Source organism: Arachis hypogaea, chromosome 17, assembly GCF_003086295.3.
Source record: "Arachis hypogaea cultivar Tifrunner chromosome 17, arahy.Tifrunner.gnm2.J5K5, whole genome shotgun sequence".
Classification (NCBI taxonomy): domain Eukaryota; kingdom Viridiplantae; phylum Streptophyta; class Magnoliopsida; order Fabales; family Fabaceae; genus Arachis; species Arachis hypogaea.
The window spans coordinates 33,883,167-33,955,255 of NC_092052.1; the positions used below are offsets into that span (position 1 = coordinate 33,883,167).

Sequence of the window (72,089 nt, forward strand, 5' to 3'; positions counted from 1 at the left end):
ATAAAAATTTACCTCCTCAACGCTTTCAAATCCAACCGGAGAAGGTTCTTCATGCTTAAAGGATTCTTCACCACTAAGACTTGATGCTTGATCTTCATCACCAAGGGAACTCAATTCTTTCTCTATCCCATCCAAGTCTTCATATGGGATATGCCTTGGAAGGTGTGCACTTTCCTCCCTAGCATCAATTTCAATCATCTTGGAGGGGTTTTGTTCCCATGGAGGCTCCGCATCTCCTAAGTCTTCTACCACTTCTTCCTTGTCTTCAACAATTAAAGCTTCCTCCAATTGTTCCAATACAAAGCAACTTCCGTCATTTTCCACCAGAGTTTCCGATCTCTCCTTCATGCTGTGTCCTTCATTCGATTCTCCACATGTAGCCATGGGAGTTCCTTGAGTGTTCAAGCATTGGGAGGCTAATTGATTTGTTACCACATCCAAGCGGCCATGAAATTTTGCACGTCCCTTTTCATCGCTTCTTGCCCTTGAACAAGAACACCAAGAGTCTCATCCATTAGAGATTAGGGTGGGTGGAAGGGTTCATCAAATTGGGGGGAGGGTTCATAGTAGGAAGGTGGTTCTTCTTGGTAGAATTGTGGTGGTTCTAGTTTTCCACTCTTTCCACTTGTTGCACAACACACTCCATGGTTGCTTGAAATTGATCCAATGCTTCCTTGAGATGATCCCTTGACTCTTGTTCCTCTTGGATAATATGATTAGGATCATGTGGCTCTTGGTTCAATGGATATGAGTATTCTTCCATGGGAGGTTGTGGTGGAAAGTAGTATTCATCTTGTGGTTGAAAATTTTCGTATATTGGAGGTGGTTCATCTTGGTAATAATGTGGAGGAGGTGGCTCTTGAAAATGTTGATGTTGGCGTGGTGGTGGCTCTATGTGTGGTTCATATTGCTCATATGGTTGTTGGTAGGATGGATATGGATTAGGGTCATATGAAGATGGTTGGTAAGAAGGGGCTTGTGAGTATGGTTGGGAGTTATGTTGAGGGTATGGATCATAGGCATATGATGGTGGTTCTTGAAAATCACAAGGTGATTCACCATAACCATTGGATTGATATGCATCATAGAATGACTCTTCTTCATAGTGCATTGGTGGGGGTTGTTGCCATGAGGATTAATCATAAGCATATGGCTCCTCCCACCTTTGGTCATCCCATTCTTGATACACATCTTCATTATAGTCCTCATTTCCTACAACATGTTGATAACCAAACTCATAGCCAAGGTGAGAATTCATGATAGCAAGAAGAAAATGAAAACAAAATCAAATAAGAAGCAAGAAAATTAAATCCTAAAACTAGCAAGAGCTAACAAAAGCAAACATATTCATACTATTCACATATATACAATAACCAATAACATAACACCATTGCAATTCTCCGGCAACGGTGCCATTTTGATGAACGGATTTTTTTTTATGGTATAGAATTTCACAAATGAATTCTCGTTGCAAGTATAGTTTCTAAACCAATCACTAATCCTTTCATACAAAAAGTTGTTTGTCACTAAAACAAACCCCTAAAATTAATAACTGAAGTATTCAAACCTCGGGTCGTTCTCCCTAGGAATTACAATAAAGTGTCTTGTTATTGGTTATGAGTTATTTTGGGGTTTTGGATAAGAAGCATGAAAAGTAAATGGCAATGAAAATAAACTAACAACTATAAAAGGCTCTTGGCAAGGTATGAAAATTAGAAGTCCTATCCTAGTTATCCTTCTCAATTGTGATGAGAATTATTCATTGCTACCACTTAGTTAACCCTTACTAATTAAAGGAAAGTCAAGTGGATGAATTGACTTGAGCCACAAGTCCTAGCCAACTCCCAAGGAAAAACTAGCTTTAGTGCACTCTAAACCAATTAGCAATCTCTCTAATTATCAATCAACAAAGGGATTAGATAACTCAAGTGTCACTAATTACTCTACCTAGGCCAAGAGGAACAAAATCTACACTATATCTAGAAGAGGCATTTCAACAAACACATAGAGTGCAATAGAAGTAAACATTATTAATTGCAAGAATTAAAGGAATCTACAACTACAAAGGCAAGAGATCAACAATAGAAAAGCAAAGAAGAACAATTATTATGAATTACCTCTTATTGAATTGGAAGAATGTAGAAGGAACAATACTAGATCTACAACAAATATAAGAACAACATAAAGGAAATTATAACAAAAGAATAGAAGAAGATGAATGTAGCAACAAAGAATTGAGAGATAGAAGTGGAAGAAAGCAAAGATTAAAACCTAGATCTAAGAACTAAACCTAATCCTAATCCTAATTCTAGAGAGAAGAGAGAGCTTCTCTCTCTAGAAACTAACTCTAAACTAATCCTAATGAGTGTGTATGAATGGAATCCCCCTTGCTCTTCAATCCTTGGCTTTAAATAGCATCTTTGGCGCCAAAGTTGGTTGGGATTAGGCCCCACAACCCTTGAGAATTCGTTGGTCACGTTTACATTAAAAAAATCATAAACCAGCACCGACGTGTACGCGCACAGCACGCGTACGCGTCCATGGGGTGATTCGCAGGTGCGCGCAAGCGCCAGGTGCGTGCGCGCGTCCATGGGCGAGTTCAACTTCTTTGACTTTTCATGATTTCTCCACTTTGCATGCTTTCCTCTTCACTCCTTTGATCCATTCCTAGCCCTTTTCAATCTGAAATCACTAACAAACATATCAAGGCATCTAGTGGAATCAAAGGGAGATTAAAACCATCAAATTAAGAGTCTAAAAGCATGTTTTCACATCTAAGCACAAATAAGGAGACAATCACAAAACTATGCTATTTTATTGAATAAATGTGGGTAAAAGGTGATAAAATCTCTTAAAATCAATACAGGATAAACCGTCAAAACGGGGTTTATCAGTGACCTGAAAATCGACGTAAAAGAGGGTGCATGGTAGAAAGTTGTGCTAGAGTGGTGCTGGACTGGCGCTGGACGCACAGTCCCTACCACGCAAACGCGTACCCCACGCGTCCGCGTCATCTCCCAAAATTGGCCACCCACGCGACCGCGTCAACCACGCGATCGCGTCACCCAAAAATTTGGCAAAACAAGGTTTCAAACAGAGAGTTGTGCGAGCGCGAGGCTGCCCTCGCGCCAGTAGCACAAAACGAGTCACGCGTCCACGTGACCGACGCGACCGCGTCGATTCATATGAGCGCAATTTGCGCGAACGCATACCCCACGCGTCCGCGTCGCTTGCGCCGCACAGCTTAACCTAATCTGCCAAAATATCTTATCTTTCTCTTCCCCAAATCCTACTTTTTCTTTTCCCTCCTTATTTCTTCCTTCTTCCTTCTTCCTTCTTTCTCACTCTCTAATTTCTCTCTCTCTCACCACCATTATCAAGGTTTTTCTTTTCTTCCTCCCTCCTTACTTTTCTATTCTTCTTCTTTTATGTTATCTTTTCTTTTCTTTTTCCTTGCATTATCCATGTTTTCTTTTTCTTTATTTTTCTTTTAATCGGTGTTAGAAATTTATTTGGGTCACTATTCTTTCCTGTGATTTGCTTGTGAATTATTCAGAAATTGTTTGACAATTATATTTTACTTTTTAAAAGGATTGCTTGCATGTTCAATTTAATACTTTCAATAGCTTATTTACCATGCATACTATGTGTTTATGAAAATGCCCGTATGGCATTGTGCACTATTTTTAGATTTCTTTTATTCTACTACTCTAAATGCTTGCTTTTCACAAAACCCCTTTTTATATTTTATTAATTTAATATAATTGTTGTTACAAACACGTTATTAGTTTGAAAGGCTTGGTAATCTCACTGGGACATTAAATGCTTGATCTATGCTACTCGTGCCTTTGCCTGCATGCCAATAAACACCTTGCATTTAATTGTCATCATATGCACTTGCTATATTTCTATTTATGCTTTTTCACATGTAGTCATAACCATGTGTTATCTTCATTCATCTTTTAATGTGCATTGATTACCACCTTACCCACCCTCTTCCTTGCTCTATCCCTTGACATTTTGACATACTTTCTCTTTTCTCCCTTTTAGGATGGCCACCAAGAAAGGCAAGGAGAAAGCTACTCCCAAACCACCAGCAAGAAGAGGAACAAAGAGAGCATTAGTGGAAGAGCCATCTTCAACTACAGTAAAGCCCTCAACAAAAAAAATTAAGAGGATTATAAAGGTTGATGAAAAAGAGAAAGCTTTCCCAGCAAAGGACACTGCGCGATTTCCTAATCGCTTCTGTGAACAGATGTTCCCCATCCTGGCAGAAAGGAGTTACAACAACGAATACCTTCTTATCCTCCTGACCCATATTACTGAATTTGTTGAGCCACAAATTGAACGAAGACAATGGGGTTTCCTATAGAGACAGCCACGGCCGGTTAATCTTTCTTGGGTAGTAGAGTTCTACTCCAATTTCCACCTGCCAACCCTGCAGACTGTCTATGTCCGTCAGAAGCAAGTCCCCATTACAGAAGAGGCCATTCAACGAGCTTTAGATCTTCCCCCTACTCCAGAAGGACTGGACGCATTTCAAAAAGCTGTACTCAAGTGCCAGATGTACCAATTCGACTGGGACGCTGTTCTCAGAGTTATCGCACTACCTGACAGCAGATGGATCTACGGATACCATCGTTCCCGTCCTAAGGGAATATTGGCTTCCGCACTTACCTTGGAGGCTCGCATATGGGCATAGATTATGTCCCATTACGTCTTTCTGAGCATTCACGAGTCCTCCTTCACTGCAGACATGGCCGTTCTACTATGGTGCATCCTTACAGATCAGCCTCTGAACCTCCCAAGACACATCCGGAATGCCATGGGACACGTACAAATTGCGGGCAACTTACCTTTTCCCGCCTTGGTTTCAGATCTTGTCTCAGCAGCCGGAGTCTCCTACAGAGCTGGGGACACCAAAGCCATGCTCCCACGGGATGATCAGTACGTCCCTAACGGGAAATATATCAGACCTCCAGCAGCCACTACAAGCCAGCCTACTAAACCGGTTGAAGATATTCCTCCTTTAACACCACAAGTACCTACAATCAATCAACTACTCCATCAGATACTTGAAAGGTTGGATCGGCAGGAACACATAGCAAAGCTAAGAGAACGCCGTAACAAGCGCCGATTCACATACCTCAAGGAGCTACTTAAGGGAAAATACAGAGACTCAGACACCCTGGACTCCACTTCCTTTACCAGCACAGGGAGCCATGCCGGTCCCGACTGTGGAGATACTGATACCAGCCCACCTTTGTTCTTAACAGATGGCACCGAGGACAGTGCAAAGCCTTAAGTGTGGGGAGGTCGATCAGTACCTGACTTCCGGAGGTAAATTCTCTTCCCTAACACCAATAAAATAGGATATTTAGTTAGTTTTTCTTTTGTAGAATAGGATAAATTACATAGTAATAGGTTAGTTGCATGCATGTTCTACTTGATTGAAAAGATAATAAGTTTCTTCTAAGACCCTATTTTTAGAACAAAATTTCACTAAATTTAATCAAAACTTTTATGTTAAATTTGCTTGAAGCTGTATTTGGAACATGATTTTTGAGCTAAAGAACACACAACCTGTGAGATTTGAACTTTTATACATGGTTACATTATTTAACCATAATTATTTTATTCTTGTGTGTTTACTTCTCTATGATTTTAATCTACATTTTGTTTCATCCTATATGTCCAATGTTTAATATATTTATATGCCTGCATATGATTGAGGCCATTATTTGTTTAGCTCACTTATCCAAATTAAGCCTACCCTTTCAATTACCTTTGTTAGCCACTTTGAGATTTTAAATCCCATTTGTTCTTTATCTTACCACATTACTAGCCTTAAGCAGAAAAACAATTATATATCCCAATTGAATCTTTGGTTAGCTTAAGATAGAATTATGTGTTAATTAAGTATGGGAAAATTGTGGGAACAAGAGATAATAAGGGAATGTGTCATGATAATATAATAGAAATTTGGGTGCCTACTCATGTAAAATTATAAAAATTAAAAATCTATGCGCATTGATAAGCTACGTTTATATATATATATATTCAACAATCAAATAAGGGGACAAAATTACCCCAATGTTAAGTTAAGAATTCAAATATCAATGCATGTATGATAAAATTAAAATAAAAGTTGATACATGAGTAAGGAATGTGAAAAGAAATTTTTGGGTAGCTAAGTGTGAAATTTAAGCTATATATATACATATATATATATATATATATATATATATATATATAGCTTAAATTTGGGTAGCTAAGTGTGAAATTTAAGCTATATATACAGTGTGTGTGTGTGTGTGTGTGTGTGTGTGTGTGTGTGTGTGTGTGTGTTAGGTGAAAGCTTGGGTTAATTAAAGATTCAATTTATAAGCTTACTCAGTCATATATGTACCCTTACCCATACCTTGGCCCCATTACAACCTTGAAAAGACCTCATGATGTTTGCATTGGTATATTAATTGTTGTTGATTGGTTAGGTGAAGAACAAAAATTAGAAAGCATGATTAGAGAAGGATAGAGTGATTTCCCTATACACTAGAGAGATTAGAGTGTACAGACATCATCAGTGAGGGTTCAATGCTTAAATGGATAGAGTGATTTCCCTATACACTAGAGAGATTAGAGTGTACAGACATCATCAGTGAGGGTTCAATGCTTAAATTCTATGTTTCCTGCTTTCATGAGCTACCTTCTTACATTTTTATCTGTTCTTACTGTATAAGAATTGAATTAGTGGAATTTGATTTGTGATTGTCTTGAAGAGCTTATTTACTTTTGACCAAGTGGACAAGAATCATATAGTTGCATTGCATTGCATGAGTTTTACATGTTCCTACTCATTTATTTTATCTCCTTCAACTAAGCATGAGGACATGCTAATGACTAAGTGTGGGGAGGTTGATAAACCACCATTTTATGGTTTATATTGTGCTTAATTGTGCGGTTTTATCAAATCTTTACCCACTTATTCATATGATTAGCATGCATTTATAATTCCTTCCTAAAAATACTTCATGGTTGAAAACTTGCTTCTTAGAAACTTTTAATTTTGTATTTTAATTCTCCCTTATTCCATTCGATGCCGTGATCTGTGTGTTAAGTGTTTCAGGCTTTATAGGGCATGAATGACTTGGAGATTAGAAAGGAAGCTTGCAAAAATGGAAGAAACACAATAAATTGAGGAGATGATCAGCGAGAAGTGACGCGAACGCATGGCTCACGCGACCGCGTGACATAGAGGAAATTGCAGTGACGCGGGTGCATGGCTCACGCGACCGCGCGGATTGGAAACTGCACAAGTGACGCGAAGGCGTGGACGACGCGTACGCATGGCAAGGCAAAACGCTGGATGACGCGAACGCCTGGATGACGCGATCGCGTGACATGCGCAATCTGCAGAATTCGCTGGGGGCGATTTTGGGCCCTGTTTTGACCCGGTTTTCAGCCCAGAAAAACAGATTAGAGCCAGGAAACATGCAGAGACCAGAGAACAACATTCATTCCGCATAATTTTAGTTTTAGATCTGATTTTACTCTTTCTCTAGGTTTTCTCTCTACATATTCATAGTTCTTAGGATTTCATTTTTATTGCTTTTTTGGATTGGGATATTGAGAAGAGTTATTACCTCCGCCAAGACTTCATTATTCTAGTTTGTTTCCTTACTTGTCTCTTACTCTTCCATGTCCTCAATTTATTTAGAATTACTATTGGATTATTTTTAGAATTTATTAATACAAGAACTATTTTTATTTTTAATTGATCTTTTTTATTATTATTTATCATGTCTTTCTTTATTTTCCTTTCTTATGTTATGAAGTTTACATTCATAATGAGTGAGTAGTTCCATAACTTGATTGGGAGTTGATTGAAAGGAGAACCTTGAGTTGGAACGCTCAAGAGAAAAATTGTAATTGGTTTATTGTTGGATTGCCCTCTAGTCATTGACACTAATCCTTCCCAAGGAAGAAGATTAGGACTTATGAATAGGAATTGCCTTCCAACTTGCTTGACATTTCTTTACATAGTAAAGGCTAACTAAGCAGACAACCTTCAATTATCAATTAATCTTGAGAGTGCTCCAACAAGAATAGGGCTTCCGACTAATCTACTCCCGGTCAAGATTTTTATTTAAAATTACATAAATTCTCTAATTTAATTTCCTGTTTATCAACTCAAACCATTTTTTTTAAAACATCTAATTAATAAAATAGCACATCTTTCTGCAACTCGTTGGGAGACGACCTGAGACTCATACTCCCAGTATTTTAATTCTAATTTTGTGACAACCCTTCTAAATTGATAAACGAATTTTCGGTTGGTTAAGAACTGTACTTGCAACGTATCTCTTATAATAATTTCTTAACTCGCCAATTTCCGTCACGTCAAATATACATATGATGCTCCATTCTGGAAGCATGTCAGTAGGACACCTTTTGATCAATTGCTTATATCTTTCCCAAACTTCATAGAGGGACTCACCTTTTTTCTGTCTGAAGGTTTAGATTTCCACTCTAAACTTGCTCATCTTTTGAGGTGGAAAGAATTTGGCCAGAAAAATATTGACCGGCTTTTCCCAAGAGTTCAGGCTTTTCTTAGGTTGTGAATCCAACCATGTTCTAGCTCTGTCTCTTACAGCAAAAGGAAAAAGCATAAGTCTGTAGACCTCAGGATTAACCCCATTGGTTTTAACAATGTCACAGATTTACAAGAATTCAGTTAAGAACTGATGAGGATCTTCCAATGGAAGTCCATGAAACTTACAATTCCGCTGCATTAGAGAAACTAATTGAGGCTTAAGATCAAAGTTATTTGCTCCAATGGCAGGAATTGAGATGCTTCTTCCATAGAAGTTAGAAGAGGGTGCAATAAAGTCACCAAGCATATTCCTTGATTCTCCACCATTGTTATTAGGTTCGGCCATGTCTCCTTCTTTTTCGAAAATTTCTGTCAGGTCCTCTCCAGAGGGTTGTGCTTTAGCTTCTCTTAGTTTCCTCTTAAGAGTCCTTTCAGGCTCAGGATCAGCTTCAATAAGAATGTCTTTATCCCTGTTCCTGCTCATATGAAAAAGAAGAGAACAGAAAAGAAGAGGAATCCTCTATGGCACAGTATAGAGATTCCTTTATGTGAGTAGAAGAAGAGAAGAATAGAAGAAGGAGAAGAGAAAAATTCGAACACAGTGAAGAAGAAGGGGTTCGAATTTTGAGTGGAAGAGGAGTGTTAGTAGATAAATAAATAAATAGAAAGAGATGAGAGATAGAGAATTTTGAATTTAAAAAGAATAAAAGGAAAATATTTTTATTTTTATTTTAATTATTAGTTAGAATTCAAAAATTAAAAAGAGAAATAAAATTAAATTAAAATTTAAAATAATTAGTTAATTAAAAGGTATTTTGAAAAAGTGGGGAGGAGTTTTCGAAAATTAGAGAGAGAAAATTGGTTAGGTGGTTTTGAAAAAGATATGAGTGAAATAGAAAACTTTTAAAATCAAACAAAAAGTCAAGTAGTTAATTGAAAAAGATTTGAAAATCAATTTTGAAAATAAGAAGTTAGAAAAGATTTTGAAATTGATTTTGAAAAAAATATGATTGAAATTTAATTTGAAAATTAAAGTTGATTACTTGACTAACAAGAAACCAAAAGATATGATTCTAGAATTTAAAGTTTGAACCTTTCTTAATAGGCAAGTAACAACTTGAAAATTTTTTTGAATCAAAATATTAAATGTTAGTGAGATTTTCGAAAATATGAAGTAAGAATAAGAAAAAGATTTTAAAAATCAATAAAAAAATTCGAAAATATGTTAAAATAAATGAAAAAGATTTGATTTTTGAAAAAGATTTGAAAAGATAGAATTTTAAAATTGAAATTTATGAGTAAAACAAGGAAAGATATATTTTTTACTTTTGGATTTTTAATGAGGGAAGAGAAAAATATAAAAATAATGCAAAACATGAGAATTCAAGATCAAAACATATGATGCATGCAAGAACACTTTGAATGTCAAGATGAATACCAAGAACACTTTCAATGTTAAGATAAACACCAAGAACTTATTTTTGAAAATTTTTAAGAAAAGAAAAACATGCAAGACACCAAACTTAGAAATTTTCAAACTTTAGACACTAACAAATTGAAAATGCATATGAAAAACAAGAAAAGACACAAAACATGAAAAATTAAAGATCAAACAAAGAAGATCATCAAGAACAACTTGAAGATTATGAAGAATACCATGCATGAATTTTCGAAAAAATTTTTAAGAAAAATTAAAACATGCAATTGACACCAAACTTAAAAATTGACACTAGACTCAAACAAGAAACATCAAATTATTTTTGGTTTTATGATTTTATTAATTTTTTTGGTATTTTTTGAAAATTAATTGGAAAAAGAAAAATAAGGATTTCAAAATTTCTAATGAAAATTCCAGGAATCATGCAATGTTAGCCTAAAACTCCGGTCCAAGAATTAGAATGGCTTACTAGCCAGCCAAGCTTTCAGTGAAAGCTCCAGTCTAAAACACTAGACATGGCCAATGGCCAGCCAAGCTTTAGCAGATCATTACGTTCAACAGCAAGATTGATAAAAATCAACAAGCTCTTGTGATGATAAGTTGAAACCTCGGTCCAAAAGATTAGCCATGGCTTCACAGCCAGCCAGACTTCAACAGATCATCATGAAACTCTAGAATTCATTCTTAAAAATTTTGAAGTCATAGAATAATTTATTTTTTTTGAAAATTTTCAAAAATAAAAATAATAAAAACAAAAAGCTTAAAATTAAAATAAAATTACCTAATCTGAGCAACAAGATGAACCGTCAGTTGTCCAAACTCGAACAATCCCCGGCAACGGCGCCAAAAACTTGGTGCACGAAATTGTGATCTCTAAAACGGCGCTAACAACTTGGTACGCATGAATGTAATCTCAACTCTTTGTCACAACTCCGCACAACTAACCAGCAAGTGCACTGGGTCGTCCAAGTAATAAACCTTACGTGAGTAAGGGTCGATCCCACGGAGATTGTCGGCTTGAAGCAAGCTATGGTCATCTTGTAAATCTCAGTCAGGCAGATTCAATTGGTTATGAAGTTTTGATAATTAAAATATAATTAGAACATAAAGTAAGATAAAGATACTTATGTAATTCATTGGTGAGAATTTCAGATAAGCATATAGAGATGCTTGTTGCTTCTGAATCTCTACTTTCCTACTGTCTTCATTCAATCCTTCATACTCCTTTCCATGGCAAGCTGTATGTTGGGGGATCACCGTTGTCAATGGCTACCGTCCGTCCTCTCAGTGAAAATAGTCCAAGTGCGCTGTCACCGCATGGCTAATCATCTGTCGGTTCTCGATCATGTTGGAATAGGATCCATTGATCCTTTTGCATTTATCACTACGCCCAACACTCGCGAGTTTGAAGCTCGTCATAATCATCCCATCCCAGATCCTACTCGGAATACCACAGACAAGGTTTAGACTTTCCGGATCTCAAGAATGCTGCCAATTGATTCTAGCTTATACCACGAAGACTCCGATCTTTCGGAATGGAGGCTAAGAGATACACACTCAAGCTATTACAGATAGAACGGAAGTGGTTGTCAGGCACGCGTTCATAGGTGAGAATGATGATGAGTGTCATGGATCATCACATTCATCAGGTTGAAGTGCGAGTGAATATCTTAGAATAAGAATAATCTTGAATTGAATAGAAAAACAATAGTACTTTGTATTAATTCATGAAGAACAGCAGAGCTCCACACCGTAATCTATGGGGTGTAGAAACTCCACTGTTGAAAATACATAAGTGATGAAGGTCTAGGCATGGCCGTGAGGCCAGCCTCTCAAACGTGATCAAGAGATCAAAAGTGATACAAAGATAGTCTCAAAAATGATCAAAAGATTATTAGATGTGAAATAAATTACTAAAAGTAGTTTTTATACTAAACTAGTCAATAGGGTTTACAGAAAATGAGTAACTAAGTGTAGATAGTGCAGAAATCCACTTCCGGGGCCCACTTGGTGTGTGCTTGGACTGAGCATTGAAGCTTTCACGTGTAGAGATTCTTCTTGGAGTTAAACGTCAACTTTGGTGCCAGTTTGGGCGTTTAACTCCAGCTTTTATGCCAGTTCTGGCGTTTAACGCCAGAATAGGGTAGAAAGTGGGCGTTCAAACGCAAGTTTGCATTATCAAAACTCAGGCAAAGTATGGACTATTATATATTTCTGAAAAGCCCAGGATGTCTACTTTCCAACGCAATTAAGAGCACGCCAATTGGGTTTCTATAGCTCTAGAAAATCTATTTTGAGTGCAGGGAGGTCAGAATCCAACAGCATCTGCAGTCCTTTTTCAGCCTCTGAATCAGATTTTTGCTTAGGTCCCTCAATTTCAGCCACAAAATACCTGAAATCACAGAAAAACACACAAACTCATAGTAAATTCTAGAAATGTGAATTTTCTTGAAAACTAATAAAAATATACTAGAAAATAGCTAGATCCTACTAAAAACTACCTAAAAACAATGCCAAAAAGCGTATAAATTATCTGCTCATCATTTGTATAGGAACTTGGCTTCCGAATATAATCCCCGATTTCTCCAAGTTTATCATCTGTCTCGATGCCTTCGTGTACTGATTCAAAATTTGTATGATTTGATAAAGTTCATCTTCCCTTGCTTCAGCCAAAACTATACAATCATCTGCGAACAAAAGGTGTGTAATGGCAGGTGCATTAGGTGCTGCCTTGAAACCTGTAATTTCTCCTTTGCTGTATGCCTCTGCCATGAGAATGGTAAAAATTTCAGCTGCTAATATGAAAAGATAGGGAGATAGTGGGTCACCTGCCTAAGGCCCCTCTGTGGATTAATGACCTTGCTGAGGTTTCCATTTACTTTAATCCTGTAGGAGGCACTTTTGACACATTTATAGCAATATTGACCCATCTCTGATCAAAGCCCAAAGCTTGCAACACCATTTCTAAAAAATCCCACTCTGGTCTATCATATGCCTTATTCATATCTAACTTGACAGCTAGACTTTGTGATCCTCCTTTCCCCTTTTTTCCAAGGCTGTGAATACTTCTTGCACGATCAAAATATTATCTTGAATGTATCTTCCATCGACAAATGCACTTTGTATTGGAGAGATTATCTTGTCTAGTATCTTTCTCATCCTAATTACAATTACCTTTGTTATAATCTTGTAGACAAAGTTGCAGCAACTTATTAGTCTCAGCTGACCCAAATTCTCAAGCTGTTTGATTTTCGGTATAAGCACAACTGTAGTTTCTCCCATTTCCTTTGGCATTGTTCCAGATGTAAAAACCTCTTTCATCACCGCGATAACTTCCTTATGGATTACATCCCAATGCTTTTGAAAAAAGAGTCCATTTAAACCATCTGGGCCTGGAGCCTTTAGGCTCCCCATCGAAAATGCCGCTTCTTTAATTTCTGCATCAGTGATGTCCCATAGTAGCTTCTCGTTCATTTGTTGAGTTACTCTCCTCGGAATCTTCCTTATGATTTCCTCGAAATTCCTTCCACCTGTTGTTGTGAAGAGATTTGTGAAATGTTCTTCAATTAAAGACATTATCTCCTTATTTCCACAGATCCACTGTCCCTCTTGGTTTTTTAATCTTTCAATTCTGTTACGATCCCTTCTTTGTATTGTTGAAGCATGAAAGAATGAAGTATTTTTATCACCCCACCTCAACCATTTGATTTTGGATCGTTGGCCCCAGTACTTCTCCTCCCTCTTCCATAAGTCTTCAATTTTTTTCTTCAGAGTTATAATACATTGCTGAACTTCCTCAGTTATGTCTCTTTCCTGAAGCTGCTTTAGCTCTTCCTTCAGCCCATTGATCTCCATTTTCTCAATTCAATTTTGCAATTCTTTATTTTGCCTGAAAGATCTTTCGATTTTCCTTGTTGATTTTCATTATTATTCCATCCTTTTTTGATAATTTCCTTGCATTCTTCATTGTCTTCCCAATAAGCCTCATACTTGAACTGCTTGGAGCTTCTTCCCTTTGGCTTTAGCTGTAGAAGGATCGGACAGTGGTCTGAGCTAATTGTTAATGTCGGTAGAGCAGTTAACGTAGCATTCTGATATATCATACGCCAAGCCCAGTTTGCCAAGACTCTATCTAACCTCTCTCTGGTGACAAATTCATTTCTTGGGTTGCCGAACCAAGTGAATCTATCACCCTTTAAGTCTACATCCATCAGTTCATTATAATTGATAAACTTTCTAAATTCCTCTATTTGACTTCGAGGCTTTGGGTGCAATCCTATTTTCTCTTTTTGTTCTAAAATATCATTAAAATCTCCTATAAATATTTGTGGATCATCTGTTGACCTATTCTATGCTGACAACTCCTTCTATTGAGCCTTTCTATGTTGAAATTTTGGGTTCCCATACAGAAAACAGCAGCTCCAGTCATAGTTATTATCTTTTTTTATTTTAGCTTTTATATAATAATTAGACCATGCATAAACATCAACATCAATATTTTTATTCCACAAAAGGCATAGACCACCGGACAAGCCCTGGGGTTCGATGCAAAAGTGTTTCTCAAAATGTAACTTCCTTTTAAGTTTCATAATTCTACCTTCCTTGGTCCTTGTTTCTATCAAGAACAAAATATCTGGTTTAAATTTCCTACAGAGGTCCTGAGCCTCTGAGGTTGTCGCAGGGGCTGCAACCCCGCGACAATTCCAACTTATAACACTCATGGCTCTAGGTGGGGCATGTGTCGGACTGCCTCCTCAGCTATATAAAAAAAAGTTGTTGTTATCACCTCTGATAGTCAGTTCTCTAGTGCTTCTCCCTTCGGTCTTGTACTCAACTTTGCCCCTTTTACTTCTCGTTATCATGGTCTGCTGTTCCATCTCTGTCTCATCTGAATCCAGAATTGTGAGCCTCTCTATCGAATCCTTTTTCCTTTTAATGTTTAATTTGTATTGCATCTTGTTTGCCAATTCAATTTTCCAGTTTTCTGTACTCTCCCTACCGTGTTGCTGCTCTTGCTCTTCATCATCTTCACTAGTCAACTCCACCAAGTAGAAGCTTCCCTTACCATCTCTATGGACTTGTGTTTTCCTGGCTTTCTTCTTTCCCACTTCCTCCATATTCTGTTTTCTATAATTCCATATGCTTTCACTTTGTGTTTCCTCCTTAGTTCCCGCTACTGTGACTTCCATATGCTCAATCATCCTCTATTCTGTATTGGCTTCATTTCTCTTCCCAAATTTCTCCCTTAATAACTCCCTGATTGTCTTGGCCCCTTCTATTTCGGTAGCTTTTTCCTGTTGCATCATTTCTTTACTCCCATACCCAGTATACGTTGGTAACCTTGTATTACCCTTGCTTGGGCCTTTAGTGCATGAGCAGCTTTTTTCTTCATAATCTGCATTGCTTGGACACTTTTTAGTGGGCTCTCCTTCTTGAAATAATCTTATGCCTCCTAAGTCTTGTCGTGCTTTCTTTGGGCCAGGCCCATTTTTGTCTATACTCCACTTGGCCTCTTTGCCTCTTTGTTGCTGTGTAGCTTTACCTAATATCCCCATCCGTCTCTGATCTTCTTTCCCTTGATTTCCTCCATTAGTTAGCTTATTTTTTTTGGGATTTCTCCCACCTGCTCCGCTCCTTCCATTCCTACTTTTTCTCTACTTCCCTGACTTCTAGAATTTTTCTCTCCATTCTTCTCAGTATTTTTTGCCTGGTCAATACCTACTCCACTGGCTGCAGACTCCTGTATCTCTGCCACATGCATGTTGTATTCTGTTCTTCCACGTGCCTCCCCTCCTTTCTCTGTTTCTCCTGCATTCCACTGTTCCTCCTCCTTCTCCGTTACAACATGTATTGCATTTGCTTGACTAACCCCCATTCTTGCGGTGTATTTAGGCATATCTGAGTTCCATGAGGCCATCACCCTTTCCTTGTTGCACTCTTTTCTTCCATGCCCTAAGACTCCACAGTTCAAGCAGTATGAATTTTGCAATCTTTCTTATTTGAAGTGAATCCTAGCATCAGGAAGATTATCCCTCTCATCCAAAATCCAGTAGGTAATGCCTTTGTCACTTCCATAGTCACTCTCACTTTGAGAAAAGACCTTCTCAAAATATTATTTTTGACCGGATCCTCCACCTCCTTCACTATCCCCATTCTCTCACCTATAAATTTGCCTGTTTCAACATTCATGTATTCCAAAGGCAAGCCATGAATCTGTACCCAGAATTCTAGAAAGCTATGATCCACTTCATGTATTGACTCATTTTGTGTCCACAATTTTAGATTGATCAGATAGCCCCTTACACTTCATAGCCCCCTTTTAAGATCTGTTGCCCTCTTCTTTTGTCTTCAATGCTTATTAACACCTTGTTTCGCGCCACTTCAGAGATGGATAATCCTTTCAGGTTTTCTCATATTCCCATTAAAGTATTCTTGATTGAAATTAATCTCTTTATCTGCTATGACTTTTCCAACTATGTTGATGCATTTCGGCTTGAAACCTTTTTACTCTTCCTATCTGATTGTTATTATTTTTCCATCTATAGGGTCACTGATGAACAATGCCATGCTAGCTGAATTTAACTCTGCTGATACTCTTGTCTTCGAAGCCGTGCTAAACTAATGGTCTTGTGTGTGGATGTTGCAGAATGTAGATGTATTGTTATGTATGTGGGTTCTGTATGTGTTGTTTTGTGTTGATGAAACAGGTTCTAGTTCATAATGGTTGTTTTGTGTTTTGTGATACGTAATCTCTCTTACAGAGAACTCCTGCTTGTACCAACTCTCTCCAGTTGAGAGAAATTTGCTCTCCAGTTGAGAGAAAAACTAATAAGCGACTCTCCCTTCTTTACAATGTTCATACCATATGATCTTATGTGAAAAGTTTTTTTTTTTCGTTATACAAAATATTTTGGTCACTTCACCCCATACAAATCAAGGCCACTTGTAAAACTGCTCCAACATAAAGCCAAACCCACGCACTTAAAAATCCACAACTATTCTAAACATATTAAATAATATTTGTGATTACAAGGTCTTAACACCAAGATTAGCTTCGGTTCACCATAAATTGTTAGACAAAATTTGTTATGACTAGGACTGGCCTGTGGCCTCTGTGCCTACTCTCTCACACCAAGAGTTGAGGTCTTGAGGATGCATCATTGCTCTAACTCTTGGTCTCGATGATTAGAAACTGTTACAACAAATTTATTATTTGGACTTCCATCATGAATTTAAAGAAGTTAATGCTTGTACTGATAGATTAGCCTTATATAATAATTATAGTTGTCATATTTTTCTCTTGTTACCTTATTTTTTTTCTTGGATCAAGATTTTTTTTCCTAAATTAAGATAGCAGATAAAGTGAATAAAAAAATTAATCATTATTAAATTAAAATAATAAAATTTACATATAATAAAATTATAAATTCAATATTAATTAATCTTTTAATTTATTATTTTACTAATTTTTTTTATTTTAAAATATCTAAATTATTTTTTTTTGTTTTTTTGACAAATGTTGCTGGTATTTGTTTTCCTAGAGTATTGATTGGGTAGTGTGGACAGTTAGCCCATATACTTATAAAAAAATAAAGAAAATACTAAACAACTTAAAAATATAGAATAATCAATTTGAATTGATTTAATAATTTATTTACTAACCCATTTAAATAAATATTTGAAATCTCACTTTGTGAGCTATCCACAAGCAACAGACTGTTAAATAAAATTCGGCGATGGATTAATCCCTGCCAACTTAGAAACGTAGAACCGATGAGGACCGTTGGATTTGTTCCCTTCGACGAAGAAATCACTTGGTGGAATTATCGTACGGGTGTAGTAGCCATCGATCTTTAACCTTAACTCCTCGTGCCGTAAACAGCTTCTTAGAGACTTGTTAAGTGCATTGCTCCGCCCTATCTATTCTCATCTACTACGAAGATCCCAAACCCCGTTTCGGGCAGTCGCAAAAGTCGCGCGTACAACTCACTCCCCAGCTTCACACTCCCTCTTCTTCTCGAATTCATTCAGGTTCCAATTCAAATTCACGAATTCAGGTGCCACATTCATACCTGTTTTTATTCCTTAACGAAACTGAGAAAATGTTTGGAGGTTTTTATTTTGTTCATTCTCCAATTTCTTTAATTTTGTTTGTTTCCATTCTATGTCTTTTTTGTCCTACTTTTTGGTTCAATTTTGTTAATTTTCATGTTGAATTCGTAAACCATTTGAACGTTTATTCATTAAGTCTTTACCTTTTTTTAGTTCATGTTATTCATTACTTATTAGTGTTAGTTTTGTCTTAAATTGTAGTGTTATGTGGTTTTATGGTGTTTCATTTGGTTTGGTGCTTGTGCTGTTTGAGAATTGAACTTAAATGCTGCGTCTTTGAATTATGTTGAGCTTCTGTATCAGTTTTGTTAATTTTTAAGGAGTCTTAATGTCTAGTATATGTAGTTTAGTGTATTAACTTGTTTATCTTATTTGTTCATTTGCTAGTGGTAACAATTCGCAAGTGATGGGGAGGAAAAAAAGTAAACCTCATCGATCAGGGGGGTTAATAGTTGAAACAAATTCTACTGCTGAAGCAGAATTGGATAAGCAGAATGTTGAAGGGACAAGTAAAGGAGGAAATGATGATTTTGTTGAAGTTGATATACCCTATTTTGTTGAAGTTGATCGGTCTGGTTGGTTGTCAGGTGAGCACCTTGATGTTTCTGAGGTTGTCTTGAGGGATTTAAATTTGAGAGAAGGGTTTTCTGGTTTTGAACTGTGTGAGGATTTTTACCAGGATCCACGGTACTTGTTGAGATTTCGAGTGTCTAATGTCAATAATGTTCTTAGTCGAATCAAGTTAGGTCATTGGCCTGTGTTACCCTATACTGATATTCATCTAGAGTTTGTGAAAAGGGATGCAATAGACAATTTGGAACAATGTACCGTGCTGTTGTCTGGGATTTTTGATGGACCTGATGAAGGTGTTTCTGCCCTTGTTCACTTGGCAAGTTTGAAATTTTTCACATTGAGGCCAGTTCTTGGGATTAGGATTTCAGAAGATATTTCTTCTCTCAGGGTAAGAGTTGAAATACTAAAGTGTGCCTTTGATGCTTGTGAGTCACTTCTTGATGTGTCTAGACAACTATGGAAAAGGAGTATGATGAATGTCACGTCTTGGCTACGTCCAGAAATAGTAACTTCAGAAGTTAGGTATGGATTTGGTAGCTGTATGAAAATGGAAGTTGATCCACAGGCAGAGACCGGAAATAACACATCCAGCACCAGAAAACACACAAGATTTGATCCTGCTGGTTTTTATGAAGCCATTAAGCCTTCAAAGTAAGTTAAGCATTTTCTTTGATCTGGTTCTCATAGCAATGCCGATTACAATGATCCAATAGCACTTGACTTGATATGACAATCAATTTATAGGCAATTTCTATGCCTGACTTTTAATTTGAGCTTATTATTTGTATATTGTATGTATGTGTATAAGATCTGAGCCAATGCTTGAAGATGACATACCTGAGTTACTTCCTGAACTGAGGCCTTATCAACGACGTGCAGCTTTCTGGATGATTGAACGGGAGAAACGAATGGAAGAAAGTCAGCGTGAAAGAGAAAGAATTCAGTTTCATTCTCCATTATGCATGCATTTGGATTTTCTGGATACAAGTACTAAAATGTTTTTCAATCCATTCAGGCAAGGTTTATTGACCCTTTTTTCTTAATATAATCATATTTATTGCATACTATTTCCTGGTAGTCTCACTATGGGTGTCTTCCCCCCTTTTCCAACCCTGTTATGATTTTATTCTTTCTTCCTTATGCTTATTTGAGTTACAATGGCTTCAGTGGGAATATTTCTTTGTGCCCGGAGACATCTTCGCCTTATGTATTTGGAGGCATTCTTGCTGGTAGGTCCCAAGCTATGTTGCATATATAATTAGTTTTTCATATAACCATATGGAGTTAATAGGTCCCAAAGTATGGTTATGGTAGGCTTGTATGATAGGTCAAATGAGTCCTACGCTGATGAAATTCTGTCCATGCTTCTTTATTTTTATGAATGATTCTTTGGCCTCTGTCTAAGGCTTTTAGAGAGTGGATGCATGACCAAGCAGTTAAGTGATAGTTCTCCACTTTGACTCAATTTTGTAATGCAACAGATGAGATGGGCTTGGGAAAAACTGTTGAATTACTTGCTTGCATCTTTGCTCACCGGAGATCAGCATCTGAAAGTGATATACTAGTTGAACCAGTGCCTCAAGTTAATGAAGACCAAAATGTCACTTTAAAAAGACTCAAAAGGGAGCGTGTGGAGTGTATATGTGGATCTGTGAGTGAAAGTCTGAAATATGAAGGACTATGGGTTCAATGTGATATTTGTGATGCTTGGCAGCATGCTGATTGTGTTGGTTATTCAGCTAGAGGAAAATCACTGAAATCAAGACATGGATGTGAAGGCAAGACATATAAAACCACAATAGCTGTAAGGGATGGTGAATATGTATGTCAGATGTGCTCTGAACTAATACAAGTGACTGAATCTCCCATTGCATCGGGTGCCACTCTTATTGTCTGCCCAGCTCCTATTTTGCCCCAGTGGCATGATGAAATTATACGGTACAGGCTCCCCGCTCCTCCCCCTGTTTTTAATGAATCTTTTGGTAGGGATCTTAAATAGTATGGGATGCCCAAAGTGAGTATTTGAGAGTATCAAAGAATATTCTTTAATGATCTCTTGGGATTGATTTTCTTATTTACTTCTTTTTCTTATTTCTTAATTTATTTTGTTAGTTGATTAGTATTAAGATTAGGAAATAGATTGTAGTATTATTGTTAGCATCAATCAAATTCTGAGTGTTTTATTTTGTGGTGCTTTTAGGGGGATTCCTAATCCCTTATCTCTGTTTGTGTGTTATATGTTATACCTCTGGGGGGTTTCTGGTCTCTCTCCATGCTTCAATAACTCTCTCTCTCTCTCTCTATATATATATATATATATATATAAAACTGTTTTTATCATTGTCAAATTGATGATAAGCTATCATTGTAGCCATACGCGCTCGGGATCCTTGAAAACTTGTATTTATGAAGGCGTGCGGGAGACTTCTTTATCCAACACATCTATAATGGATATCAGTGAACTCGCCACTGCTGACATTGTGTTAACTACCTATGATGTGCTTAAAGAGGATTTATCCCATGATTCTGATAGACATGAAGGTGATCGACACTTTTTGAGATTTCAAAAGAGGTTGGTTCCATAGAATGTCATATTTCCGTTGTTATTATCATGTTCATAGGCAGGATATTTTACCCATCCATATGAGAATGATGCGAGTTTATACTGAATGTCACCATGCTTTTTCTGCAACATATTCTGATTCTGTCTCGCTGAATAGTTAAGGTACTATATGGTGTGAGAAAATGTTTTCTGTTTCAGGATTAATTACAAGGATGCTTCCTTATTTTGTCCTAACTCCTGTTGATTTTGTAAAGAAAACATTGAAAACTACTAACGTTTCATAAAATCCTCAAATAGGAAACAAAATAAAATCAAGGTGGAATTTTATAATTAATTTTGAAAACAACAAATTGAATAACAAATGTTTTTTTTTTCAGAAATCAGACTCTCTTATGCTAAAAGAAAAGCCTGTCCAACATGAACTCTCTCTTTCATAAGCATAAGCTGTCAAGGGAAGACACATGAACGACATCATATCTAATATGTCCCCTTGCACATAAGCCCATTGGGCATGAACATGAAGTTTATAGAATGCAAAGAACATACTGAAATTTAACTCTAAGCTGTTCGGTCATAGAGGCTGTGGTTTTTTGTTGAATTCCACATCAAGTCATACAGCCAAAATAACATTTATAACACATGACATGAGCAAGCATATCCTTTCTGCTAACTTTTGGCTGGAGTTCAGCAAAGAATCTAGAGATGATAATATGATATCACATCTTGTATTAGGCTTTATGCTGGGCCACTTGCAGATGTTCAATCTTGCAAAGTTCACACTCTAAATCTACATGTCTACTATTAGACATATAGAGTGTTGAGTCCCACATAAGCTAATAGTGCAATCTAGATAGCTTCTATGAGCACTTATGGTACTCTCTCCCTCTAAGCTAGCTTTTGGAAAGGAGTTGGACACTTAAGACCAAAAATCTTAATAGATACCATGTCATGAACCAGTGCTCCTCCAAAGCTTAAGTCTTTAGGGAGAGGATGCATGGTCTAGCAATAACAGTTTCCTCATGATTAATCAAATTATTTGTCGGAGAAACTTTAGATTTCATATCTCCTTTATGATCCCAAGTGTTTTAGTAATATTTTTCCCTTGTAGGTACCCAGTTGTCCCAACTCTTCTCACCAGGATATATTGGTGGAGGGTTTGTTTGGACGAGGCTCAAATGGTGGAAAGTAATACTGCTGCTGCCACTGAAATGGCTCTAAGACTCCATTCTAAGCATCATTGGTGCATAACAGGAACCCCAATTCAGCGCAAGCTTGATGATTTATATGGGCTGCTAAGGTTTCTTAAAGCTAGCCCTTTCAATACATACAAGTGGTGGACTGAAGTTATTCAAGATCCTTATGAGGTATTTCTTTGATACTTTAATGTTTGACTTGGTTGTTGTTAATCAAACTTTGTTGCTGCTTTGTTTCTCTTTTATGAGAAAAAAAGGAATATCGTGAGATAAGTTTTAGGGTTGGTCTAGTAAAGTTTTTACTTTTCGAAAGTACCTTTATTGGCTTTTGAAAGATGGTTTTCTATGAGTTGTAGCACCAATGTTACGTAAATCAAACTAAAAATGACTCTCAATAAATACAAGTAACAATAATTGTATTTGGCAAAATAACTTTTAAAATTTAGAAGGACCATAATAGACATAAATAATTAAATACAAGGATAAATTTGGATATTCATTAATATATGAGGTTATATTAGATTTTTTATTTTTGATAAGCACAAGCTAACTTTGTAAAGCACCTCTTTAGGTGCTTTCAAAAGCACCCCTAACTTCTAAAAGTTGCAAGCACCAGCATATGATTTTTTTGATGCACCAAGCACAAGCACCTTTCCAAAAACTTTATCAAATCAAATCTTAGTTATATTAACTTTTGGCCACCAATAGTCAAAGACAACATAAGGAGTCTGAATATCTATTTTCTAATTACATTCTTTTACGACATTCTATAAGCCTTGTGCATTCAGAGGCACTTAGTAGCTTCTCTTTAGCATGATGTCAGTTTAGTTTTCTCTAATATGTTGTGCCCATGTTCTCAATCAATTATTCTTTTATGAGAATCATATAGTTTGCACCATGCATATTTCCTGTATTTTATATGTTTTTATATTCTTCTGCAGAAGGGAGATATGGGAGCTATGGAATTTACACACAGAGTTTTCAAACAAATCATGTGGCGTTCTTCTAAAGAACATGTTGCAGATGAATTGGACCTTCCGTCTCAGGAGGAGTGTCTCTCTTGGCTTACACTCTCACCAGTAGAAGAGCACTTTTATCAGAGGCAACATGAAACCTGTGTCATAGATGCCCATGAAGTTATTGAAAGTTTGAGAAATGATATCCTTAATAGAAAAGACCCAGGTTTCTGGCGTTTTAATTTCATTTTATAAGTTGTTTGAAACCAATGTTTATCTGGAATAATTTTTGACATGAATATTTCATGTGGATTCCAGGTTCTGCATCTTTAAATAGTTTGTCAGATTCTTTAATCACTCACTCAGAGGCAGGGAAGCTACTGAATGCTCTGCTGAAACTTCGTCAGGCTTGTTGTCACCCCCAAGTTGGGAGTTCTGGTCTGCGTTCCCTCCAGCAGTCACCTATGACCATGGAGGAAATACTAATGGTATGATCATTTAAGAATCTTCAGTGTGAGATTTTACATGCAGCGTACATTGGTCTATTGATTGACATGGATCTTAATCTGTAGGTTCTTATAAGCAAGACTAAGGTAGAAGGTGAGGAAGCTCTTAGAAGGTTAGTTGTTGCTCTGAACGGGCTTGCAGCAATAGCAACAATACAAAACGAATTATCTCAAGCTGCATTGCTGTACCACGAAGCTCTGACGTTGGCTGAAGAGCATTCTGAGGATTTCCGCTTGGATCCTTTGTTGAATATCCATGTTCATCATAATCTTGCCGAAATGCTCCCACAGGCTGCAGACCTTGCCCTGAGAGTGTCCTCTAAAGAAAAGCAGTTCTCTCGAACATCCAGAAAGCATTTTATTGACAAGGTTGATCATTGTCTTTTGAAGAGGCAAAAAGTAAGTGGCTGTGATGACACGAAATTTTCAGCGGCTTCGGTAGAACTATCCAATTCTGCATCCAGCCTTTCAGAAGATGACTTAAATGAGAATCAGGATGTTGATGATGTAGCTGTCTGCACTGTCAAATCTCTGACAGCAGAATGTGAAGATTTGAAGCAGAAATACTTATCCGTGTTCAGTACAAAGCTATGTGCAGCTGAACAGGAGTTTCAAAACTCATACATGCAGGTAAATATCCTTAGTGGATCTAAAGGAAATTTTGTTTTTATTTCTTTATTTGTTTCAAACCTTTGACACTTTATGATGAGTCAGTTTAAAAGCCTGTGAAGATAAGTTGATCTTTCCTGGTGAATGCCAAAGAACTATAAGAGGTCTGGGTGAGTAAGACTAGGATATTAACCCAAACTATTTCTTAATATGTTGTTCCTGGTACACAGTTGACATCATCATTAATCTAAGTCTGAGCAACGAATTTTATGATCATTTAGGTGATCTATTTGAAATTCAACAACCGTTGCTCTTCTCTTAAGATTCAGCGATGATTAATTTCAGGCTACTGAAGGATTTTGTAGGACCACCATACATAACGATTTAAGTCAGTTTAATTGCATTCGAAATGAGCTATTGTTTTCACCAATGTCTTCTTTTTGTTTGCAAAAGTCAAAAGGTAGGAAAAGCATCAATTATACAGGCGAAAAGAAGACGATAAGTCGCGTCTATGTTGTTTCATTTACCATGCTATCTTTAAATAGTTTATTTTATTTTATTAAGTTTTGGAGAGGTGAAAGTAATCAGGAACCTTATATTCTTTCATGACATTTATTTATTTTGATTGTTATTTTTTACTCCTTCACAATCTTGTATTTTCTGTAAATGACATTTGAACTTTTTTGAAGGTTAGTAATGGATTTAGTGACAGCAAAGCAGATCAAAATATGTTTTGGTGGCTAGAAGCACTTCATCATGCTGAACAGAACAAGGATTTCTCAGCCGAGTTGTCTAGAAAGATTGAAGAAGCGATCTCAGCAGCTGCAAATAGTTCAAAGTCATCAAAAATAGCTGCTCGGTTAGTGATGCTTTCAGTTTGCAAGATATATGTCACATAGTGAATGGAGTTTGGTGGTAAACAGTATCCCTAACAAGTTGTGTTTTTATTGAATTTATAGAATTTCAACAAGAAATTGCTGAGTGCTAATACCATTTGAATGACTATCTCTATATATGTTTCATTTGTCTATTTTCAAAATAATATTTTAAAATTCAGCAATTATTAAAGGACCAATTTTGTGGCGAAGTGTGTTGATGCATGTGGGTGAATGTGGGTTTGGACCTAGCAGTGAGAAATTTGAACTCTTTTTTCTTATATTCGGCATTTGAAAAAAAGAAATTGAGAAAGTGATACGGCCTAGTTCTTGAGAAGTCTGAGATGGGTCATGAACATTAAAGAAAACATATTTGCTGTCTTTGCCAACATGTCATTGCATTATGAACGAAAAGTGTTTATGGCAAATAATATATAGAACACCGGGATGATCTCAAGGCTGGATAAAATAGGATGGCTGTGTTGACAACGAACATCTGAATCTCTTTGAATGTGGATATACTTTTGTGAAAATGAAAAAAGATTTGAGAATCCAATGCCAAGTCTGAGAAATTCTGTGAAATTGACTCTTGGGTTTTTTTAAAAAAAAAAACACACATGTGAAAGGTCTAGTTCTTATATTTGTTATTCTAATTCAGTTTTCGGAGCATATCATCTCTGAAGTATCAAATTCAGACAGGCTTGGATCAGTTAGAGACCTCTCGGAAAGGTCTATTAGATCGACTGCTAGAAATTGACCAAACGATGGAACAACCAAATGAAGAAGATATTGACCGTATGGGTAAATGTCAAACTTGCCAACCTAATTGTGATGGTCCCCCATGCATTCTGTGTGAACTAGATGAACTCTTCCAGGTTTGCAGCTGAAATTCTCTCTCAAATTGATTCCTCTTGTACAACTAACTAATCTCAAGGTTTATCTTATCTGTTCAGGATTATGAAGCAAGACTATTTGTTCTTAAGAATGAACGTGGCGGAATAATTTCATCCGCTGAGGAGGCAGTAGATCTTCAGAAGAAGAATTTCGCATTGAATCATTTCCTCTCAAAGCTATCAAAATCTAATCACAGAGCAACAGCATCTCAAATTGATAATGAAGAATCAAAGAAAAGGAATGTTGGACAGAGAGTTGTGGTTAGTGACTGCCTGCTATCAACTTTTGCTTTGGGTCCATAGGCTGATTTAGATTCTTCTATTTGGATTTATTCTTTTGGATAAATGAACAACTTTGTTGAGATAAATATAGAATTTTACAAGAGCGACTAGAGATTATCAATAGAAGCACAAAAACAAGCTAGAGAAGAAACTATCAATTAGCATAGCTTGCCAATCTATCAACATTTGTAAGCAGAAAATTCCTCTAGAAAAAGGCTATGCACTTTACAAGGAACAAAGGCCAAACTCCATCCTATCTCACAAAACTCACCTGTCCAAAAAACCGTCACAGAATACACGAGGTATGCTCAAACCAAATACTCCAAATCTCAAAACCATAGAAACTTGTCAACAGGAACTGATTTAAGGTGAATATGTCAGATATGTGACGGAGCTTTCCATAAAACTTCAACCTTGGAGTACAAAAATATGTTTTCTAATTTTTTTCATGTCCAAGCACTCATTTACTATTGAAATAGAGTGCAAAATTGTTAAGAAAAATGACCCATGCAGAAATGAAAAGGAAAGAGTCCTGCAATGTATTTAAATTAAATCAATTTCATATTCTACTGCTTTTTAAAATTATCTAGTCTTATGAATTTAAGTGTTGTATATAATTTCACCATGGCCTATCTCTATCCCATATTGTCTTAAAAGTCTAGACACCTGGACTCCACATAAAATCAGATATGGATTTGACCATAAAAGATGCTAGCCTCATTTTTCATTTAAGTGATCAGTTGGATTCTTGAAATACATGGCATGTGATTTCTAGTATTTCATATTAGTTATGTTGTGGTATTTAGGTTTCAAGATCAGCATCTGAATTGGAGCTTATTCTCGGTGTTATAAAGAACTATTGCAAGGGTCGATTGGGAAGGGACATTGTCACAGCAGCAACCAAGCATTTACATGTTTTTGAGGTATGGGTTGATGAAATGTTTTCCATTTTATTAGCGTAACCTTTTAGGGAAATTAACCTAAACAACGTTTCTGTTTGGAAGTTATACTTCCCTTCTCTTAGAAAGCAAAAAATCATGTAATAGAAGCATTTGAGGTTAGGTTGATTTTGCTCGAGTCGTTTTCAGCAGCTGATGTTATCTACTGACACCCTGGATTCTCTGAATTCTGATCAGTTGTTCTTGACTTTGACAGGGAATGAGGAAGGAGTTTGGCTATGCGAGATCTTTAGCTCTAGCTCAAGCTCAGTACCTACGGGCCCATGATGAAATAAAGATGGCTGTTTCCCGTTTGCACTTAAGGGCAAATGAGGATGATAAATCTCTTGATGCTTTAGGTGAAGATGAGCTATTTGCAGCTAGCTCAAACTTTTCGCATGATAAGTTTATGTCGTTGAACATGTTGTCACAGATAAAAGGAAAGCTCCGCTACTTAAAGGTAGGGGAACAAGCCTTAGAAACTTGTTTATATCGAGATTCATTTAGTTTTTATATGTATTTTGTCACTATGCGCGCATTGGTATTTGCTTTGCTTTTTTGAATCTAACCTCAGATGAACCGTTTTTCAGGGTTTGGTAGAATCTAAGCAAAAGCTGCCATTGGGAAGTCCAGATAGTTCTTCATTAACTCAAGAGATAACTGCATTGCCAAACTCTACAGAAGAGAGGGGTGCAGTCATATTTAAAGCTGACGAAGAAACATGTCCAATTTGCCAAGAAAAGCTTGGCAGTCAGAAAATGGTATTTCAATGTGGGCATGTTACGTGCTGCAAATGTAAGTAATTATATGACAGCTTAATGTCCCATTCATTTGTTGTTCCATTCTACAATGATGGACCTAGATAATTCATTATTCATTGTTGGTGAACATATAGTTGGTGCTGCATAAAATAGTTGATCTCTTATTACACTTCCCCACCTAAAAGTGAATACTAAATTAGTCCTCTATAATGTTCAACAGCATCCAATTTGTTCTCTGGATTTTGAATATCAAAATAGACATCAATTTAGCTCTTCAATGTATATTTAGACATCTGTTTGGTGCTTAAATTGATAGTTATTCAATATTATAAGTTATAAAAGATAAAATGGTATAAGAAGCTTTTAAGGATTAATTAATGTCTCTTGTATTACTTTTTTTATTCAGTGCTCAGAAACAATGGTTCCCATTGATGTGTTTTTCACCATTTGAAACACCTAGCATAGGTACTCTACTTTCATCCATCTGTGCTCAACAGATGAATTGTTAGGCAACTTTTTACCTTGATAATATATGAAACATTACTGTCATCTGTTTCTTACAGGTTTATTTGCTATGACTGAGAATAGGCTTCAACATAGCAAGATTCACAATTGGGTTATGTGCCCAACATGTCGACAGCATACAGATTTTGGAAGCATTGCTTATGCTGTTGATGCACAGAAGGAATCTTCTAATTCTGTAACACCTAATACACTTGACAACTGTGAAAAAAGTGAAGCATCCATTACTGTCAAAGGCTCATATGGAACTAAGGTGTTTTTCTTTACAGCTTATATTCTTTTGACGTGCTCAGTATAAATAAAGATATCCTATATTTATGCATAAAACCCTGTGGAATCTGCACGTGATGTTCTTAGGTCTGAATTGTCATGGTTTATAATATACTGCATGGCAGTGCAACATTAAAATGGTTATTTTGCAGATTCTTTACATCAATTTGATCCCCCATTTATAAGATAACCATAATCTACTGAGAAATTCATATCTGCATGTACAACGAAGGACTACAAATAGAATTGCATTTCAAACAATAGGATAAAATTGATGCTTAGAATCTTTAGAAGATTAAATTTGTTCTGCAAAATCTCTGGGGGACTGATGTGAACTTAAAAAACTGTCATTTGAGTGCTGTGTGATTGAATATGAACTTCAAAATGTGTTGGCTGCATTTTTCAGTGTGTTATTGTGTAATTTGTACGTTTAGTTGTCCCAGTGATTTCTGAGAAACAACCCTTCACTACGTAAATTAGTAGTGTAGTATGATTCTATAAGAAAACAAATTCATAATGCATTTATTTCAAGAGCAAGTTTTGTATTGTTACTCTATTGATTAACTTGTTAAGGACATTGAATTTCATTTTGTGCAACTGTTTTCTCTTTGTGATTTGGGTGCTTTCAAGATTGAAGCTATCACTAGAAGAATCTTGTGGGTAAAGGCTACAGATCAAAAAGCAAAAGTTCTTGTGTTTTCTAGTTGGAATGACGTACTTGATGTATTGGAGCATGCCTTTGCTGCAAATGACATTACATTCATCCGTATGAAAGGAGGCAGGTAAGAAGATAATGTACCCAATAACTTTATTTATTTGTAAACTGAAGCTGGACTAGGAGAAGAGATTTGGATAAAAATAAAAGGAAATAGGATAGACTGGAAAAAAAAATAGTTTTGATTACATTGGTAGATATAAAGCTGCTTATGGGCCTCTACTTGATAGCTTATATTTTTAGGAGATATGGTTTATAATGCGAGAGCCTCTGTGACGAAATGATTTAAATTTGATGTTTGTTTGCTCTTTTCTTCTGAAATAAAATAAATTTGGTTTCAACACAGCAGCTAAAAGAGTGATGGTCCATGACCCATAAAATAGGATTCCAATGACCTTGAGTAGGTCAGGACAGGAAGTTGCTATATCAAATATGCATAGATGACCATAATGTGAAGGAATACTTGCAATCAAATGAAATTCTTTAGCTGGAAATGCTAGTAAAATATCTTATCTGTTCATAGAGTTAAAAACTTAAGGAAAAAAGTAAAAAAACATTATTAGATATTATATGAGACAGGGTTTCTTCTTTCTTTCTTTTTCTTTTTCTTTTTTCCTTCTTTATTTTTAACTTAAGGTTCTTGCTGTAGTGGTTTGGTTCTGAATGAAATAAATACAGGTTTAGGTAGGTTATTCCAGTTTCCAATGACAGTCTATAATGTCTTTCTCCAACACAATTGTGAGGGTTATTGTATCAACTATGTGTGACTATTGGTGATCCCATGTTTCACAATAGTGTACATCAGGCACTCCATTATGCTCAATTTACTTTGGTTATGAATTTGTGGGTTCAGGAAAGCACAAGTTGCTATCAGTCAATTTCGAGGACACGAGAGTGGCAAGAAAGGTGAGAGGCCAGTGTCAAAATCTATTCAGGTGTTATTGCTTTTAATCCAACATGGAGCCAATGGCCTCAATCTCTTGGAAGCACAGCATGTGGTCCTTGTAGAGCCATTACTCAATCCGGCTGCTGAAGCACAAGCGATCAGTCGTGTACATCGTATCGGCCAAAAGAACAAGACCCTCATTCATCGTTTCATTGTAAGTTACCAGAAGGCATTGATGTATGCTGTTACATTGTTCTGTTTCTCCCCATCTCACGCACCAACAAACTTGTCATTTATTTTTCCATATTCAACAAGTTATCGAACTCAATAGTGCACCTAAACTTTTGGAGTTTAGATGAATTCAACAGAGAAAAGGACAAATAAGTCCCTGGTCTTTTATCAGGAAGACAAATAAATTCCTCACTAAATTTAAATTGCAAATAAGTCATTGACCTTTGTAAATGAGGGACACATAAATCCCTCTCGCAATGGTTTGAATCCGGTAAGGAGGGACCAATATGTCTCCCGTTTACAAAGGTCAAGGACCTATTTATAATTAAATTTGGTGACTTGAGTATTTGATAACCTTGGTTTGCAATGGTCTGAGGATTTCCAAAATGGACTTGTTCCCGGTGAACAAGAATTGTTTCTTGCTTTTGGACGAAGGTTTGTGTTGCATATGAGTTCTTATGCTTGTTCCTGAACGTGTTTAGGTCAAAGACACTGTAGAAGAGAGCATATACAAGCTAAACAGAGGCAGGAGCAATCATTCATTCATTAGTGGGAACACAAAAAATCAAGATCAACCTGTTTTGACTCTGAAGGATGTGGAATCCTTACTATCAAGAGCCCCACTAATAATGCCAGAAGCTGATGAAAATGGCAACACAAATTCAAATCTAAGGCATTTGTCACCATCAATGGCTGCGGCTATTGCTGCCGAGAGAAGAGTCAATGAGCAAACATGATTTTTGCTTCTCTTCACTCAAAATGATGACGTGTTGGTGACTTGGTGTTGCGTTACATTCCAAAGATGCAACTTTACATAGCAGAATAAATTCATGGCAGTGTCAAGTGGCAAGAGGTGTTGCAATTCAATAGACTTCCAACCGTAGATTCCTTCTAACCAATATTTCATTTTCTATATCTGTTAGTTAATTTGTTCTTGTAAATATTAGATATCTATGACTTGCCCTTTCCAATTTAAGTCATTCTCTGTAATTATGTATTAATATTAATATATTAGTCATCGTAATGAGGTCTAATAATTGTCTCCACCCTCCTTCCAGTTTGAGAAGGGCATGATACTCAACCATAAAAGACTGGATATGTATTATTGGATTTTCTCCCCCTAATTATTTATTTGATTTTATTGCTACACTAAGATTCTAGTTTGGCTTTATGCTGCTTGTTTAAGTAAATGAACCAGCCGGGTTGGTTTGCTTTCCAAAATTATGTTTGGAACACAATAGTCTATGCTCCTAATACATTAAAAGATTCCTTGGCTATGTTTCGATTGGTGATTTGTGATGGAATGTGTAATTTAAGGGAGTGCAATAGGGCCTAAAGAAGTGATATCACTCCATCCAGGCATCCATGACGCGGATTAGGGATATTTTAATGGAATTGGATTAAATCCATTCCATGTAAGACATTTTCCAACGCAATTGCACACACACAAAATTTAACCAAAAAATTAAATATATTTAAATATATATTATTTAATTTATTTTTAATATATATTTTATATTTAATATATATTATATAAATAACTGATTTGATGAGATCTTCTAAAATAAAAAAACTTTGATAAAAATAAAAAATTAATCGCTCTTAAATTGGGATAATAGAACACACAAAGTTAATGATGATTGATTCATTACTTTACTACTTTATTAACTTCTTTATTTTAAAAGATCTAAATTCTAAAGGATTTTTGTAAAATTATTATGTTAAGTGGTTGAAAAATTGTGATTAACTAAAACGGCTATAAGTCCTAAAAAATTGTAATACCATCCGTAAATTTTTAATGAACAAAAAGGCCGAGGAAAAAAAAAAGTGCAACTTTTTTTTAGACTCAATTCAATCTTGAACGGAATTTGATTTCAGACGACTATAAATCTATTACAATCTTTTTAGAAATTTGTTTTGATTTTAATTTTTCGGGATATCCACGAGTACAATGTAAAATGTTTCTAGAACCATAATCTCACAGAAATAGTGTGGATCTAAGCACAAAGATTACATTATTCAACTGTTTCAATTACCTAAACCATACTCTACCTTCTCTACAGATCGATCGCATATCAACTCATTTCTGCTCAGATTCTTGTTCTGGTTTCTCCAAGAAGGTCCTCCTCAACCAGTCCCATGGCTGCAAATCATTGACGTAATAATAATTACTAAAACATCATTAGACAATATTCACTAATCACCAAGAAAAACATCACTATGGACATGAATATATATACTTGTTCGTTGTTCCTCAACAATATGATCGTATTATTTATAAATTTGGTTAAATTATTTTCAATTTTTATAATTTTATTAAAATTTTAATTAAATCTTTATAATTTAATAAATTTTAATTAAATCTATACATTATTTTAATTTAGAGAGTAATATTTTACTATTTCTAACATTTTTTATACGCCAAAATTACAAAATTTAAAATGATATAGATATTAATTGAAAATTTAATAAAATTATAAAAATAGAATAATTTAATCTATAAATTGTCATTATAAATAATTTTTCGGTTTTTACTGTATCTTTCATCTTAAAAAAAAGACTAATTTACTGTGGTATTGAATTCTATATAAAAATTTATTATTGACTAATAAATTAGTACATGTACAAAATAAAATTCAAATCCGATACTTTACTTAAACAAACTAATGACTCATCCAACTTGATTATTGAATTATTGTTATTATAAATACGAGTATGCATTAGCAATACCATGCTTTAATCATGCAGTTAACCAACGTGACATACATAGATCCCGTTTAGGAAGTAGCAGAAGCTATTTTTTTTAGATTATAAGAAGTTATAATCTGCGTGTTTGGCACCATTTTAAAAAAAATTTTTAGTTTCTCAAAAAGTTAATTTACAACTTTTCAAAGAAGTAGAAATATATGACTTCTCTACTTCCCGATAAGTCTATCACTTCATTAAAAAAATTTAATTTCAAAACAAAAAAATCTACTTTTCTTCTTGACTTTGACTTTGACTTTGTGAAAAATACTGACCCTTCATCACCACAATTTTCACGCAAAGTCTGATAGAAGCACTGGCCTTCTACCATCATTTCACCATCATTCTCGGGCAATGTTCCAAACCTCCCCTTTTTTACGTAATGATTCATGGAAGTATTGACCTCCACCACCATTTTCAGACAATATTGCATCTGAACAATTTATTGTATATATTCCTTCTAAATATTTTTTTATCATTTTATCATTCTATTTTTTATTATTAAATTTGTATTTAACTGTGGTATGAAATTTTAATTTTAATTTTATTTTTTTTACATGTGATTTTATAGCTTACTATTATTTTTATAGTTAATTATAACAAGTTCTTGACCTCAATAAAAGAGAAGGGAGTTCTAATAGGAGTAAAAAAATAAAAAATAAAAAATAGTAACAAAATATACATTGACACATATTTTATATTTATTTTTTATTTTCACCTACCATATCATACACAATATCAATGATTAGGTTATGTAAAATCAACATTTAATATTAAAAAATATTTATTATCATAATTATTTTAATATTCATTCTCTTCTGTAAAGAAAATTTATTTTTGAGTTATTTATCTAAACGCTACAATTTTAAAATAAGTACTTTTATAACTAAAAAGCCAAACACAAAATAATTTATTTATAAACTACTATTAATAAAAATTTTTATACTTTTAAGTTTTTTTTTCAAAAGAACTTATTTAAGTTGTCATACTAACTGTGTATAATCTCATGATTCAGCATCGAGAAAAGAATACCTGAATAAGGTAGAGAGCGCCGGTGGTGGCGGCCACCCCCCACGTGGCGACGGCTTTTACGTCTTCCGGTTGGACACGACGCAGCAACGCTGGCAAACGCGCCATTTTTTTTCTTTGCAGCCTCCAATTTTCAATATTGTAGTGAATGGTGATGATAATCAGAGGACCTCTGCTCGCTTTATTTATATATTCAGCTTTTCCTTTTTCTTTTTCTTTTTCCTTTAAAATTCCCAAATCGAAGGCCAAGAATTTCATTTTTGGACTTTTAGAATGAGCTAGAAAGAGCTGGACCTCCCTCCACTCGGTGGAGACAAAAAGATTCTTTTAAAATCAGAGTAAGGACTTTTTTATATGTTCAAATTAGGCAAGGTCTACAGTGTGGATGGGAAAAGAAACATCCATATTTATGGACATCTGGTTAAGTCTCTCAGTGACATCTGGTGCTGCTACCCTGTTTTCTCCAAAATTTGAGCGTTCACTATTAATTTGATATTAAAAAATTTATCGATAAAAAAATTTTAAAAAAATTTTATCAATAAAATAATTTTAAAATTTGAATAATTTAAAAATATGATAAAAAATAATTAATAATTTTTATAAATAATAAAAAAATTTAACAAATATTTATTTATTTAATTTAAATTTTTATGATATTTTTTGAATAAATATTTAGAAATTACATAAAAAAATCAGAATAAAATTTAATTAATTTTTTTATTTTTCAAAAAATATGATAATTTATAATAAAAATTTTTTTAAAAAGTTTTACTTAACATAAAATTACTAAATTTTAAAAATAAAAAGATTTATTTTTTTAGTAATGATTAAAAAAATTTGTATTGAAATCTGATCTCTAAAATTTTTTTAGAATATATATTAATATGTAATTTTTTTTGTTGTGTTTTAAAATCTTTTAGAAACTTATTCATCGTTAATATTTTTGGAATTCTTTTTGTTAGGTTGTGTTTGTTTTTGAGAATAGGATAAGACAAGACACTGAAAACAAGACACAAAGGACGGAGATCCAAAATTTTGTGTTCTTGTATTCTATTTGGTGATAAATTAGAACAAACTATAAAAATCTAATTTATTCTCATTTTTTTTATCCAAAAAATTTGAGAAGAAAAATATAATTATAAAAAATTAACAAAAATAATAAAAGAAAAAATAAAAAATAAGTTGTGTTGTTAGTGTCTTTGTATCTTTTCTGTCAAAATAGATACAAAATACATTAATTCAGTATCTTTGAACACAATGTCTCATCTATCAAACACAATTTTATGTCTCTATGTCCCTGTCTCATTGTTCCGTCCCTATAAATAAACACAGCCTTAGTGATATAAACTTTCAAATACTATTTTAATAATTTACTCATTTTTAAACTTTGTTGAATGAGTTTTTTTTTTTCAAAAAAAAAAATAAACAATATTTTAAAAATCTTTTTTAAGACATATTTATCAAATTTTTTGTTAAATAATTAAATCTCACTTTATGTATACAACAATTCATTAATTAATAACAAATTTTTATATAAAATTTAGATCTACAATAAATTAATTCTTATCCTAACTGATCAAAAATAGCGTAGACAACATAAAAACAAAATAATATATAAATCACACATCTTTTGACCAATATCAAAGCAATATGCTTAGCATGATTTGCCTAAATCCCACCAACTAGGCTAAAATTGTTATGACCCTCGACAATTTATATAGATTCTTTCAACCAAGCTAAATCGTGTTGGTTATCGATTATTTATTTAGAATCCTTGAACTAAGCTAAATTATTGAAATCTCAAACAATTTACTAAAATGATATTGACCTCTCATATTTTATCTATAAAAGTCTAATTCTTTCACACCAAAACAAGAGATCACACACAAGAGGCACACTCATACAAACATCTAAAATTTACATAGAGTCAGACCAAGTAAAACTTAAAGACACACCAATCATCCCTTCTTAGTCGATACTACTTACTACTTATCCTTCAATCAACTTTATTAAGAGGATAATAATCAAATTCTTCTCTAAAAGATCATTCATTCTTTAAATTTGTTTTTAAATAATTTTTTTAGTTATATTAGTCTTTAAAAGATAAAATGTAAGTCAAATTGATTTTTCCGTTAGTTAGATGATGACGTGTTACATTAAGTGCCACGTGACATGATGATATAATAGGTTAATGCAACGTGTCATAAGATGATTGGTTGACGTGTCAGATAGTGACATTTAGCACGTCACGTGTCACTTGACATATAAAAAAGTTATTTATAATCAAAATTGTCCTTGAGAGTTTAGACATAAGTAATTTTCATCCCTAATATTTAAAGAATTAATCAAATTAATCCTTGTATAAATTTCTTTTATTTTTTATAATATTAAATTTGAAATATTTTTTATAGTACTAATTTTAATATTATTTTTTAAACCTTAATAAACAAAATTTTCTTTACATGTCAATGAGTTATAGCTCAAATGGCATAATCTCTCCATATTCACTTAAGAGGTTATGAGTTCGAGTCTCCCTATCTTTGGTAAAAAAAAAAATCTTTACATAAAATAATAAAAATAATAAAATTATTATAAAATTAATATTTTATTTGTATTTTAAAATTTTACATTTTCAAATTATAATTTTTTTATAGTAAATTTTTTTTATTTAAATGAGTTTATCAAATTATTGTTGATTATATATTTAAAAAGAGCAATGCTAGGGGACCAGTAACTTTTGTGATTGGTAGCCATCAAATAGCCATCAATGATGATTTAATGGTGTGAGATTGATGTGAGATTTCATCTAATGACTCACCTTTCTCTGATGGTTACATGCTGGCCAAAATTCAATAAAATTGCTGCCCCCTAGACTTATGCATTTAAAAATTCAATAATTTAAATCTCACTAAATAATATAGTAGTGATTTTAAAATTTAAATATTTTAAATTTTTAAAATTATAATTTTTATTATTGTTTAATTTATATGGTAGAATGATGAGCGAAAATTTTATACGCTTTTTGGCATCATTTTCATATTGTTTTGGTTATGTTTTGTTTAAGTTTTATTATATTTTCATAGGTTTTAGTGCAAAATTCACATTTTTTGGATTCTACTTTGAGTTGTTATGTTTTCTAATGATTTCAGGTAATTTCTGGCTGAAATTGAGGAGTTTTGGCAAAGTCTAATTCAGAGGCAAAGAAAGCGTAGCAGATGCTGTCAGATTCTGACCTCCATGCACTCAAACGAGTATTTCTGGAGCTACAGAGATCCAAATGATGCGTTCTCAATGGCGTTGGAAAGATAACTTTCAGAGCTTTCCATCGATATATAATAGTCTATATTTTTCTTCGAAGCAGCCTTCCAATATTGGGCATTGAACGCCAATAAACTACCCCCTTTCTAGTGTTCAATACCCCAAAAGGAACCTAAGTCAGCGTTGAACGCCCAATTACTCCCTTTGGGGCGTTCAACGCCCATCAAGAAGCAAGGCAGTGTGGTTCACCATCTATCCCTCAAATTGGATGCCAAGCTCAGCCCAAGTACTTAACCAAAGTGGGCCCAAGGATGGGCTCTCGCACCTCTAGTCTAGTCTATCATACTTTTTGTACTTCTTAGCTATTAGGTTATTATATATAGAACAAGGATCACCCATGTTAGAGATCTTATCCATTCATACGTTTTTAGTATTACTTTCTGTAAGCTATGAGCAACTAAATCTCCTAAGTTAGGGTTAGGAGCTCTGCTGATTCTCATGGATTAATAATATTACTGTTTCTATCTCAATACACGTTTGATTCCATTCTCTTGTGCACTTTCGTTCTTTATCTCATGAATTGAGGATGACCCGTGACAATCATCCTTGTTCTACATGGGTTCCGTGTGAGTCCTGACCCGGATAGCATTGAACCACAGCTAGAGAGTGTACTATGGATTCCAAGAGCGTGCCTAGGCGACTTTGGATAAGTGACAAAAAATCCTGTTGACCCTGGGTTACTGAGGTCTCTGTGGCGCTAAGGCTAGAGTCTGAGAAGCAGCGTTCCTTGATCCGGAAGATCCAACCTTGTCTGTGACGTTTTTAGTAGGATCGCGAAGGAGAGTGGATTGCTTAGTGCTTCACCTTCGGCTACAGCGAAAAGCCATGAGTTAACCTGATGAGGATGCTACATAAGTTGCTCGGATATGGTGGACTGCTACGATTTAGAAGAGACTAACTTGATGAGGATGCTACATGAGTTAGTCAATTACGGCTGCCATTGAATGAATCATTCGTTATTGAAGTAGACAGTGAGAAAAGTTAATCCAGAAAGAATAGACATCTCCAAAGCCTTAACTGAATCTCTGTCATTGCTTACATTAATATGGTATTTCATTTTCTTTACTTTTTATTTATGCGTTCAACAAACAACCATCTTTTATAATCGCCTGACTAAGATCTACAAGATAGCCATTGCTTGCTTAATCCGACAAACTCTGTAGGATTTGACCCTCACTCGCCTGAGATATTACTTGGACGACCTGGTGCACTTGCCGCTTCAGTTGTGCGAAGTTCAATTTCGCGCACCAAGTTTTTGGCACCGTTGTTGGGGATTGTTCGATATTGACAAACTACCGGACTATCATGTTGCTTAGATTAGGTATTCTTTATGGTTTATTTGCTCTTTTGTTTGTGTCTTTTGTTATCTTTTTCAAAAAATTTTCAAAATCTTTTCTTTTCTTTAGTAATCTTTGTCTCTTGTTTGAGTCTTGCGTCAGTTTTTAAGTTTGGTGTCAGATAAACCACTATTTTATGGTTATCTTGTGCTCAATTGAGTGGATTTTATCAACTCTTTACCCACTTATTCATACTATTTGCATGGTTTTACAACTCCTTCCTGATTTTGTGCTATGATTGAAAACATGCTTCTTTGATCTTATATTTGCTTATTATTAATCCTCTCTTTATTACCATTAGATGTCTTGATATGTGTGTTAAGTGCTTTCAGAGATTATAGGGCAAGAATGGCTCAGAGGATGGAAAGGAAGCATGCAAAAGTGGAAGGAATACAAGAAGTTGAAGGAACTGCAAAGTTGTCAGCCTGACCCTCTCGCACTCAAACGGCTGTAACTTTAGCTACAGAGGTCCAAACGATGCGGTTCCAGTTGCGTTGGAAATCTAACGTCCGGGGCTTCGATTTGATAAGTAATATACCATAGTTTCCCTGACGCTAGGTGACGCAAACGCGTGATCCACGCAGACACGTTGCAGTGACGAAAAACCAGCGTGGCAGATTTCTCCTCCAGCGATTTCTGGGCTATTTCTGACCCAGTTTGCGGCCCAGAAAACACAGATTAGAGGCTATAAAGTGGGAGAATTCATCCATTCATAGAGAGAGGCTTTCACATTCACAATTTTAGCAGTAGATGTAGTTTTTAGAGAGAGAGGTTCTCTCCTCTCTCTTAGGATTAGGATTTAAGACTTCTCTTAGTTTTAGGAGTGACTCTCAATCTCAGGTTTTTTTTTTTATTTATGTTTCCAATTTAATTCATGAACTCTTCCATGTTACATATGATTTTCTTTGAATTAATATTATTTGAGGTATTTCAGTTATTATTGCTTTCTTTTATTTACATGATTATTGCTTCCCATCTGAAGGCATTTTTATTCCAGTAGATTTATTTTCCTTCTTTTGGTTTTGGTTAAGAAATCAGTAACTCAGGAGTTATCCAATTCAACAGCATAATTGATAATTGTTATCTTTGTTAATTTGAGCTTCAATAATCCCAATCTTTTCTTAGGAAATAAATAGGATTCGAAGATCAACTTAATTAATCCCTTGATATTCCTTTATTTTAGTAAAGGTTAACGAAGAGGAATTAAGATTCAATTGTCATCATCTTTGATAAGGATAGCTGGGATAGGATCTCTTATTTCTTATACCTTGCCAAGAGATTTTATTATTATTATTTTATTTTACTTGCCATTCAACATACTGCTCCCTAATTTCTAAAATCCCTAATTTACAAACTCATAACCAATAATAAGAACATACCTCCCTGCAATTCCTTGAGAAGACGACCCGAGGTTTGAATACTCGGTTATCAATTTCAAAGGGGTTTGTTACTTGTGATAACCAAAACGTTTGTATGAAAGGACTTTTGAAGGTTTAGAAACTATACTTGCAACGAGGATTTATCCGCAAATTTCTAGACCACGCAAAAATTCTCTCATCAAAATGGCGCCGTTGCCGGGGAATTGCAAACGTGTGCCTTATTATTGGTTATTGTAAATATTTTATTTTTGCTTGTTTATTTGTTTTTATTTTTTATTTTTGTTTTTATTTTTGCTTTTTTTCTTAAGTTAAGAGGTTATTGGTTTTTATTTTAAAATTTTTATTTTATCTTATCTTATTTCAAAAATCAAATTTAAAAATTCAAATTTAAAAATTTTCAAAATTCAAATTTAAAAATTTTCAAATTTTAAATTTCAAAAAAATTCAAAATTCAAAAATTTAAAATTCAAAATTTCAAAATTTAATTTTCAAATTCAAAATTTAAATAACCTTTTAATTTAAATTTGTTTTTATTTTTATTTTTAATTTTTATTTGCTACTATGAACTCTCACCCCTTTGGCTATGAGTCTGGTTACAATTATGTTGCAGAAAGAGAAAATTACAATGAGAACAGGCATCAAGGTTGGAACAATCAAAGATGAAAGGAGCCACAAGGATTTGATCAACCCTCATGGCAACAACCACCTCCAATGAACTATCAACAACCACTACCATATGCCTATAAACCCTCTCCTCAACACAACTTTGAACCACCACACTCACAAGCCAACTATCACCATTCACCTCCATATGACCTTAACCCGTATCCACCATACCAACCACCTTATGAGCCAAATGAACCATACACAGAACCACCACCTTTCCAACACAACTACTCTCATGAACTACCACCTCCATATTCACCATCTCCATATCATTATCAAGATGAACCACCTTCCTATTATGAACCCTCTCTCCCAACCAATGAATCCTCATATCCACCCCAACCTCCAATGGATAACAGACTTCGTGTTATTCTTCAAAGGCAAGAAGGGATGAATAAGAGTGTGCAAAATTTCGCGGCCGCCTTCGACGAGTTAGTAAATATAATAGCTTCCCAATATCTGAGCACTCAAGGAACTCCCATGGCTACATGTGGAGAATCAAAAGAAGAGCAAAGCATGAAGGAGACACTAGAAACTTCAGTGGACAATGAGGAACATGACTTTGTATTGGAACAAGTGGAGGAAGCCATAATAGTTGCAGAGGAAGAAGTGGTTGCAGACTTAGGAGATGCTGAACCTCCATGGGAAAGTCAAGTTATAGAACCTCCTTCCAAAGCGATTGAAATTGATGCTGAGGAGGGTGTACAACCTCCAAGGCATATCATGGTTAAGAACTTGGAAGAGTTCGATCAAGAGATGGAGATTAAAGAAGCAGAAGCACAACCTCCCATACCCTTGGAAAGCAGTGAAGAGGAGATTGAATTGGAGGAAAGCTACCAAGAGGAAGAGGTTGAAATTAAAGAAGTTTTCAAAGAGGTGGAAGTTGTCAAAGAGCACAAGGGAGTAGATCTTGAAATCACCTTGCCAAAGTTATTGGAGTCTCCTCCCCCTAAGTTGCCATCATCTTTCACAACATTCAAGTGGGTAAAATTCATATCCCTTAGCTTTCTAATTCCACTTGAATATGGGCTACTGGAGACGGATGGTCAACTTAGAACTCTTTGTGGCATTAAGAGTAAGAGGAAGATGGTCAGTGGTAAGAACTGTCCTGCAAGGTTCAACATGGTTGCATACTCAAAGTTTAAATGCAAAGGTTAGTGTAAAGCTCAACTGAATGGGTCTAGAAAGTTGGTTGGCCGCTTTAGTGAGAATTCAGATTACTTACCACCCGGATGGAATCATGATAATCAACTCGAAGACGGGTGCAAAAGCAAGGTTTGGGACCCCAGAATTTATTCCAACAATCAACACTCTTGGGGCCTTGTCACTTGCTTTAACTTACTTGAAGGCTTTCTGCGCCTAGTTTGGGATCCCGGAGGCTACCGGAATTACAAGCATTGGTGGAGATTCCTGGATGAATACAAGCATAAGCCACCATAACAGGGAGCTCACCAATTGTCCAACTTAAGGACTCTAACTAAAAGTGCTAGGAGGGAGACAACCCACCATGGTATGATCATTCCTTTTTCATTTTTAGTTAGTTTTATTTGTTTTCGAGTTTTATTTTATTTTATTATATTTAACCTGGAGTTTTGCATAACATTCATATTAACACTGCATTCTGCATTTTCTTTTCAAAAAAAAAAAAAGCACGCACGCGAAGCGGCAGCGTCGCTGACGCGTCCGCGTCACCAGTGCAATGGGAAGAAAAGAAAACGAACAGAAAGTCACGCAAGAGCGTGGCTAGAGGCGTGCCAATGGCACAAATCGTCCCACGCGACCGCGTCATATGGGAATAATGGCCTCCTATGCGACCGCGTGCCCCACGCGGCCGCGTGACCAGGATTTCGACGTAATAATGGTGCACAGCCGAAAGTTGTGCTAGAGTGGTGATGGACTGGTGCTGGACGCGCAGTCTATCTCACGCGACCGCGTGCCCCACGCGGCCGCGTCACATCCTACTAAGTGGCCACTCGCGCGATCGCATGCCCCATGTGATCGCGTCACCCAATATTTGGCAACTAATGATTTTGAACAGAGAGTTGTGCGAGCGCGAGGCTGCCCTCGCGCCAGTAGCATAAAACGGGTCACGCGACCGCGTGACCGACGCGACCGCGTGACCGACGCGACCGCGTGACTGACGCGACCGCGTCAATCAGTATAAGTGCAAGTCGCGCGACCGCGTGCCCCACGCAACCGCGTCGATTGCGCCGCACAGCTTATCCTAATTTGCCAAATATCTTATCTTTTCTTCCCCAATCCTAATTTTTCCACCCTCCTTTCTTACTTACTTCTTCTTTCTTTCTTTCCCTTCTCATTCTTCTTATCTTTCATTTTATTTTATTTAATTTATTTGCATACTTTCATTCATTACATATTTTTATTGGTGTTCAAATGTTCTTATTCAACTGTTATATCTTTTCTGGTATTATTTTGGTGCTTCATGACTTGTTTTATTCTGATTGGGTAATATTATTTAAATCAATGCTAATTTTTATATTACTGATATTCCTTTTGCATTGACATGAACTTACATTGTCTTTCATTACCCACTCTCTTTCCCATTGTTGCAAAATTTTGCACCACTAGTATGCCATGTGCTTCTATTATTTTCTCACTTGCATGTTGTAGCTACCATGTAATTGAGACCCTCATTTTTGGCATTAACCAACCCATGTTTTATTTGTTTTCTATCTTTGCTTTGGGTTACTTTCAGGATGGCCACCAAGAAGAGAACCGGAAGACGTTTACATGGGGAGACAGACAAGTCCATCTGCAAAATCTTTAGAGAAAAGCAAACAGTTGAAACAACCCGTCCACCTGCACATCTCAGCATGCACCGAGGACGGTGCAATCTTTAAGTGTGGGGAGGTCGATACCGATCTCCATGGGTAGTTATTTCTTGACTCAACACCAAATTTTTTATTTTATTTGTTTGTTCATTGTTGCATTTGCATGTTTAATTGCATATTTGTTTGATTTTTTGCATATTTTACCACTTGGTTGAAGTAATATTTTAAGAGCATTTCACTAATTTGAATAAAATTTAATGTTACACTTGTTTAAAGAAATATTATACTGGAACATAGTTTAGAGCTCGAACACACAAAACCCGTGAGATTTTTGAGCCTATTTGAATTGGTTGCATTTTATCAACTAAAATTTTGTTTTAGTGTGTATTTTTCTCTCTAAAATTGTAATCTTTGTCTTGCTTAATTCTATATTTCCATGGTTTGATGTATGCATACACTTACATGATTGAGGCCTTTGTTTCACTGAGCTTACATACCCATATGGCCTTACCTTTCATTATCCCTTGCAAACCAATTTTGAGCCTATTTTACCCCTTTGTTCTTTTTATTTAGCACATCATTAACTCTAAGCAAAAAATAATAATGTCCTTAATTTGAATCCTTGGTAAAGCTTAGACTAGTGAGATGCTTATGATTTAAGTGTGGGAAAATTGAATTTGGAAACAATTAGTTTGAAAATTGAGTATGTTAGAGTTTTCTGAAAATGTGAAAAAAAAATGTTTAGGACATGATTCATGCATCCAATAATTTAATCATATGCATTGAGAAAAAAAAAAAAATATATATATATATATATATATATATATATATATATATATATATATATATATATATATATATATATATATATATAAAAGAGAAGTGAGGAAAAGAAAAGAAAAAGAACAAATAAGAAAAATGGGACAAAATGCCCCAAAGTAAGCGGTGAAAGCAATGCATATGTACTGTACTTAAAATTAGGATGCATGAATATGTGGAAACATGGTTAATGGATAGTTAAGGGTAGTATTATGATTACATGGATTGTCTAAAGTTAGGTGGAAAGTTTAAGTTAATTAAGGATTCAGATTTTAGTCCACTTGACCAAATACAATCCTACCTTGACCCTAACCCCATTACAACCCTTAAAAGACCTCTTGATATGTGTATTTGTGCATTAAATTTATGTTAATTGTTAGATAAAGAGAAAGCCTTAGAAAGCAAGGTTAGTGGAGAATTGAGATAATCGAACCTAAAACACTTGAGTGATTAGAGTGTATACACTACCAGTGAGGGATCGATGCTCAATTCCTTGTTCCCTACTTTTATGAGCTATTTTCTTCTTGCAAGTCTATTTGTACTTCATTTTCATGATTTGAATTAGTGAAATCCAGTTCATATTTCTTCTTGAAGGATTTGTTTACTTTTAACTAAGTAGGTAGAATCATTTTGCATGTAGTTGCATTCATATAGATAGGTTGCATTTCATACTTTCTTACATTCCTCTTCACCTTTATAGTTTCTCTTGAGCTTAGCATGAGGACATGCTAATGTTTAAGTGTGGGGAGGTTGATAAACCACTATTTTATGGTTTATCTTGTGCTCAATTGAGTGGATTTTATCAACTCTTTACCCACTTATTCATACTATTTGCATGGTTTTACAACTCCTTCCTGATATTGTGCTATAATTGAAAACATGCTTCTTTGATCTTATATTTGCTTATTATTAATCCTCTCTTATTATCATTAGATGCCTTGATATGTGTGTTAAGTGCTTTCAGAGATTATAGGGCAAGAATGGCTCAGAGGATGGAAAGGAAGCATGCAAAAGTGGAAGGAATACAAGAAGTTGAAGGAACTGCAAAGCTGTCAGCCTGACCCTCTCGCACTCAAACGGCTGTAACTTTAGCTACAGAGGTCCAAACGATGTGGTTCTAGTTGCGTTGGAAAGCTAACGTCCGGGGTTTCGATTTGATATATAATATGCCATAGTTTCCTTGACGCTAGGTGACGCGAACGCGTGATCCACGCAGACACGTCGCAGTGACAAAAAACCAGCGTGGCAGATTTCTCCTCCAGCGATTTCTGGGTTGTTTCCGACCCAGTTTGCAGCCCAGAAAATACAGATTAGAGGCTATATAGTGGGAGAATTCATCCATTCATAGAGAGAGGCTTTCACATTCACAATTTTAGCAATAGATGTAGTTTTTAGAGAGAGAGGGGTTCTCCTCTCTCTTAGGATTAGGATTTAAGACTTCTCTTAGTTTTAGGAGTGACTCTCAATCCCAGGTTTTTTATTTTTATTTATGTTTCCAATTTAATTCATGAACTCTTCCATGTTACATATGATTTTCTTTGAATTAATATTATTTGAGGTATTTCAGTTATTATTGCTTTCTTTTATTTACATGATTATTGCTTCCCATCTGAAGGCATTTTTATTCCAGTAGATTTATTTTCCTTCTTTTGGTTTTGGTTAAGAGATTAGTAACTCAGGAGTTATCCAATTCAACAGCATAATTGATAATTGTTATCTTTGTTAATTTGAGCTTCAATAATCCCAATCTTTTCTTAGGAAATAAATAGGATTCGAAGATCAACTTAATTAATCCCTTGATATTCCTTTATTTTAGTAAAGGTTAACGAAGAGGAATTAAGATTCAATTGTCATCATCTTTGATAAGGATAGCTGGGATAAGATTTCTTATTTCTTATACCTTGCCAAGAGATTTTATTATTATTATTTTATTTTACTTGCCATTCAACATACTGCTCCCTAATTTCTAAAACCCCTAATTTACAAACTCATAACCAATAATAAGAACATACCTCCCTGCAATTCCTTGAGAAGACGACCCGAGGTTTGAATACTCGGTTATCAATTTCAAAGGAGTTTGTTACTTGTGACAACCAAAACGTTTGTATGAAAGGACTTTTGAAGGTTTAGAAACTATACTTGCAACGAGGATTTATCCGCAAATTTCTAGACCACGCAAAAGTTCTCTCATCAGTGTCCCGTCTGTTTTCATCTTTTTCTTTAAATTTTTCGAAAGTGTTCTTATTTTCCCTTCTTAATATTCAAATTGTTCTTAGTAATTTTTGCTATTTGATTTTAAAAATTTTAAGTTTGGTGTCTTTTAGTTGTTTTTCTTTAATTTTCGAAATTTAGTGTATTTGATTTCAAAATTTTTAAGTTTAGTCACTACAAAAAAAAGAGTTTAAAATGGCATTTGTATTACGGCGGTTCTTAAGAACCGCCATAATATTTAGATATTGCGTCGTTTCTTGTTGTTGCCATAATTGGTTCGTATTTTGTGGCAATTTTTGGTAATTCTGGCGGGTTTGAACCGCCATTGTCATTAACTATATTTAAAATGCACAAATTGGCCAAACCCTTGTTTCGAAAACGCTACCCTGTGTCACCGTGTTCGAGCAAAAAGTTGAAACACTACGCGATCTCCTCTTGCGTTCTCCTTCGATGGCGATTTTCTCCGGTGATATCTCCTCCAGCGAAGATATCCTCCAACAGCGATCTCCTCCGGCGATATTTGCTCCAGCGACGATCTCCTCCTGCGACGTCTGCTCCAGCGACGATCTCCCTCCTCCAACGTCTCCTCCAGCGACGATCTCCTCCGGCTTCTTCCTTGTCGTCCTCTGTGTCCTTTCTGCCAAATCTTCAGTGTCTCCCTTTTGTTCTGGATCAGCAGGTCAACTCGCTACTTCTTCACATTCTAGGGTTCATAAGTACGAATTATTTCTCTGTTTTACTAGATTTTTTACCAATTCGATTGAAACATGAGAGTGTGTGAATACATGGATATAAATTCCTTGTGATTTTCGTTGTTATTCATTTGGTACTAGTTTTTAAGATTTTTTGAATTTGTTATTATTAGAGAAAAGTGAAACTGTGTATTTTGATTTTCTTATTTTTTCAACGTGCTGTGAGGTTTTGGTAGTGTGTTTGTGTTTTAGGCTGTAAATACTAAGTGGAGTATGTGAGAATGGCTTACGGAAGTGGAAAAGCTTTGTTGTCACTTATAAACCAGGTATTAGATCTGGCAAAGATTAAAGCTGGTAAGCTGGAGCTTGAAGCTTCGCTGTTTGTCGTGCATACTGTTTTGGATGATATAGTATCATTATTTTCAAAAAAGTCTCCAGGAAAAGGAATAGAGATGATAAATATATTATATGCTATGTTTTATCACGGTAGAAATTGTGTGTCATATATATATTAAAGAGATTGGGAATTGTGTAAATGCGAATGTTAAGTTCTCTATGAATGGATAATATGGGTGATATAACTGGTCAAGGCGCAAACTCAGCATACATCATAGCTCATATATCATGTTGTAACTGAGGCATTTCAGGTCAGTTTAGTGGTTATATATCATTAGCACTTGGAAGGATTCTTGGTCTCGGAGCTCGATTTGGGGTCTATGAAATCATCACTGCCTTTTATAAGGGTAATTCCTATATTTTTTCTGCAAATCAATTGTGTGGTAAATAGCATTTTATGATTCAGCTTTTTAGGAAATACTCACATAAGAAACTAGTATTGCTTTGTTCCAAATGACTATATGTTCCTCTTCATAAAACTGTACAATTTTAGTCCATGGATTTTCAAGGGTTGTCTTTGAAGTTCTAAAACTAGCAGCACAAAATAAAAAGCTATTTAGAGTCTTCTGCACAGGTATTTTACCCTCTTACTCTCTTTCTTTTTGTTTATATATTGATATATAGATTTACTTCTAACTCACAAGCCAGGGCATTCATAATTGAGCTATTAAATTTGAAATCTTTACCCGGAGCCAGTAGAAAAAGGCCTTTGTGTTCAAATGTATTGCCGATGCCTGATTGTTTGGTTTTTGATAGTCACTCCACTATCATTCATTGAACACATAAACATTGCCACTTAGTAGGATAAAGCTTGGTTTTTGAATGTTGACTTTTTGCAAAGTTTCGGTTTTAATTTTGTCCACCATTTCCCTTTGATTAATGCCTGTGAACCCTGCATCTCTAGTTTGGTCATTATAGAAATTTGTGATCTGAACTTCAAACTTTTTGTGCTTGATATTTTTTTATTTTTGACTCCCAATTTAATCTAGTTACCCTTTTTGTTCAAATGTGCTTCTCTTGACTCAGGTCAAATGAAGAAGTTGGTCCCTTGTCTCCTTTATTTGTTAGTATTACTGCTGGATTGTCAGCTTCAGTTGCTGCTGCGGCTTCTCATGCCTTTGATACTACAAGAACTAGATCACAGTGCACTGTGCTACCAAAGGTATGTTTTGCACTGTGCACTGGCCAATAGCTTTGTTTTGTTTGGTTATTACTATTATTCTGTAATTCACCTCAGATATATGTCTATTTGTTTTCCTTATCTGTTGGTACTTTTGATGGATTCCAGGGATATTCTACAACTTAAGGGGAGCTGAGAGCCTTGCCGCAAGGTATAATACATGTTAATTCAGATCTTGAGTTAACGCCATTGTGGTCAAGAAGTAGTTCGAGGTCAAAGGTTAGCATCTTTGCATTGTTTTTCCACAGTTTTTAGTTCTATTGTAAATCCTAATGGCCATTTTAAAAATTATTTTTCCAAAGTTGAATTGCTTCAGTAACTAATCTTGAATATTTAAAGGGAATCAATTGCTAGTAATTAGTCTATTTGTTCGAATTTGGAGGTGCTGGTGCATGTAATATATCTTGAGAAAATATTATTAATCTGAGATTGGAGGTGCTGGTGCTAGTAATTAGTTTATAGATGATGATTGAGCAATGTACCATTACCTTCTTTATTGTGGTGGTTTCCTGAGATGTAAACTTGCATTTGTTGCATGGTTTATTTTCTAAACATACAATATCAATTTGGTTTTTGTCAGGTGGTTTGCTAAAAGATTTCTGCATCCTGATATAGTGTCTATTTATGATTATGCCTTTCTTTGGGATGAGGATTTAGGAGTGGAGCATTTTTCTCCTTCAAGGTATGAGTAACGCATTTGTGATTTGTGGCTCTTTCTCTACTGGTGCTATTTGATATTTGAGTGCTGTCTGGCCAGCTTCTCACATGAAATATTTTGACCGTTTTATATAAATTAAGATCATGAATATAATTTTTTGTTGCAAAGGTGTTCAAGTATCTTTTCCTCTGTCCATATGGACTAGGCTTTATTCTTCAGAAAATGGTTTGCTTTCTGTTCACAACCGTTCATCATCTCCAAAGCGATTACGCAAGTGATCTTTGTAGTAACTGACTATACTTAGTGACACAAGGCTTAGCTGTTGCTGTTCTTATACCTATTTTATCTATGCTAATATCTAAGCTTTGAATAATTGTAAACTTTGGCTTTGTATCATGTGTTGCTTGTGTCTTTTAAAGAAGAATAAAGCTATGAACGTTGTGATGAATTAATGTTACTCTTTTATTTTGTGATTGTTATATTCTGTCTGAAATTTTTCTTTTTACTATCGTCAGAGGATTCCTTAAAGGCCTTGAAAGAAAAGGAAAAAGAGCTTTCTGCACCTGAGCCTGAACCAGAGCCAACTACTGAAGTACTTTTCCTATGCAGCTATGAAGGCTGTAGAAAGTCATTCATAGATGCTGGTGCTTTGAGGAAGCATTCTCACATCCATGGAGAGCGGCAATTTGTTTGCCACTATGAGGGATGTGTAAAGGTAGTAAGCTTGTTACTTAAGATACGTGCACACAATATCTAGGACCTAGTCTCGTCTAAAAGGCTTGAGTTGGGATGAAGGCCCAAATAATGCAATATAAGCATGTGAAGTTGATGTTTCATGGCAGTAATACACTAAGTTCAAAATAGATCCTTAACAGCTAATTTCTATCAGTTTCATAATAATGGCCTTTTATTTATATGTTATGTTTTAAGTTACAGCTACCATAGTTTTATTTATTTATTTTTAAATGTCAAATCCATATAAGGGTTCTAAGAATATTTTGTTTCTATTGCAGAAATTTCTATTGAACTTGTCCCAAGTTGTATGCTTGAGGGAACTTTAGCGCAAAAACTGATATAATGTACTAATTTCAAATATACTTTAAAAAAGAACTTTTCATAAAAGACATTGGGTTAAGTAAATTTGTCATTGCTTAAGGCATATCACTATTATGCGAGGGTTGAATCATGTTCTACTGTTCTAGGAGACTAGGACCTTGTGGCATGGGGTTCTCACATTATTATTATTATTATTATTATTATTATTATTATGTGTTTGCATTGTGTGAGGAAGAAGATAAGAGAGAGCAAAAGGTAACGAAAATTTATGTCCAATAAATTAAGAAAATTATAATATATATGGTTCAATATGTTAATGAACAATCATATAATAACATGGATATAGGTGCTTAGTTAATATATGTTTTAAGAATACAAAATGTAAATTAAATTTGGTTTCGGTAGTGAGAATAGTGGCACCCAGTAGTAGCGTAAATGACACATGATAATGATAGACATAATAATAAGGACAAAAGAGTGTTTCTTTTATTTTATATAGTTTGCTCCATAAAATGGAACTTATATGCAATAAACAGTGTTTGACTTTATTATAATGATGATGATGATTTGAAATTTTTACTGAGGCTACTATTTCTTGACCGAGTGTTTTTTTAATGCACTCCTTATTTTGAAATTATTAATTAGAGTTTAACTATAGAATATTTTTATTGTGCTCATAATTATATTTTTGTTGTAGGGATTGGATCAAAAGAGTGAGATTTCATCACTAAGAGTTAGGAAGTAGGTTTTTTGGAGCAAACAACAAGAAAGCATGATCTTGCATGATAAAAATTTTATGTATTAAGGATTATATATATGTATATATATGTTAAGACGAATTATTGAAAAATGTTATCTTTGATACTTTGTTTTTGGATTATGACTTTTGATTTTCGGAGACCATGTATGAATTAAAAATCTTATTATGATGTTTGATTTAAGGATATGCCTTTTGGTTATTATGAGATTTTAAAGTTTTAATTTAAAAAATGTCACTTCAAATAGGTAGTTTCAATCTTATTTCTAAAAACATAAAATTGCCATCATATTTAGGTAAAAATAACGGTTAGAAATCACCATTTTAAACAAAAACGATGACCTTGGAAAAAAACGGCAGTAGAAACTGCCATTTTAAATGAAAATTATGCCATTATATCTTGGTAAAAACGGCAGTTAGAAACCGCCCCTTTAAACGAAAACGATGCCATTAAACCCAGGTAAAAAATGGCGGTTAGAAACTGCCATTTTAAACGAAAAACAATGCCATTATGACCTGGAAAAAACGGCGGTTAAAAACTACCATTTTAAACGAAAATAATGCCATTAAATCCTGGTAAAAATGGCGGTTAAAAACCGCCATTTTAAACAGCAACAAAACCGTCATTTTATTCGGAAATAATGGCGGTTAAAACTGCCATTTTAACCGTAAAAAACCGCCGTAATAACCAGAATGGCGCCCAGAATTTCGGCGTTTCTTGGGGGCGCCATTTTTGGTAATAATGGCGGTTGTAACCGCCGTAATTTCCATAAAAAACCGCCATTTTAACCCATTTTTTTTGTAGTGAGTGTGTCTTGAGTGTTTTCTTTATCTTTTTAAATTTCAAAAATTTTAAAATTCCTTTCTTAAAATTTTGAATTTTTTTAATTTAATTTCTATAATCTTTATCTTATCTTTGTTTGAATTTAAATTTTAAAGTTTGGTATCTTTTGTTGGTAAATTTTAAATTTTAAAATCATATTTTATCTTTCTAGATTCTTGATCTTTATCTTTCTTATCTTTTGATTTTCAAATCTTATTTTAGTTATCTTGTTTTGATTCTCAAATTTTCAATTTTGAATTTGTGTCAAAATTTTTAACAATTTTCTTTTCAATATAATTAAAAGATAATTAGCAAGAAATTCATCTTTTATTTTGTTTCTAAGTTATTTTTCACAATATTCATAGTTGAAAAAGATCTCTTAATTGTAGCATTTGAAATAGAGAGAATTAATACCAAACGAATGAAAAAAATGGCAACAAGAAGAAAAAGAATTCACTTTATGAGATTTAAAAATTTTTATTTAATTAAAAAATATTAGTAATAATATCTTTTTCAGATTTTTTTAATATTGTTACTTATTTTTTTAGATATTAAAAATTATTAATATTTCAATTAGACTGAACTTTTATTTATATTAAACTAAATACTAAATATTTTTTAAAAAAAGTTTAAATTATACATAATAACTTATTACTATTAAAAAAAGTTGGGGGGGGGGGGGAGGCCGCCACTCGCCCCCCTTATGTCCGTCCTTGACAGGAACAGGAAGAGTGCACTATGGATCTAGAAGAAAAGGCACAACCAAGAAGAACCTTGGGGTCTTATACATCCCCCACTCCTGACTTCTATGGAAGAAACATTGCCATTAGTATACCTCCTATTGGAGTAGCTCATTTTGAGCTCAATCCACAACTAATCACACTAGTGCAGTAAAACTGCCAGTTTCATGGACTTCCACAGGAAGAACTCATAGAATTCCTTGCTGATTTCATGCAATATGCTGACACAGTGTACACTAATGGAGTAGACCGGGATGTCTACAGATTGTTGCTCTTTTCATTTGCTGTGAAAGGCCAAGCAAAGAGGTGGTTGGATAATCAACCCAAATCAAGTTTGAAAACATGGAGTCAGTTGGTGGACAAGTTCTTGAATCAATACTTTCCTCCAAAGAAGCTAACCTAGTTAAGACTGGACATTCAAGGCTCCAAACAAGAAGTTAATGAGTCTCTTTACGATGCTTGGGGGAGGTACAGAATGATGCTACGGAAATGCTCCACTAAAATATTTTCAGAATGGGTAAAGCTAGACATCTTCTATTACAAACTCACAGACATGGCTAGGAGTCCCTAGATCATTCTGCTGGTGGTTCAATATACATGAAAAAGATAATTGAAGAAGATCAAGAACTCATTGAGACAGTTGCCAGCAACCAGCATTTATACTCGTCTAGTGAGACTTCACTGAAAGGAGAGGTGAAGACAGTGACCACTGAATCTAACCCTCCAGAACAAAGTAAATCATTAACCCAGCAGCTGCACTTTTTCACACAACAAGTGCTAAGCTTGCAAGAAGAAGTGCAGAAGACCCAAGCCTCCAGCAAGAATATAGAAGCACAGTTAAACCAAGCTAAATAACACTTGTCTGAACAGATAAGAGAAGAGTGCTAAGCTCTCCAATTAAGGAGTACCCTGAACGCCCAGCCTCAGAACAGTAAGAGGCAGGGAGAAAAGCTGGCAGAAGATGAATAAGCTGTAGTTCAAGGCACTCCTGAGAGTGCTGAACACCCAGAAGGGGGCAGCCCAGGCGTTGAATACCAGTCCAAGGGAGGCCAGACATGTGTAAGTGCTGAGACCACCTCTCCTAAGCAAGCTGGTAGCCCTTCTATAAGCACTATAGACACTCACCCTGCACCACTCATGGCCCTTGAGTATAAGGCCAAGTTACCATACCCTCAAAGACTCCAGAAAGTAGAAAAGGATAGGCAATTTGCCAAATTCTTAGAAGTTTTCAAGAAGCTGGAGATCAAAATCCCCTTTGCAGAGGCTCTTGAACAAATACCTTCATATGCTAAGTTCATGAAGGAAATACTGAATAACAAGAGGGATTGGAGGGAAGTAGAGACAGTGGTTCTTACTAAGGAGTGCAGTGCAATCATTCAGAGGAACCTTCCTCAGAAACTACAGAGACCCCCTAACACTCTTTCCAAAGACACAGAGTTGAATCCAAGAGAAGAGTGTCAGGCCCTTATCAGTACCAAAGAGGCTGAGCCTAAGTTGGTACACACTGTTGAGGAACTAAATAAAGAAGAGGCTGAAAGCACACTGTTACACGACCCTCTTATGGGAAGAAAGCCAGAAGTACCACACCCTCACAAGCCCCATATGGAGACCAAGGATGAGCATTTCTCATAATCCTTGGAAGGCTCTAAAAAGATGCAAATGAATATTTCTTTTGCTGAGGTTTTGGAACAATTGGTCTCTTTTTACTGGAAGAAACTTCTCTGATGCTGAGAGAAGCGAATTGGTGCTGAGGTTACATAAAGATTACATGGTTTTCAAAGTCCTTAAACCTCCACTACCCTTGACAAAGAAGGTACTTCCATGCAGAGTACCATACTGAAGCTTCCCCCCTTGGTGAAAACTTATATAGTTTTCCCAGACATCAAACCTAAGTTTGGTGTTGGGCAGTCACTACCTACCAAGGAGGAAGGTCCCAAAACGAAGACGCATAGGGGATGAAGAAAAAATACAACCCCTACCCTAACAAGCAAGGAAAAAATCAAGCTGATAACACTAAAAGAAAGCTTTTTAGGAGGAACTCAAATTTGAGGGAACTAATCTCCTCCTCTTCTCCCATGGAGTCATTTCTGTTAACCAACTGGAAGAAGAGGAAGAAAGTCAACAATCAAGTGTCAAGCTAATGACATTAAAGAAGAACTTGTTGGGAGGTAACCCAACCATGACTAGAGTATTTCTGTTTTTCTTTAAGTTTATTTCTATTTGAGTAATATTAGTTTATCTTCCTAGTTGTTCTCTTTAAGTTTGTGATCATGTGCAGTAGTCAAGACAGAAACAGAAACTTTCAAGGCAGAGACAGAACACCCTAGAGTGAGCCCCTTGTTGGCATTGAACGCCAGACAATGAGGCAAGAGAGGCGTTCAACGCCCAAGATGGACCAACAATGCTGGCATTGAACGCCAAGGAAGGAGTACCTTGGGCATTCAACACCCAAGAAGGAACAGAGACCTGGCGTTTAACGCCAAGAAGGGAGACCCTAATGGGCGTTTAACGCCCTAAAGGAAGCAGGAAGCTGGCGTTGAACGCCAGCCAGGGAGCAGAGGCTGGGCGTTCAACGCCCACAATGGGGTAAGAAATTCGAATTTCCTAGCCTCTCAGGATCAGTGGATCCCATAGAATCTCCACCTACCCCACCTTCCTCTCTCTCTTACTTTCTCTCTTTCCCACATACACTCTTCCCCATACACCCTCAACCAATCACATCCACATCACCTTTTTCTTTTCCCAAAATCCTTCATCACTCCCATCTATCAACTCCCACTAACCCATTTCAAATTTAAACCCTAACCCACCCCTATAAATACCCCATCATACAACCCTTCAAACCCACACCTCATCCACAATAACCCCCACTTGGCCGAATCCCTCTCCCCCTCCACAAAGTGAGATACATAATTATTTCGAGTTATATAATAAGAGTAGTCCAATTATTTGATGTGGTGGCCTTGCTTTTACTTTCTGAATGCATGAATTAATAGTGCATATTTGATATTAGAGTTGAGTGTATTGTCTCTTGAAAGAATGATGGAAAGGGAGAAGTATTATTGGTGATCTGAAAAATCTAAAAAAATTTGATTCTTGAAGCAAGAAAAAGTAGCAAAAAGAAAAAAAAAGGAAAAGAGAAAGAAACAGCAAAAAAAAAAAAGAGAAAGAAAGAAAAGCAAGAAAAAGAAAGAGAAAAAGCCAATAGCTCTTTAAACCAAAAGGCAAGAGTAAGGGTCCAAGGCTTTGAGCATCAATGGTTAGGAGGGTCTAAAGACAAAATCTTGGCCTAAAAAGTTCAAATGAGCTGCTTCCCTTAACTAAATGCTTGTGGTGTGAAGGTGTCAAGTGAAAAGCTTGAGACTGAGCAGTTAAAGTCGTGATCCAAAGCAAAAGTGTGTGTCTAAGAACTCTGGACACCACTGTCTGGGAATTCTAGCAAAGCTGAATTACAATCCTAAGGGGTTCACCCAGATAAGTGTCTGTGGCGTTTATGTATCCAGTAGTAATATGGGAAAACAAAATGCTTAGGGTCACGGCCAAGACTAAAAAAGAAGCTGTGTTCAAGAATCAAGAAAGAATAAAACTAAGAGAGTCAATAATATTATCCAAATTCTGAGTTCCTAAAGATGTCAATACTTCTGAGCTAATTCAAAGGAAAGTGAGATGCCAAAACTATTCAGAAGTGAATAGCCACTAGCCCCGCTCATCAATTGGAACTGAGCTTCATTGAAAACTCTGAGATTTATTGTCTCTTTCTCTTCTTTTTAATCCTACTCTATTTTTGATTACTTGGGGACAAGCAATAGTTTAAGTTTGGTGTTCTGATGAGCGGATATTTTATATTGTTTTGGTTATATTTTGTTTAAGTTTTATTATATTTTCATAGCTTTTAGTGAAAAATTTACATTTTTGGATTCTACTTTGAGTTGTTGTGTTTTCTGATAATTTCAGATAATTTCTGGATGAAATTGAGGAGTTTTGGCAAAATTTGATTCAGAGGCAAAGAAAGCGTAGCAGATGCTGTCAGATTCTGACCTCCATGCACTCAAACGAGTATTTCTAGAGCTACAGAGGTCCAAATGACACATTCTCAATGGCGTTGGAAAGATAACTTTTATAGCTTTTTAGCAATATATAATAGTCTATATTTTTCTTCGGAGAAGCTTGCCCATATTGGGCGTTGAACGCCAATGAACTACCCCTTTTCTGGCTTTCAACGCCCCAAAAGGAACCCAAGTCAGCGTTGAACGTCCAATTACCCCCTTTGGGGCATTCAACACCCATCAAGAAGCAAGGCAGCGTGGTTCACCATCTATCCCTCAAATTAGATGCCAAGCTCAGCCCAAGTACTCAACCAAAGTGGGCCCAAGGATGGACTTTCGCACCTCTAGTCTAGTCTATCATACTTTGTGTACTTCTTAGCTATTAGGTTATTATATATAGAACAAGGATCACCCATGTTAGAGATCTTTTTCCATTCATACATTTTCACTATTACTTTCTGTAAGTTATGAGCAACTAAACCTCCTAAGTTAGGGTTAGGAGCTCTATTGATTCTCGTGGATTAATAATATTACTATTTCTATCTCAATACACATTTGATTCCATTCTCTTGTGTACTTTCGTTCTTCATCTCATGAATTGAGGATGACCCGTGACAATCATCCTTGTTCTACATGGGTTCCGTGTGAGTCCTAGCCTGGATAGAATTGAACCACAGCTAGAGAGTGTATTGTGGATTCCAGGAGCGTGCCTGGGCGACTTTGGATAAGTGACATAAAATTCCATTAACTGTGGGTTACTGAGATCTCTATGGCGCTAAGGCTAGAGTCTGAGAAGCAGCGTTCCCTGATCCGGAAGACATGACTTTGTTTGTGGCATTTTGAGTAGGATCGCGAAGAGGAGTGGATTGCTTAGTGCTTCACCTTCGGCTGCAGTGGAAAGCCATGAGTTAACTTGATGAGGATGCTACATGAGTTGCTCGAATATGGTGGACTACTACGGTTTAGAAAAGACTAACTTGATGAGGATGCTACATGAGTTAGTCAATTATGGCTACCATTGAATGAATCATTCGTTATTGAAGTAGACAGTGAGAAAAGTTAATCCAGAAAGAATATGCATCTCCGAAGCCTTACCTGAATCTCTATCATTGCTTACACTAATATGGTATTTCGTTTCCTTTACTTTTTATTTATGCGTTCAAGAAACAACCAACTTTTATAATCGCCTGACTAAGATCTACAAGATAGTCATTGCTTGCTCAATTCGACAATCTCTGTGGGATACGACCCTCACTTATCTGAGGTATTACTTGGACGACCCGTTGCACTTGTCGGTTCAGTTGTGTGAAGTTTAATTTCGCGCACCATAGAACTCAATAATTGAAAAATTGATTTGTGGGATCACTTGTTAAATCTTAATATTCTAATATAATTTTTTTAAAATAAGTACTATATTTATTTAGTGAGATCTAAAAGGTTAAAATATTTAAAATAACTACTATATTTATTTAGTGAAATCCAAAATATTAAAACTAGTTATATACAAAAGATTTGGATCAGGTTAAGTGCATAAAGGATAAAGACGGAGAGGTGTTGGCTCAAGAATAGAAGATTAAAAAAAGGTGGAAGAGCTATTTCTACGAGTTATTTAATGAAGGGCATATGACTCTTCCGAGCCTTGGTCGATTATGCACAAGGAAAGAAGATCAAAACTTTGACTACTACCGAAAGATTCGAGACTTTGAGGTAAAAGAGGCTCTAAAGCAGATGAAAAATAGCAGGGCGGTAGGACTTGATAATATTCCGATTGATGTTTTGAAGGGCCTTAGAGAAAAAAAGTATCAATTGGTTAACTAAGCTTTTTAATGAGATTTTAAGGTAAAAGAAGATGCCTGATGAGTGGAGAAAGAGCACTTTGGTACCTATCTACAAGAATAAGGGGATATACAAAGTTGTAAAAATTATAGAGGGTTCAAGCTCATGAGCCATACCATAAGGTTATGGGAAAGGGTGATAGAACGGAGGTTGAGAAAAGAGACACAAGTAATAGAGAACCAATTTGGTTTTATGCCAGGTAGATCCACCACCAAAGCAATATACTTGTTAAGAAGGATGATGGAGAGGTATTGTAGTAATAAAAGGGATCTATATATGGTGTTTATTGATTTGGAAAAATCATACGATAGGGTGCCAAGGAAGGTCTTATGGAAGATTTTAGAAAAGAAGAGAGTAAGGATCGCATATATTCATGCAATTAAAGACATGTATGATGGGCCACAACAAGTGTAAATACTCAAGATGGTGTGACAGAGGAATTTTCTATTGGTCTAAGATTACACCAAGGATCTTTCTTAAGTCCATACCTTTTCACATTAGTCTTGGAAGTACTCACAGAGTACATCCAAGAGCCTGTTCCATGGTACATGCTTTTTGCCAATGATATCATCCTTATGGGAGAGTCAATGGAAGACCTAAATAAGAAGTTGGACTTATGGAGAGAAGCTCTGGAAGTGTATGGTCTGCGCATAAGCTGCAGCAAGACGGAATATATGGAATGCAAGTTCAGTCTGCGAAGGGAAAACCCTAATATAGAGGTGAAGATTGGAGAAAACATCCTACGAAAAATTAAAAGTTTTAAGTATCTTGGGTACATCATACAGGATAATGGAGAGATTGAACAGGATGTAAATCATAGAATCCAAGCAGGTTGGTCCAAATGGCGGAGTGCATCTGGTTTTATATGCGACAAAAAGTGCCTTTAAAACTTAAAGGTAAATTATACCGCACTGCTATAAGACCGGCTATGCTTTATGATACAGAGTGCTGGGTGGCCAAAGGGAAGCATGAACATAAGCTAAGTGTGGCAGAGATGAAGATGTTGAGATAGATGAGCGGTCATATGCTATTGGATAAAATAAGAAACAAAGATATAAGGGAGAGAGTTGTAGTAGGACCAATTGTGAAAAAGATAGTAGAATTGCGTCTCAGGTGGTTTGAACATGTGAGAAGAAGACCGACAGAGCACCCAGTCAGGAGGGTGGATGAGATGGAGGATGGACAAGGGGTAAAAGGCAGAGGAAGACCTAAGAAGACTGATAAACCATTATTTTATGGTTTATCTTGTGCTCAATTGAGTTATTTTATCAAGTCTTTGCACATTTATTCATACAAATTACATGGTTTTACAATTCCTTCTTAGTTTTGTTCTATGGTTGAAAACTTGCTTCCTAAGCCTTTAATTTGTGTATTTTAATTCCTCTTTATACCATTCAATACCGTGATTTGTGTTCAGTGTTTTCAGGCTTTATAAGGCAGGAATGGCTTAGAGGATGGAGAGGAAGCTTGCAAAAATGGAAGGAACACAAGAAATAAAAGAGACAACCAGCGAGGATCAACGCGTGCGCGTACCTGACACGTACGCGTGGATTGGAGTTTTGCACGGCAACGCGCGCGCGTGCTTGACGCGTACGCGTGACACGCAAAGATGACCAGCGACGCGTACGCGTGACTGACGCGTACGCGTGACATGCACGACCTGCAGAAATGATAGAAAACGCTGGGGGCGATTTTGGGCCAAGTTTGGATCCAGTTTTCGGCTCAGAAACACAGACTAGAGCCAGAGGACAAGCAGAGACTCAACACACATTCTCATTAGCATAGTTTTTAGTTTTAGTTTTTGAATCTTAGAGAGAAATCACTCTTCCTCTAGGTTTTCTTCACATTTATAGATTTCTAGTTTTTATGCCTTTGCTTTGGATATTGAGAATAGTCATTACCTCCGTTGAAGCTTCCATCATTCTAGTTTGCTTTCTTATTCCTTTACTCCTTTGATTATTTATTAACTCTGTTCAGATACGTATGTTGCATTTTGGGATTTATAAATGCAAAGAACCATTTTTACTTTTAATTAGTTTTCAATTATTCTTTATCATGTCTTCCTTTTATTCTCTTTTTAATTCTGTGCAAGTAATTTTTATGTCAATGGAGTAGACTCCCAACTTGACCTGGGGGTTGATTTAAAAGGAGACCCTAGAATTGAAATGCTCAAGTGATTAGTTAAATTAGAAATTGTTGGCTAACTCTCTAGTCTCTGACTCTAATCCTTCCTAAGGAGAGGATTAGGACTTGGGATTTAGAGTTGGTTAGTTAGTTGCTTGACTTTCCTTACTTCAGCAAAGGATGACCAAGCAGAACAATAACCTCTTACTATTACACTTGGAAAAATCCAACAAGGATAGAACTTCTAATTAATCTACCCCCGGTCAAGGCTTTTAATTGATTATATAAATTCTCTCGTTGAATTTCATTACCTTAAATTACAATCATTTAATTTCCTGTTCTCCAACTCTTAAAAATTCTCGGAAAACTCCTGACTAATAAAATAACACTCTTTTGTCAAATCGTTGGGAGACGACCTGGGATTCTTATGAGCGGATAATTTATACGCTTTTTGGCATTGTTTTTAATATGTTTATAGTATATTTTAGTTAGTTTTTATTATGTTTTTATTAGTTTTTAAATAAAAATTATATTTCTGGACTTTACTATGAGTTTGTGTATTTTTCTGTGATTTCAGGTATTTTCTGGCTGAAATTGAGGGACCTGAGCAAAAATCAGATTCAGAGGCTGAAAAAGGACTGCAGATGCTGTTGGATTCTGATCTCCTTGCACTCAAAGTAGATTTTCTGGAGCTACAGAAGCCTAATTGGGGCGCTCTCAATTGCGTTGGAAAGTAGACATCCTGGGCTTTCCAGCAATATATAATAGTTTATACTTTGCCCAAGTTTTTATGGCCCAAACTGGCGTTCCAAGTCAGCTCAAGAATTTTGGCGTTTAACGCCAGAACTGGCACAAAAGCTGGAGTTAAACACCCAAACTGGCACAAAAGCTGGTGTTTAACTCCAAAAAAAGTCTCTACATGTGAAAGCTTCAATGCTCAGCCCAAGCACACACCAAGTGGGCCTGGAAGAAGATTTCTGCATTAATTACTTATTTCTGTAAACCCTAGGATACTAGTTCTCTATAAATAGGATCTTTTACTATTATATTTTCATCTTGGTTCTTCTGGTTCCCTCTCTGGGGCCGAAGCCAATAACCTCCATTATCACTTTTGTATTTTCAACGGTGGAGTTTCTACACACCATAGATTAAGGTGTGGAGCTCTGCTGTTCTTCATGAATTAATACAAGTACTATTGTTTTTCTATTCAACTCAAGTCTATTTCTTCTCCAAGATATTCATTCGCACCCAAGAACATGATTAATGTGATGATTATGTGACACTCATCACCATTCTCACCTATGAACGCGTGACTGACAACCACTTCCGTTCTACATGCAAACAAGCTTGAATGTGTATCTCTTGGGTTTTTAATCTAAGATTGGAACCTTCGTGGTATAGGCTAGAATTATTGGCGGTCATTCCTGAGATCCGGAACCTCTAAACCTTGTCTGTGGTATTCTGAGTAGGATCTGGGAAGGGATGACTGTGACGAGCTTCAAACTCGCAATTGTTGGGCGTGTGACAGACGCAAAAGGATCAATGGATCCTATTCCAACATGATCGAGAACCGACAGATGATTAGCCGTGCGGTGACAGCGTGCGTTGAACATTTTCACTGAGAGGACGGGAAGTAGCCATTGACAAGGTGATGCCCAACATAAAGCTTGCCATGGAAAGGAGTATGAATGATTGGAAGAAGGCAATAGGAAATCAGAGGTTCAGGAGGAACAAAGCATCTTCATACGCTTATCTGAAATTCCTACCAATGAATTACATAAGTATCTCTATCTCTATCTTTATTTTATGTTGTATTTATCTTTTAATTATCAACTCTCCATCACCATTTGAATCCGCCTGACTGAGATTTATAAGATGACCATAGCTTGCTTCAAGCCGACAGTCTCCGTGGGATCGACCCTTACTCACGTAAGGTTAATTACTTGGAGGACCCAGTGCACTTGCTGGTTAGTTGTACGGAATTGTGACAAAGTGTGATTCACGTTTGAGAGCACCAAGTCCTTTGGCGCTATTGTTGATGATCACAATTTTGTGCACCAAGTTTTTGGCGCCGTTGCCGGGGATTGTTCGAGTTTGGACAATTGACGGTTCATCTTATTGCTTAGATTAGGTACTTTTCTTTTTATTTTTAAGAATGAATTCTAGAGTTTCAAGGTGATGTTCTTATCGTCACAAAAGCTGATTGATTCTCATCAATTTAGCTGCTGAATGTAATGTCCTGCTGAAGCTTTAGACTAATATTGCATGATTCCTGGAATTCTTATTAAAAGTTTTGAATCTCTTTACTCTCTTTTCCATATGATTTTTGCAAAATCACAAAAAAAATTTATAAAATCATAAAAATAAAAAATATTTTATCTTGTCAATTTTTAAGTTTGGTGTCTTTGATGAGCGGATAATTTATATGCTTTTTGGCATTGTTTTTAGTATGTTTTCAGTATATTTTAATTAGTTTTTATTATATTTTTTATTAGTTTTTATTTAAAATTCACTTTTCTGGACTTTACTATGAGTTTGTATATTTTTCTGTAATTTCAGGTATTTTCTGGCTGAATTTGAGGGACCTGAGCAAAAATCTGATTCAGAGGCTGAAAAAGGACTGCAGATGCTGTTGGATTCTGACCTTCTTGCACTCAAAGTGGATTTTTTAGAGCTACAGAAACTCAATTGGTATGCTCTCAATTGCGTTGGAAAGTAGATATTCTGGGCTTTCCAGCAATATATAATAGTCTATACTTTGCCCAAGATTTGATGGCCCAAACAGGCGTTTCAAGTCAGCTCAAGAATTCTGGCGTTTAACTCCAAAACTGGCACAAAAGCTGGAGTTAAATGCCCAAACTGGCACAAAAGCTAGCGTTTAACTCCAAGAAAAGTCACTACACGAAAATGCTTCAACGCTCAGCCCAAGCACACACCAAGTGGGTCTGGAAGAAGATTTATGCATTAATTACCTATTTCTGTAACCCTAGGCTACTAGTTTTCTATAAATAGGACCCTTTGCTATTGTATTTTCATCTATCTTTTACTCAGACTTTGATAGACATTTTCACATTTGGGGCTGGCCTCACAGCCATGCCTAGACCTTGTTCTTATGTATTCTCAACGGTAGAGTTTCTACACACCATAGATTAAGGTGTGGAGCTCTGCTGTTCTTCATGAATTAATACAAAGTACTATTGTTTTTCTATTCAACTCAAGTCTATTTCTTCTCCAAGATATTCATTCGTTCTTTAACTTGATTAATGTGATGATCTGTGACACTCATCATCATTCTCACCTATGAACATGTGCCTGACAACCACCTCTGTTCTATTAGCAATGGCTTGAATGCGTATCTCTTGGGTTTCTAATCTAAGATTGGAACCTTCGTGGTATAGGCTAGAATTATTGGCGGCCATTCCTGAGATCCGGAGTGTCTAAACCTTGTCTGTGGTATTCCGAGTAGGATCTAGGAAGGGATGACTGTGACGAGCTTCAAACTCGCGATTGTGGGGTGTGTGACAGACGCAAAAGGATCAATGGATCCTATTCCGACATGATTGAGAACCGACAGCTGATTAGCCGATGTTGTGACAGAGCATCAGGACCATTTTCACTGATAGGATGGGATGTAGCCATTGACAACAGTGATGCCCAATATAAAGCTTGCCATGGAAAGGAGTATGAATGATTGGAAGAAGGCAATAGGAAAGCAGAGGTTCAAGGGGAACAAAGCATCTTCATACGCTTATCTGAAATCCACCAATGAATTACATAAGTATCTCTATCTTTATTTTATGTTTATTTTCATCACCTTAAACTCCATAACCATTTGAATCCACCTGACTGAAATTTACAAGATGATCATAGCTTGCTTCAAGCCGACAATCTCTGTGGGATCGATCCTTACTCACGTATGGTTTATTACTTGGACGACCCAGTGCACTTGCTGGTTAGTTGTGCGGAATTGTGACAAAGAGTTATGCATGTTTGAGAGCTCCAAGCCTTTGGCGCCATTGTTGATGATCACAATTTCGTGCACCAAGTTTTTGGCGCCGTTGCCGGGGATTGTTCGAGTTTGGACAACTGACGGTTCATCTTGTTGCTTAGATTAGGTATTTTTTTTTCAGAATTTTTAAGAATGAATTTCTAGAGTTTCAAGGTGATGTTCTTATCATCACAAAAGCTGATTGATTTTCATCAATTTAGCTATTGAATGTAATGTCCTACTGAAGCTTGGCCAAACATGTCTAATCTTTTTAGACTGAAGCTTTAGACTAACATTGCATGATTCCTGGAATTCTTATTAGAAGTTTTGATTCTCTTTATTTTATTTTCTATATAATTTTCGAAAAAAATACAAAAAAATTTTAAAATCATAAAACCAAAAATATTTTCTGTTTCTTGTTTCAGTCTATTGTCTAATTTTAAGTTTGGTGTCAATTGCATGTCTTTATCCTTCTAATTTTCAAAAATTTATACATATTGTTCTTCATTGATCTTCAAGTTGTTCTTGATGATTTCATTGCTTTGATCTTCAAATTCTCTTGTTTTGTATGTTTTGTTGTTTCTTACATGCATTTTTACATTGTTATAGTCCTTAGTATACAAACTTTTAAGTTTGGTATCTTGCTTGCATTGTTTATTTGATCTTAGTTGCATTTTTTATTGATTCCCATCATCAAAAATTCAAAAATATTTTTTAAAACTATGTCTTTTCAAGTCAATAATACAGAGAATTGAAGATTCAGAACATTCAGCAGAGGAATCAAACAGAAAAAGCTGGGCGTTCAAAACGCCCAGTGAAGAAGGAAAACTGGCGTTTAAACGCCAGCCAGGGTACCTGGCTGGGCGTTTAACGCCCAAAAAGGTAGAGATTTGGGCGTTAAATGCCAGAATGGGCACCATTCTGGGTGTTTAACACTAGGATGACACTAGAGGGAAGATTTTGTTTTTAATTCACATTTTTTCAAGTTTTCATAATTTTTCAAAATCAAATCTTTTTCAAATCATATCTTTTCAATCATATCTCTTTCAAAATCAATTTCTTTCTATTTTATATTTATTTTTACTATTTTCAAAAATCCTTGCTTCAATTCAAGATTTATGTCAAAAATTTTCAAGTTGTTACTTGCCTATAAAGAAAGGATCAAATTTTAAATTTTAGAATCATATCTTCTAATTTCTTGTTAGTCAAGTAATCAACTTTAGTTTCAAAACTTTCTCTTTTTAATTTGATTTTCAATCATATCTTCTCAATCATATCTTTTCAATCACACCCTTTCTCAAAATTAATTTTCAATCATATCTTTTTAAATTTCAGATTTCAAAATCTTTTTCAAAAAAAATCACTTGATTTCTTTCCCAATCTTAGTTTTCGAAAATCTCAATCAAATTTTCAAATTTCTTTTTAATTATTTCAAAATCTTTTTAATTTATTTTTGAAAATTCTTTCCCTCTTTTCACATCCTTCTATTTAAGGGACTAAGACTCCTCATCAAGGTGCAATTCGAACTCTGTCCCTCTTGATAAAGTTCGAATTCCCTCTTCTCCACCTCCTCTTTCTATTCTTCTTTTCTTCTGACACTTCAAGGAATCTCTATACTGTGACATAGAGGATTCCATACTTTCTTGTTCTCTTCTCTTTCATATGAGCAGGAGCAAAGATAAAAGCATTCTTGTTGAAGCTGATCCTGAACCTGAAAGGACCTTGAAGAGAAAGCTAAGAGAAACCAAAACACAACTCTCTCTAGAGGGCCTAACAGAGCTTTTCAAAGAAGAAGAAACCATGGCATTCGAAAGCAACAACAATGCCAACAATACACGGAAAGTGCTTGGTGACTTTACTGCACCTACTCCTGATTTCTATGGGAGAAGCATCTCAATCCCTGCCATTGGAGCAAACAACTTTGAGCTTAAGCCTCAATTAGTTTCTCTAATGCAACAAAATTGCAAGTTTCATGGACTTCCATTGGAAGATCCTCATTAGTTCTTAGCTGAGTTCTTGCAAATCTGTGACACTGTCAAGACCAATGGGGTTGAACCTGAAGTCTACAGACTTATGCTCTTTCCTTTTGCTGTAAGAGACAGAGCTAGAACATGGTTGGATTCACAACCTAAGGAAAGCCTGAACTCTTGGGAAAAGCTAGTCAATGCCTTCTTGGAAAAGTTCTTTCCACCTCAAAAATTGAGTAAGCTTAGAGTAGAAGTCCAAACCTTTAGACAGAAGGATGATGAGTCCCTCTATGAAGCTTGGGAGAGATATAAGCAATTGATCAGAAGGTGCCCTTCTGACATGCTTTCAGAATGGAGCATCATAGGAATCTTCTATGATGGTCTGTCTGAACTATCCAAGATGTCATTGGATAGCTCTGCTGGAGGATCTCTTCATATGAAGAAGACGCCTGCAGAAGCTCAAGAACTCAGTGAAATGGTTGCAAATAACCAATTCATGTACACTTCTGAAAGGAATCCTGTGAATAATGGGACAACTCAGAAGAAGGGAGTTATTGAGATTGATACTCTGAATGCCATATTGGCTCAGAATAAAATATTGACCCAACAAGTCAATATGATTTCCCAGAGTCTTTCTGAAATGCAAGCAGCAACAGGCAGTACTAAGGAAGCTTCCTCTGAAGAAGAAGCTTATGATCCTGAGAACCCAGCAATGGAAGAGGTGAATTACATGGGAGAATCCTATGGAAACACCTATAATCCTTCATGGAGAAATCATCCAAATCTCTCATGGAAGGATCAACAGAGACCTCAACAAGGTTTCAACAACAATAATGGTGGAAGAAACAGGTTTAGCAATAGTACGCCTTTTCCATCATCTTCTCAGCAACAGACAAAGAATTCTAAGCAAAACCCCTCTGACTTAACAACCATTGTCTCTGATCTAATCAAAACCACTCAAAGTTTCATGACTGAAAATTGGAGGCACAATTGGGTCAGCTAAGTAAGAAAATTACTGAACTCCCTCCTAGCACTCTCCCAAGCAATACAGAAGAGAATCCAAAAAGAGAGTGCAAGACCATAACCAGATCTCACATGGCCGAACATGGAGAGGAGGAAGAGGCAGTGATTCCCACTGAGGAAGACCTCAATGGACGCCCACTGACCTCCATGGAGTTCCCTAATGAGGAACCATGGGAATCTGAGGCTCATTCTAAGATCATAGAGATTCCATTAAATTTACTTTTGCCATTCATGAGCTCTGATGAGTATTCTTCCTCTGAAGAGGATGAAGATGTCACTGAAGAGCAAGTTGCTAAGTACCTTGGAGCAATCATGAAGCTAAATGACAAGTTATTTGGTAATGAGACTTGGGAGAATGAACCTCCATTGCTCATCAAAGAACTGGATGACTTGACTAGGCAGAGATTACCTCAAAAGAGACAGGACACTGGAAAGTTCTCAATCCCTTGTACCATAGGCACCATGACCTTTGAGAAGGCTCTGTGTGACCTAGGGTCAAGCATAAACCTTATGCCTCTCTCTGTAATGGAGAAGCTAGGGATCATTAAGGTACAAGCTGTAAGAATCTCACTAGAGATGGCAGACAATTCAAAGAAACAAGCTTATGGACTTGTAGAGGATGTCTTGGTAAAGGTTGAAGACCATTACATCCCTACTGATTTCATAATACTAGAAACTAGGAAGTGTATAGATGAATCCATCATCCTTGGCAGACCCTTCCTAGCCACAGCAAAGGCTGTGATTGATGTTGACAGAGGAGAATTGATCATTCAAGTGAATGAAGACTCCCTTGTGTTTAAAGCTCAAGGATATCCCTCTGTAACCATGGAGAGGAAGCATGAAGAGCTTCTCTCAATACAGAGTCAAACAGAGCCCCCACAGTCAGACTCTAAGTTTGGTGTTGGGAGACCACAAACAAACTCTAAGTTTGGTGTTGAACCCCCACATTCAAACTCTAAGTTTGGTGTTGGAGGTTCCAACATTGCTCTAAATATCTGTGAGGCTCCATGAGAGCCCACTGTCAAGCTATTGACATTAAAGAAGCGCTTGTTGGGAGGCAACCCAATCGTTACTATTCTATGATAATTTTCTATTTTCTATTGTTATTTTATGTTTTCTGTAGGTTGATGATCATGTGAAGTCACAAAAACAATCGAAAAAGCAAAAACAAATTGAAAAATAGAATGAAAAATAGAACACCCTGGAGGAGACAGTTACTGGCATTTAAACGCCAGTAAAGGTAGCAGAATGGGCGTTAAACGCCCAGTCTGGCACCATTCTGGGCGTTTAATGCCAGAAAAGGGCACCAGACTGGCGTTTAACGCCAGGAATGGGCAAGAAGCTGGCGTTAAACGCCAGAAATGGGCAGCAGCCTGGCATTTAACGCCAGGATTGGCAGAAAGGGGCGTTTTGCACGCCACTTAGTGCAGGGATGAGATATCCTTGACACCTCAGGATCTGTGGACCCCACAGGATCCCTACCTACCCCACCACTCTCTCTCTTCTTCACCCATTCACCAATCACCTCAATACCTCTTCCCCAAAAACCCCTCACTTATCAAATCCCACCATTCTCTTCACCACTCACATCCATCCTTCATAAAACCCCACCTACCTCACCATCCAAATTCAAACCACTTTCCCTCCCAAACCCACCCATAATGGCCGAACCATACACACCCCTCTCACTCCTATATAAACCCATCTTCACTCTCTCATTTTCACACAACCTAAACACCACTTCTCCCCCTTGGCTGAAACACAAAGCCCACTCCATCTCCTCTATTTCTTCTTCTTCTACTCTCTTCTTTCTTCTTTTGCTCGAGGACAAGCAACCTTCTAAGTTTGGTGTGGTAAAAGCTAAAGCTTTTTGTTTTTCCATAACCATTTATGGCACCAAAGGCGGGAGAAACCTCTAGAAAGAGGAAAGGGAAGGCAAAAGCCTCCACCTCCGAGTCATGGGAGATGGAGAGATTTCTCTCAAGGGTGCATCAAGACCACTTCTATGAATTTGTGGCCAAGAAGAATGTGATCCCCGAGGTTCCTTTTAAGCTCAAAAAGGGCAAATATCCGGAGATCCGACATGAGATCCGAAGAAGAGGTTGGGAAGTTCTCACCAACCCCATTCAACAAGTCGGAATTTTAATGGTTCAAGAGTTCTATGCCAATGCATGGATCACCAAGAACCATGATCAAAGTGTGAACCCGGACCCCAAGAATTGGCTTACAATGGTTTGGGGGAATTACTTAAATTTTAGTCCGGAAAATGTAAGGTTGGCATTCAACTTGCCTATGATGCAAGGAGATGCACACCCATACACAAGAAGGGTCAACTTTGATCAAAGGTTGGACCAAGTCCTCATGGACATATGTGAAAAGGGCGCTTAATGGAAGAGAGATTCAAGAGGCAAGCCGGTTCAACTAAGAAGGCATGACCTCAAGCCCATGGCTAGGGGATGGTTGGAGTTCATCCAACGCTCAATCATTCCCACTAGCAACCGGTCCGAAGCTACTATAGACCGGGCTATCATGATACATAGCATCATGATTGGAGAGGAAGTGGAAGTTCATGAGGTTATATCCCAAGAACTCTACAAGGTGGCGGACAAGTCCTCTCCTTTAGCAAGGTTAGCCTTCCCTCATCTCATTTGTCACCTTTGCAATTCGGTTGGAATTGACATAGAGGGAGACATTCTCATTGATGAGGACAAACCCATCACTAAGAAAAGGATGGAGAAAACAAGAGAACCTCATCAAGAGCATGAGGAAATTCCTCATCATGAAATTCATGAGATGCCTCAAGGGATGCATCTTCCTCCACAAAACTATTGGGAGCAAATCAACACCTCCCTAGGAGAATTAAGTTCCAACATGGGACAACTAAGGGTGGAGCACCAAGAGCATTCCATCCTCCTCCATGAAATTAGAGAAGATCAAAGAACCATGAGAGAGGAGCAACAAAGGTGAGGAAGAGACATTGAGGAGCTCAAGCACTCCATAAGATCTTCAAGAGGAAGAACAAGCCGCCATCACTAAGGTGGACCCGTTCTTTAACTTCCTTGTTCTTTATTTTCCTGTTTTTCGAAAATTACGCTTTATGTTTATTTATGTTTGTGTCTTTATTACATGATCATTAGTGTCTAAGTGTCTATGCCTTAAAGCTATGAAAATGAATCCATCACCTTTCTTAAATGAAAAATGTTTTTAATTGAAAAAGAAAAAGAAGTGCATGAATTTCAAATTTTAAAACAGTTTAATTATCTTGATGTGGTGGCAATACTATTGTTTTTCTGAATGAATGCTTGAACAATGCATATTTTTGGATTTGATTGTTTATGAATGTTAAAATTGTTGGCTCTTGAAAGAATGAAAGGAAAAAGAAAAATGTTATTTGATGATCTGAAAAATCATAAAATTGATTCTTGAAGCAAGAAAAAGCAGTGAAAAGCTTGCAAAAAAAAAAAAAAAAAAGAAAAGCAAGCAGAAAAAGCCAATACCCCTTTAAACCAAAAGGCAACGGTGATAAAAAGGATCCAAGGCTTTGAGCATCAGTGGATAGGAGGGCCCACAGGAATAAAATCCTGGCCTAAG

At 36.0% G+C, this 72,089-nt stretch overlaps 1 protein-coding gene and 2 non-coding genes across 8 annotated transcripts; 2 read left to right on the forward strand and 1 right to left on the reverse strand.

Annotated features, from left to right (window-relative positions):
* The first annotated feature begins 8,433 nt into the window (after positions 1-8,433).
* Positions 8,434-8,537, forward strand: LOC112767900 (small nucleolar RNA R71). Its single transcript, XR_003185339.1, has one exon. It is a non-coding gene; the product is annotated as a small nucleolar RNA R71 (small nucleolar RNA).
* A 9,247-nt stretch (positions 8,538-17,784) lies between these two features.
* On the forward strand, positions 17,785-32,069 carry LOC112766878 (uncharacterized). 6 transcript variants are annotated; one of them, XR_011875129.1, is made up of 21 exons: positions 17,785-18,088; positions 18,531-19,367; positions 19,525-19,731; positions 19,884-19,945; positions 20,198-20,654; positions 21,088-21,288; positions 22,388-22,643; positions 23,414-23,654; positions 23,747-23,916; positions 24,001-24,564; positions 25,233-25,402; positions 26,077-26,293; positions 26,372-26,572; positions 27,400-27,516; positions 27,749-27,991; positions 28,122-28,326; positions 28,699-28,757; positions 28,856-29,067; positions 29,715-29,866; positions 30,653-30,899; positions 31,399-32,069. XR_011875129.1 is itself a non-coding variant. In XM_025812776.3 (20 exons), exons 2-20 carry the CDS (start codon positions 18,550-18,552, stop codon positions 31,651-31,653), a joined length of 4,995 nt encoding a protein of 1,664 aa, XP_025668561.1. In that variant the 5' UTR covers positions 17,785-18,088; positions 18,531-18,549; the 3' UTR covers positions 31,654-32,069. The 6 variants fall into 6 exon arrangements, 4 of the variants coding, with proteins under 4 accessions (XP_025668561.1, XP_025668563.1, XP_025668566.1 ...); XR_011875130.1 differs by having other exon boundaries at positions 17,918-18,062; XM_025812776.3 differs by lacking the exon at positions 28,699-28,757.
* A 35,644-nt stretch (positions 32,070-67,713) lies between these two features.
* On the reverse strand, positions 67,714-67,821 carry LOC112768677 (small nucleolar RNA R71). Its single transcript, XR_003186078.1, has one exon. It is a non-coding gene; the product is annotated as a small nucleolar RNA R71 (small nucleolar RNA).
* Between the last annotated feature and the right edge of the window lie 4,268 nt (positions 67,822-72,089).

Coding starts and splice junctions, on each gene's coding strand:
- LOC112766878 (XM_025812776.3), top strand. CDS start 18,550: ATGGGGAGGAAAAAAAGTAAACCTCATCGATCAGGGGGGTTAATAGTT. Junction 19,732..19,883: donor ATGTTTTTCAATCCATTCAG/GCAAGGTTTATT, acceptor CAATGGCTTCAG/TGGGAATATTTCTTTGTGCC. Junction 27,517..27,748: donor AGCATTTACATGTTTTTGAG/GTATGGGTTGAT, acceptor TGACTTTGACAG/GGAATGAGGAAGGAGTTTGG.